Source organism: Lontra canadensis, unplaced genomic scaffold (genome assembly GCF_010015895.1).
Source record: "Lontra canadensis isolate GAN:19392208 unplaced genomic scaffold, GSC_riverotter_1.0 scaffold65, whole genome shotgun sequence".
NCBI classification, from domain to species: domain Eukaryota; kingdom Metazoa; phylum Chordata; class Mammalia; order Carnivora; family Mustelidae; genus Lontra; species Lontra canadensis.
The window spans coordinates 4,153,192-4,214,139 of record NW_022631059.1 but is presented as its reverse complement, the minus strand read 5'-3'; the positions used below and the strand labels follow the sequence as shown (position 1 = coordinate 4,214,139).

The 60,948-nt window shown below is 53.5% G+C and overlaps 1 protein-coding gene across 1 annotated transcript; it reads left to right on the top strand.

Moving 5' to 3' along the window:
- Positions 1–927: 927 nt before the first annotated feature.
- NPEPL1 (aminopeptidase like 1) lies at positions 928–22,651 on the top strand. Its single transcript, XM_032878892.1, has 12 exons — positions 928–1,131; positions 1,579–1,764; positions 2,190–2,360; positions 6,427–6,516; positions 6,978–7,059; positions 8,724–8,866; positions 14,516–14,593; positions 19,921–20,021; positions 20,573–20,696; positions 20,969–21,145; positions 21,579–21,689; positions 22,212–22,651. Exons 1-12 carry the CDS (start codon positions 982–984, stop codon positions 22,368–22,370), a joined length of 1,572 nt encoding a protein of 523 aa, XP_032734783.1. The 5' UTR covers positions 928–981; the 3' UTR covers positions 22,371–22,651.
- The last annotated feature ends 38,297 nt before the right edge of the window (positions 22,652–60,948 follow it).

Here is a 60,948-nt window from a genome sequence, read left to right as displayed (position 1 = left end):
AGATGACCCTTCCTAGAATGGGGTGGCTGGGGGCAGGGCCCTCCACCAGACAAGGGGATGCCTGAGTTTCTAATTGGCCATCCCAGAAGCAGTAACCTGGGTGGGAACCCGCATCCTGACGCCTAGACTCAGGTCCAGGCCTACAGTAGTGAGGACCCGATCAGCGGCAGGGAACCCATTAAATGAGGAGGAAGGGACTGTGGACAGTGCCCAATGTGCCGGGTAGCCCATCCAAACCTGACAGGCGGCTGGGGGTGTGGTGAGGGCACAGCCTGTCAGTGTGGGGGTCACCGAGGACCACCGGGCAGCTGGGCCCACTCGGGCTCATGCAGACAGTGGTTTGGTGAGGGCCACAGGGGTGGAATTCTGGTTGGGCCTGGGTCCGCTCAGCACCTGCTGGAGGTCAGGGCCACCAGTGTATGCCGGGGCTGGGGACCAGGGCCCCTTCCTGCAAAGGCTGTCTGGAGAGCTGTTTCCTCACTCTGAAGGCAGGGCCCGCCAGGGGACCTGTGGGGCGTGGGGCCTGCCGGGGCCTGGCCGGGGCCTGCCAGGCTTTGGGGCCTGCCCAGGGCTTAGGGCCTGCCGGGTTTGGGGCCTGCCCCGGGGATCGGGGCCTGCCCAGGGCCTGGAGCCTGCCGGCTCTGGGGCCTACCCGGGGCTTGGGCCCAGTCTGCCGCTCGGGGGCCTGCCGGCTCGGGCCTGCGGGTCAGGGCCTGCCCCGGGGAGGTGGGGGGGGGTAGGAGGCCGGGGCTCGGCCGGGGTCAGGGCGGCCCGCTCCGCCCCGCCGGCCCGGCGCCCCCTCGCGCCCCCTCGCGCCCCGGGCGGGCCCTGCACGTCTCGCGAGCGGCCCGGAGCGGCGGGGGAGGCGGGGCCCGGCGGCCGGGCAGGGCCGGGGCGGCGCCGAGGCCGGGCCGGAGCGGAGCCCGAGCGGAGCGGGGCGGCGGCAGGGCGGTGGGGGGTGGGGGGGCGGGCCGGCGGAAGATGGCGAACGTGGGGCTGCAGTTCCAGGCCAGCGCCGGGGACGCGGACCCGCAGAGCCGGCCGCTGCTGGTGCTCGGGCAGCTGCACCACCTGCACCGCGTGCCCTGGAGCTACGTCCGCGGGAAGCTGCAGCCCCGGGTCACCGAGGAGGTGAGCGGGCCGCGCGGCCGCCCCGAGGCCCCGCCCGGACCCCGTGGGGGCGCGAGGCCAGCCCGGGGCGGTGCGGGGGGGGCCCCGGGAGCCGCCCCCGGGCGCTGCCTTCGAGGGCCCGCGCGGCCCCTGTGGGGGGCGCCGGCCGCCCGCTCCCGGAAGCCCTCCTGGCGGCACCCGGGGTCGCAGCGTTTGAAGCCCGGCGGCCCCCAGCCTGGCCTTTGAAATCCGCACGGCTTAATCGCACAAGGGTGGACCGGTGCCCGCAGACACACTCGCTGAGCTGTCGCGAGAGGCCACACATCTTAATTACCGCCCGTGGGTGCCCCGGGGACGCTGCAGCCGTGGCCTGTCGGCCTGGCGAGCGAGCGCATGCAGGGCCCGGCTGCCGGCATGCGGGCTGTTGAAGTCTCGTGTCTGTCTCTCGTCTCTCCCCTTCCCATCCAGCTCTGGCAGGCTGCTCTAAGCACGCTCAACCCCAACCCCACGGACAGCTGTCCCCTGTACCTGAACTGTGCCACCGTGGCCGCTCTGCCCTCCAGGGTCAGCCGGCACAACAGCCCCTCCGCCGCCCACTTTGTCACCCGACTGGTGCGCACCTGTCTGCCACCTGGAACCCAGCGGTGCATTCTGGTGAGTGCCCAGGGCCACCCTCGCATCGTGGGGAGCGTGTGTTCCCGTTGCTCAGCCCCGGTGCAGGCACAGCACCCCGGCTCATGGGACCTCCGAGGTGGACATGCTACCACAACCCATGACATCATAAGCCCTGCTTACAGATAGGGAAACTGAGGTCGAGAGACCAGGCCGTTTGCCCCAGATCAGTCTTGGTGGTAGATCTGAGACCCAGACCCAGATATCCTGAGCCCATGCCCCTCCATGTCCTGCTTTCCCGTCTTGGAGGCCGTCTGCACCGGGTAGCGGACGTTTTCTTTCTCCCACCGTGAGACAGTGGCTCCGGGAAGGTCCCCTGTGGCGGCTCTGTTGGGACCCTAGCTCTTCCCTGGGTGTGGCTCCCGCGGGGATGCCCCTGCTCAGGGCTCTGCCCCTCTGTGCTGCAGATGGTCTGCGAGCGGTCCGATGCCTTCGCCTCTGCCTGCGCCCTGGCCCGGGCCTTCCCGCTCTTCACGCACCGCTCCGGGGCTGCGCGGCGCACAGAGAAGAAGACGGTGACGGTGGAGTTTTTCCTGGTGGGACAGGACAATGGGCCTGTGGAGGTGTCCACTTTGCAAGTGGGTGTCCAGATGTTCGCCCCGTGTCCCCGGCCCGCATGCGCTGGGGCCGCTGGAAGGGGAGGCGGGGAGCGGTCTCTGTGCCTTCCCGGGGAGGACAGTGGGAGTGGGACATCCGAGGAGGCTTTTCCAGACCCAGGTAGCTGGCCCCTCCCTCGGGGTGGGACTCCTTGTCAGGATTCAGGTGTTCTTTACTGGGCACCTACCCAGTGCCGGGCCCTCTCCTGTTTTAGTCTGAGAATCCTCTCCGCGCGTGTGTCCGTCCCCCTTTGTGGTGCACTCTTACGTGCGGTTTCGTTGGACCTTCAGAATAATCCTTTTGAGGCCAGCAAGGCTGGGAGGGACTCCAGGTTAGGAGTCCTGGTCTGGGCTGACCGGTGGGTTCCTTCCCCGTGCCAAGTGTCCCAGACCCCGTGGCCATGGGCTCACCCTCTCCACCCCCACCCAGACCCAGGCTGTCCTTCCTACCCCACCCCCCACGGCTGTCCCACGCCAGCACCCCTCACCGGCCACCTCCTCCACCTGGATTCTTTGCTCTAGAAGGAGAGAACATGCTTCCATCCCTACCGTCTTGCAACGGCTCCTTTCCTTTCCTGGCATTGATCTCCAGACTTTGAAAAAACATGGTCTAATTGCTTTGCCTTTCTTAACTCCTCTTTCTCCCTCAGCCCTTTTTCTTCAACCCAAAACCGAGTTTCCACCCCGCATCCTGACATTGTTTTTTAGGGCCTTGTCTTCTGGATTTGACTACTTGTCATCCCTCCTGGAAGAGTCTGCCCCCGCCAGAGTCATGCCTCCTTCCCTTGGCCCGCCAGCCTGCCGCCTTCTCCATCCCCTTCCCTAGTACTCCCACATTCAACCTCCTTTTGTCTTCTCTGGGTTCTCGGAGCGCCTGTGGGCTCCATCCCACCGACGGCCACCAATGGCCACCGACGACCATTCTCCCCTCTAGCTGCAAAGCTTTCCTTCTGAGTTCCAGACCTGAGCCCACCCTGGACCGCCTCCCCCAATGTCCTCCAAGCCCTTCTCTTCCCTCCCCGCTGACCATGGTGGACTTTCTGTCCTCCTCAGCTTCCCTCCCCAGGTTCTTCTGCTCCAGGCCTGCGTGGTCTCAGTCTGCCATCTGCCCACGTCCCTTTCCCAGAGGCAGCTGGCCAGCTGGCTGCCATGGCCTCACCCGCAGTCAGTCCCTCTGCCCACTCAGTGCCATCCCACCTGACGTGACACATCTCTGCTTGGCTTCTGTGCCCTGCCCTGGGGTGGGAGCCTTGGGAGGGCAGGGACCTGGTCTCTGGTCCTAGCGTGGGCCCAGTATGTGACGAGGGCCAGTGGGTTGGTGAGTCTCCTTGACCCCCACATCCAGTGTGTCCTACTCTGCCACTGCCATTGCCTTGTGGAGCTCCCCACTGCATCCCGTGGCTCTCCTGGGCCACTGGGGCAGCCTCCTCACTGGTCTTGCCTCCAGATGCCTTCCCTCCACCTCCCTTCCCACTGCTGCTCGTAGCTCGCAGCTCGCGTAGACAGCCCTAGGAGGTGGGACCTGTTGTTCTCCCCATCATAGGGCTAAGCAGACCGAGGCAGCTTGGGGCTGTTAGGTGACTCACTGGGGCCACACCAGCAAGGGACAGAGCCAGGTCTTCACGGCTGCCGCCATCTGCCAGCCCTCTTGCCCGTCTGTCCTGGCTTGTGAGCACGGGAGCCTCAGGCACTCCGTGTGGCCTTTTCCATACTACAGAGACCTTGTCAGCCCCTCACAAGTTCTCTGCCCCCTTTGGCCTCTCACGCCCTCCTCCACTGTGGTGGTTAATGGAGTGAGGTGTCATGATTCTCTGCTGGACAGGAGTACCTTGGACGCCTTTGAATTCCCAGGGTCTAGTGTGGAACCTGGCACACAGTTGGTGCTCATGGAGGTGTGGATGGAATGAATGAATGAACGAATGATCCATCTTGGGGGGGACAACAAGGCACAAGCTCTTCCCCAAGGTCACAGGGCTCTTCCCCAAGGCCACGGGGCTCTTCCCCCAGGTCATGGGGCTCTTTCCCAAGGTCTCGGGGCTTTTCCCCCAGGTCACGGGGCTCTTCCCCAAGGCCATGGGGCTCTTCTCCAAGGTCATGGGGCTCTTCCCCAAGGTTTTGGGACTCTTTCCCAAGGTCACGGGGCTCTTCCCCCAGATTGCAGGGCTCTGCAGTGGCGGAGGGGCACTGGGTGCCTCCCCCGGGCTTCCCCACAGGGGCCGTGTGCCCTTTTGCCCAGCCAGGCCGTGCCGGGGCCTCTGAGCCCATGCAGGGCTGTGAGGCGAGCGCCCGGCCCCCTTAGAGACAAGTCTTAGGGCCCTGACGTGCTTCCCAGACAGCGGCCACGGGCTGGGTCAGAGATGAGGGATGGATGGGCTCCGCAACGCCCACACACAGGGACCCTCGACTTCCCAGAGGAGAGCCTGCTGTCAGGCGGCAGGGACCACATGGTCACATTTCATATCTGAGCTGTCAAGTCCTGCATCTCTGCCTTTGAGGCTCGGGGCTTTAATTACCTCGGGAGGGCAGAAGCTCTTCGAGCTCGTCAGCAGGGCCTGAGAGGCCGCCAGGCTGGTGCGGTGGACCCAGGGCCGGCCCTCGCTGACCCCAGGGAGCCAGGACAGCAGTGATGAGCTCACTGCTGTCCGCAACCCCCCACCCCCGTGCGGCTTTGCTCTTTCAGTCTTACTTCTTCCCTGCGCGCTGGGAGGTGTGGCTGGCCACCGTGTGTCCGACGCTTGGCGGGGGGTGGGCACCGGGGCGGGGCAGGGGACAACAAGAGCAGTAGCTAGGCAGACATGAAGTAGAAGGCAAAGACCTTCCAGGATCAGCGCCGAAGCGAACGTGGGACACAAGTTCTTTCCAGAAAGTAGGGGTGGGGCCATGGAGGGCGGCCAGTGTGGGGCCTCGGGCGGCCCCTGTGTTGGAGCACAGACACCCATCTGGAGGGCCTCCCTGGTGCCAGGTGGAGTGCGGGTGCGGGGCCGGATCTCTGCTCCCTTCTGGGCTCAGGGCCGCCGCACGAGGCAGGGTGTATGCGCTCTTCCCCCCGCACCCCGTGCCCAGAGCCGTGTGGCATCGGGTGGCCGGGAACATAAAGGCGGGGAGTCTGTGATGCACTCCATGGGGCTCACGTGAGGGCCACAAGGGGGCCAGTGGGCCTGGGGACGCAGGACGAAGAGCACATTCCCTCCTTTGGGGGGGTCCAGAGAAGCTTCTGGAGGGCACAGCCTTTAAGAAGGACCACAGAGGAGGACTGGGATCCTGACTAGAGGAGGAGGGAGGATGTATGGGTTGGCTGTGGCAGCCACAGGCAAACCCCGCAGGCGGACCGGCTTCAGCAGCAGCCTCTCTCACGGTTTGGTTCTGGGGCTGTCTGAGATCAGGGCCGGGTGTGATGAAGACTCCCTCCCGGGTTTGCGTTTGCAGGTGGTGGCCTTCTGGCTGTGCCCTCCCTCCCGCTTCCTCTGAGGACGCTAATCCCATTGTGGGCCCTACCCTTCTGACCTTACAGAACCTGAGCGCCTCTCGAAGCCTCCTGCGACCATCACATGGGAGGGGGCTTCATAGGAGTTTCAGGGCGAGACAGACATTCCACTCATAGCAAAGGACAGCACTTCCCCCGAGAGAGGATATGGGATTGGCAGGTGCCCGAAGTAGGAATGCCCAGCGTGCACTCAGGGCCAGGCACCAGGGCCACCTGCCCCCAGGGTGAGGGGAGTAAGCGGCAGAAGAGGCCTGGAAAGGAAGGCGGACCCCACGGACACCGGCTGGGGTGCCAGGCTGAAGGTTCTGGTGTAACCTGGAGGCCAGGTGTGGAGCCATGTGAAACTTTCTGTGGCTGGAAGGGGGGTCACAGACATGGGGGAGACAACAGCAGGTCACGTGAGTCTTATTTCCGCCTGACCTCGACGCCCCGTCAGCAGCCCTGAAACCCCCCCAGTGACATGTACTGCTGGTGCCTTTGATCCCCATGGGAGCGGACCGGGAGGGACAGCCCTTCCTACCTGGTCTTAGGTCCCCAGTGACAGCCTCTGGTTTCTTTCCCCAGTGCTTAGCAAATGCCACAGAAGGGGTGCGGCTGGCTGCCCGTATTGTGGACACTCCCTGCAATGAGATGAACACGGACACCTTCCTCGAGGTTCGTGGCCCCGGGGAGTCACGCCAGGGCGGGACCAGGGTGGGCGAATCATTGGTAGACACCAAGGAAGTCAGGGGATACCCCGGGCTGGAGGCGACAGTGCCTACAGTCTTGGCACCTTGCCTGGGGACACCCGGGGCTGCTGCGGACGGCGTCCTGCTGTCCACCCAGCTACGAGGGGCCCCAGGCCTCAGCGGATGGAGGGAGGACAGCACCTTCTCCTCAAGGCCTCTCTGTGGGACCGCAGCCACAGTCTGCAGGAAGCTGTAGCTGTTCAGAGGGTGAACCTTCTGTCCTGGATTTAATCGTGCTCCAGGCCCGGTGAGCGGAGGCCCTGGCTTCCGGGCCCGCTCCTCTCTGCCACGCAGGCGTCGGCTCCTCCTGGCCCCGAGCCTCGCCCTCGCCTTGACTTAAGCCATCTTCATGTGTCTTCGTGTTGTTTTTTCCATGAACGTGTCCAGGAGATTAAGAAAGTTGGGAAAGATCTGGGCATCACCCCGACGGTCATCCGAGATGAGCAGCTGAAGGCGAGAGGATTTGGAGGTGGGCAGGGCTGGGCCTCGCGGGCCGTGGCCTCAGGACGGGTCCCAGGCGCTGGGGGTGGCAGGGTGGCTGTGGGCCATGCCTGGGTGGCCTCCAGCTTCCCTTGGAAGGAGCCAGCTTTTGTCCGACCCCAAGGCCAAACCTCGGGAAGCAGACCATCTCTGGGGGAGAAAGGAGTGCTGATTCAGATTCCGGAAGCCGTGGTGTCCAAGTCCTTCCCCAGCCCACTCTCTGTCCACGAGGGCTGCCGTCCTGGCTGCCTGGGCCAGCTCAGCAGGACCCTTCTGCTCCTTGTGCACACAAGCCCACGTTCACATCGGGCCTCGTCGTGGTGGCTCTCTGTCTCTGGAGCCCTTCCCCGAGATGCTCTCACAGCGGGGCCATCGTACCCTGAACGTCTTGGGTCAAATCCACCTCTTCAGAGGGCCTTTCCTGATCACCAGACCCATCTTCCCTGCTCCCCCCCCCCCCCCCCAGGCACTGGAGGCATGGTGACAAGTAGGATAAGGCACTTTCAGTCTGGCTGGGGAAAAGTCACCTCATTCCTTATCTATGGCTACCAAACAAATTACCCCAGAAGGAAGCAGCTGAAGGAAACACACAGTCCAGTGGGTGGGGAATCAGGCATGGCTAGGCTGGGTCCTGGGCCCAGGGTCTCTCCCAGGCGGAGACCAGCACCTTGACCAGGTCTGCTGTCATCTGAAGGCTCAACTGGGGCCGGTGATGCAGTCCCAGCCAGTCTTTCTTGCGGTGCTGTCACCAGGCCTGGGGGCCTTGTTGGCTGTTCCTGATCCCCTCAAAGCAAGGTTTCTGGGTGAGGGAAAGTGAGCAAGAAGGAGGCAAGGTCTTTTTTGCAACCTAGTCTCGGAAGTGGTGTCTCATCACTTACGCCATATCCAGAAACAAGGCGCAAGGTTCCATCCACACTGAGATGGGACCCTGGGGGCAGGGATCGGTGGGGGCAATCCTAGAGGGGCCTGCCACACAACGCACAAACCAACAAGTGGAGGGAGAGATTACGAACGTCAGGGAATCTTCACCAAGGAGATGGCATTTACAGTGGGTTTTGCAGGATACATGGGAGTTTGTCAGGTGGCCATTATCTGCTCTCGTCCTGACGTTAATGATCGTTCAGTTCACTTCCTGGGAGGCCCTGAGGCCTGGTCTCTGCCCACAAGAGGCTTTCTTGAGAAGACGGGGCACGTACACCCCGCAGTGAGGCAGTGGTGGGAGCGGGCTCAGAGGGGGTGGTGTGGCGCCGAGTGCACAGAGGGCTCAGGGAGGGGGGAGCGAGCGTGGGCTGGAGTGGCCTTGAAGCATTATCCAAAAATCATTTCATTCTGCAGTCCTGTTCATTTCTTTCTGGGAATGATACAGTTTTTTTTTTTTTCCTCAGCGGGTTTTCTTGCCTAACGATACTTCACACAGAATTCATTTGCAGTCCCAGAGCATTGGAACTAATTTGCATTCCCCGATCCCACGCTGGCCAGGGGGCAGGAGAGGGGGCAGGGTGCTTGGGCTGGGGCTGTACACGCTCCAGGAGAAGTAGTCATGCGCCAGCAGATATTTCTGGGGGGGGAGCTGTTGTTTTTGGGGGGGCCGCTGGGAGTTGTCCGCTCAGTTCAACCTGAGTCCAGCTGACCCTCTCCCTGTGCTTTCTGCAGGAATCTATGGTGTTGGCAAAGCTGCTGTCCACCCCCCTGCGCTGGCCGTCCTCAGCCACACCCCAGAAGGAGCCACGCAGACCATTGCCTGGGTGGGCAAAGGGATCGTCTATGACACCGGGGGTCTCAGCATCAAAGGGAAGGTGAGGTGCAGGGGCCAGGGCTTGGGCAGGGCCCCTGGGTGGGGAAGGTTCTCGGTGGCCTCGTCAGCTCTCAGAGGCACCAGCAGAAGACAGCGAGCAAGGTTTCTGGGGCCTTGGCGTGCGTCTGGGGAAGAGGTTCAGGAAGGGTCGGTGGGGCCGATTCCTCGCTGGCAGGGGCCATAGTATCACGTCCACGCTCCGAACAGGGATCTGGAAACTAAAAGTCCGGACAGGATCCAGAGAAAAGCAGAAGAAATGATTAAAAGGCTGGAAAATGAGCCCAAGGAGGCACAGTTTGAGGAATCTTGATTCTGTCTGAAGAGAAGTGCGTGGGGTGGCGTCCCCATGACCATTAGGGTTTCCGCAGACAGAATGCTTCGTGCGAGTCTGCACGAGCCCACTCGGAGAACCGGCCCCCCGGTGAAGGCCATGGGGCTTTGGCCTCGCAAGTAAGCCGCCTGCTGGTGTTCCCGTGAGGCCCGGTGGCAGAAGTCTCCTACCGGGGGCCTTTAAGCAGGGTCATCTCAGGAGCTGGGCCACCAAGGGCTCAGCTCTGCCTCTGAGCTGCCTGCCCTTCTCCACACCAGGCACGTTCGGGCCTGCTGCGTGCTGGGAGCCGGGATGGCCCTGGGAAGAGGAGGAGGGACAGTCTTCATCTGCTCATGTCACACACTTGGGTTGAGCAACACTGGGCACCGGGCCTGGGCTGGGCTCTGCAGCGCCAAGACCGAGAAGGGCTGGGAAGGAGCGGGCGTGTGAAATCTGGGCCCCAGGAAACCAGGAGGAGGAGAGCCAACCTTCCCAGAGAGAAAGCTCTGGAAGACAGAGGACAGGCTAAGCTCACGCAGAGTAGACGTGGAGAGCTGACAGTTGGTGCGGTGCACAAATGTGTCCTGTTGGCGCAAGGGCTGGTCTATAATTTGAATTAGTTACCAACATGTAAAAAACAGGAAGAATTCTCACAGAAGACGGGCTATCTGACCTTTTGTAAACTGAGGCAATCCGGTGGTGTGGGCCATCCACCTCCGCCTGGAGGCCTCCCGCTGGAGCTGAGAGGCACTTTCTGACCTGGGCCCTGGTATCAGTCGCTATTTTGGGGAGATTGTCCACTACCATTTGCACCGCTAGCCTGTCTGGTCCATTCGGTACCTAGAGTGGATGGTCTGTTTGTCTGTTTTTTTTTTTAACATCCCTCCTCCCATAAACAGCAGGATTTTTAGGCCTGATCAGGAAATGATTCAATAGTAAAGGTTAAAAAAAACAAACACCAATAGTGAATTCACCTTTATTGAATTCCGTACATATTATCATGCCAGGAAAAAAAGGGAAATAAATATTACAGGGGCACCTGACCAGCCCCGTCGGTGGAGCCCGCAACTCTTGATCTTGGGGTTGTGAGTTTGAGCCCCACGTTGGGTGCAGAGATGACTTAAAGATAAAATCCTTAAATAAGTAAGTAAGTAAATATTTAAATATTATAGTACACATAAAACAGTAATAGATCAACACTTTTAAATCACATTCATGTGATTTTTTTTTTTGGATGGAAAGAACTTCTGCCTCCCTCTTAGTCTGTTGTGGTCAAGGCCATAGGTTTCAGCTTCTGTCTGAAAGCCGTGGCTTCCGCAGGTTTGTCTGTGATGTCATCAGAATTGGTCTTTCGCACATCTCTACACGTACTGCACGGACAGAGCTTGGTCGGTCCATCTGCACTCATGCTTGATCCAAAAACACTGTTAATTTGAATTAGGAAGTTGCCATCTCATGAAGCAATTTGTACAGGGTACCCAGGAAAAGTCCTTCATGTAAGGATCACTTGGCAGAGACTGCCCCAAACCCCGTTGCCCAAGAAGCTCCAGAAATCGTGATGCTGTCCATGTGTTCCGTTTCTAGTGGCCTTCACGTGTCCGTGGAGTAAAAATGTGTTAAACACGAGTCCAGGGGCTCCCATAGCCTGAGGGAGGCCGGGAGTCCCCAGCTCCCTGCACCCATGGGTTTGCTCAGAGTCACTGTTGGAGGCAGGACGGTGTGGCGTCACGGCCGTGTAGACTGGGAGTATAGAAGCTGGCCTGCCCAGCTGTTGGCTGGGAGACACACCACGTAGCCCCCGCCTGTCCGGTCAGCCCTGTACCTGGCAGAGGATAAGCGGTGAGAATAGTTGGGTTTGAACCTTTTATCTATATGATCAGAACTCACTTAGATTTTTCGGGAGAACCATTTCACCCCAGATGACAGCAGGCCGACCGACTTTTAGCAAGTGAATTACTGTTTTCAGACCCCACAGCCAGTGCGCCCCTCTGGCTGCGCCTGGTACTGGCCAGCCCTCTCTCACCCACGATGCCGGCTCTTGTCCCTGAGGCTGCGGAGCGCTGGCGGGTAGGATTCCCAGCTCCTTCCTTCTGCGAGCAGATGCTGGCTTGCTGGAGGGCCAGAGTGAGAAGCAGGGGCTCCTGAGAATGAGTCCTTTTGTTGGGGACACCTGACCCAATCCTGCAGGAGGAGTCACCATTCGGTCTCCAAAGACTTCAAAGGCAAATCAAGATCAGTGTGAATGCAGGTCTCAAATGTGTTAAGTGTCAGGAACCCCCTTCCTTTCTTAACAAGCATTGACCCCAAGGGGATTTTTTTTTAAATCAGAGTGATATTTAATAGACGTTGATATTTACCCTACTAGAAATGAAGACTGGGAAAGATACTTAATAATCTATTTTAAAATAACAATGCAAATCCTTTGCATGTTCATGTAAATAATATAACTTTATGAAAACAACTGTATATTCCAAAATGAAAACACACTTGCCAAAAGAGTGGCGTGGTTTTACATCTTGCTGATCTCTCTCCTGTCGACCTCGATAGAAGACAACTGAGATCCTGTGTCTGCCTCTGCACGGCCCCTCTTGTGATATGTTCTCTAAGTTGAAACACAAAAAGAAAATCTGCCCTCGCTCACTTCGTAGCTGGAAAAGGCAGAAGTTTAGTGCCCTTTAGAAGTAACTACGGACATTCTTCTTTGCTATTACACCAAAACTCGACAAGCGGGAGTCTTTGAAAGGTGAGGGACGGTGTGGGATCAGAAACCATGTCAGTGACCCTTTGCACCCTGTTACTTAGTAACTACGGTCCGCCTTGAACAATGACAGCGTGATTGTGTAATACCATGCATGGGTCACCCAAAAGACCTCGTTCATGGAGTTACTCAGGGCCTCCAAATTGTGGTCCAACACAGGATAGTTTTAAAGTCACAGTTGGGCGGGTTGCGCCTGAGTGGCTCGGTGGGTTAAAGCCTCTGCCTTCAGCTCAGGTCATGATCCCAGGGTCCTGGGATTGAGTCCCGCATTGGGCTCTCTGCTTTTAGGGAGCCTGCTTCTTCCTCTCTCTCTGCCTGCCTCTCTGCCTACTTGCGGTCTCTGTTTGTCAAATAAGTAAATAAAATCTTTAAAAAAAAAAGTCACAGTTGGAACCACTATCCGTTTACTTTTTTTTTTTTAAGATTTTATTTATTTATTTGACAGAGAGAGAGATCAAAAGTAGGCAGAGAGGCAGGCAGAAAGAGAGGAGGAAGCAGGCTCCCTGCTGAGCAGAGAGCCTGATACAGGCCTCGATCCCAGGACCCTGGGACCATCACCTGAGCTGAAGGCAGAGGCTTTAACCCACTGAGCCACCCAGGCACCTTATCCATTTACTTTTAAAAATAACTGAGTTTTCTGTCACAGAGGCAGAAAATACAAGTTTTTCAAAATGGTGATTCTCTTGCTTGAAATCTCGAATTTTCCCACCAGCACCAACTATTGTCTGCTATTCTCCTAGAAATGAAAGGTTTGCTTTGCTCTTTTTTTTTACTTTTTAAAGATTTTATTTACTTATTCAAGCGAGAGAGAACGCATGAGAGAAAGCACGAGCAGGGTGTGGGGAGAAGGAGAAGGGGAAGCAGGGTCCCTGCTGAGCAGGGAGCCCGACGTGGGACTTGATCCCAAGACCCCAGGATCGTGACCTGAGCTGATGGCAGACGCTTCACTGACTGAGCCACCCAGGCGCCCCTTTGCTTTGCTGTTTAAGAAAATGTCCGCGGAACACCTGAGTCCGAATAACCCGTCCCGTGTCACTTGTGCTTTGAATTGAAACCGTGTTCTGGAGCCCAGAGCCCAGCTGAGCGGAGCCCCGGCAACTGTCCCCAGCTTCCACTCGGACCGCCCGGCCGGGGGACAGTGTGGGTGCTCTGTGTGCTCCTTCTGGTCCATCGCAGGGAATCTTGCAAACCGCTGCGCTCCGAGGTTGAGCTTTGGAAAAACCCGCCTTGCAGTCCTTCAGCGAGGAGGCCTGAGCAGAGTGGGCTGTGCTCGCTTTCCCTGGAGGCCAGCGGCGAGTCCAGGGTCCGTCCCTGCCGCGGCTGCGACCGCCGTCGCTCTGTTGCCTCGCAGGAGGGTCAACCCCGTGACACAGGCAGGGGACCTCCTCGTGTGACTCCGGAAATCATCTCTTTCGTAAAAATAAGAGCAACACGGCAAAGCTCGCGCGGTCATTGAGTTACGCTTGCCGCTCGACGTTTGTTCCGGCCCCGGGGGCAGCGAGACTCGGTTGCCGTGACCGACAAAGCTATTCCGCACGGGCCGTTCGCGACGGGTTTGATATCCAGATCTGAGGCCCCGTTTTCTCCATTTAAACAATCCTGCGCTTTCTCGCCGATTAGGTCAAAGAGACAGCTTATTTTCGATAGTGCTAGCTGGGTCGTTTTCACTCAGCTTAATTATGAAAGCCGCTCGGTTTATGTATAAAAATACTTTCCATTAAAACTCGAAGCTTGTGTCATCCGATAAGGGTTCGAAAAAATCACTCTGTCCATTTCAAACCCAAATCCTACATCTGATGACCTGTTGTTAATTTAGAGTATGAACTTGTCTATTAGAGCTGGGAACCTATAAAATGTGAAAATGCATAACCACTCTCAACCCGTTTGTAGAAAATCGCAGCTCCCTCTGCAGCGGGAGGGGACCCTGGGGGCTCACAGCCCTCATTAGACACCAACAGAGCGTGCAGTAGGGTGGGATCGGGACGTGACTGTGACATTGGGGAAGAGTTCACACGAACCTGAGCGGGTTGTTTGAGATGGTGATGTCAAACAGCAGAGAGAGCCACGGCCGAAAGTGTCACTGAGGCCAGGCGGTGACCACGGCAGGGTGGTCTGCTGTAGAAAGGTGGCCTTGGTGGTGGCGGGAAGGAGGAAGGGGCACGCCCGGAGGAGTCTCTGTGGCTCCTCTCAGGGTGAGGGTCCGAGTGTCCTTGTCGGCTGAGGGCTGAGGAATGGGAACTAGGAAAATGGGAAGGCAGACACCACGGAGAGGAGGAGCCAGGCCATAGCCCACGTGGCAGCTCTGGGCAGCTCCCCAGGTCCCCTTCCCCTCCCACCTCTGGTTCATCAGGTAGCCCCCCAGAGCCTTGCTCCGGCAGAAAGAGCCCAGCACCTTTGTCCCTTCTGTCCCACTGCTTTTGGAGACCAGCACTCGACCAGTGGGAGTTTCTTGGGTTCTGTGGGTCACACAGGTCTGGGGGAGCCACTCGGGGCCGCTGGGTGCCAGGTAGGGGCAGGGCACTGTGGCCGACGGGGCCAGCACCTGCTCATGCTCACTTTGTGTCCCCTCCACGCCCCCCCAGACCACCATGCCTGGGATGAAGAGGGACTGCGGAGGTGCCGCGGCCATCCTGGGGGCCTTCAGAGCTGCCATCAAGCAGGTGAGTGCAGCCCTGCCTTCTGCAGCCCTCGTGATGGAGGGCTCCCTGCTGTGAGCTGTCCCTCCTTCTCCCCCAGGTCCCAACCCCCGGTGTCCTGAGTCCCCACAGCTCCATGTCTCTCCCCCTCCAACTGCCACGTTGCATACCCCTGGGCTCCCAGAGCTTCCTGCCTTCTGCCAGGGCTGCTTGTCCTGTCACCTCTGCCTGGGGGCATCACCTCTCCTGGGGCTGTCACCTCTCTTGGGAGTGTCACCTCTCCTGGGAGTGTCACCCTCCTGAGGGTGTCCTCTCGTGGGATTTTCACCTCCCAAGACTGTTACCTCCCTGAGGAGTGTCACCTCTCCCCGGGGTGTCACCTCCCATGAGGCTGTCCCCTCTGCCCGGATACATGGCCTCTACCTGAGTGTGCCTGGCCATGCGGGTCACTCAGGGTCTGGCTGTATCAGGCCCCCCCATGAGTGCTTGTTCTGTGAAGAAACCTGACTAAAACCATATGGAAGAGCACGACCACCATGCTGGGCCCTGGATCCCACTCATGAGCACAGGCCTTCCTGGGTACCCTTCCCAGTAGCCTTCCTCTGCGTCACCATGACCCCTGAGCAAGGGTTAACTATGGGCCATGTGGTGGGACTGCTGAATGTGCCAGTGGGACCCGGGGCCACTGTCTCCATGCTCTGCACACCAGCCGTCCAGGGTCCGTCACAGCCCGGGGGCTGTCCTCTAACGTATTGCGGTGCAGGGGCCCCTGAGAATCACTACATTTGTATCTTTGGAGTAAATACTCAGTGTGCACTTGCTGCGTCATAGGGTAGCTTTATTTTCAACTTTCTGAGGAACCTCCACACTGTTTTCCAGAGTGGTTGCACCAGCTTGCATTCCCACCAACAGTGTAGGAAAGTTCCCCTTTCTCCACATCCTCGCCAGCATCTGTCCTTTCCTGACTTGTTAATATTAGCCATTGTGACTGGTTGAGGTGGTATCTCACTGTGGTTTTGATTTGTATTTCCCTGATGCCAAGTGATGTGGAGCATTTTTTCATGTGTCTGTTCTCCATTTGAATGTCTTCTTGAGAGAAATGTCTGTTCATGTTCTCTGCCTATTTCTTGATTGGATTATCTGTTCTTTGGGTGTTGAGTTTTATAAGTCCATTTTTGATTTTGGATACTAGCCCTTTATCAGATAAGACATTTACAAGTATCTTCTCCCATTCTGTCCATTGTCTTTGGTTTTATCTACTATTTCCTTTGATTGTGCAAAAGTTTTTTATCTTGATGAAGTTCCAATAGTTCATTTTTTCAAAAGATTTTATTTATTTATTTGACAGAGAGATCACAAGCAGGCAGAGAGGCAGGCAGGGGGGGGAAGCAGGCTCCCCACTGAGCAGAGAGCCCAATGTGGGGCTTAATCCCAGGACCCTGAGATCATGACCCGAGCCGAAGGCAGAGGCTCAACCCACCAAGCCACCCGGGCGCCCCCAGCAGTTCATTTTTGCCTTTGTTTCTCTTGCCTTTAGAGACGTGTCTAGCAAGAAGTTGCTGTGGCCAACGTCAAAGAGGTTGCTGCCTGTGTTTTCCTCTAGGATTTTGATGGATTCCTGTCTCACATTGAGGTCTTTCACCCATTTTGAGTCTATTTTTATGGATGGTGTAAGAAAATGGTCCAGTTTCATTCTTCTGCATGTGACTGTTCAATTTTCCCAACATCATTTGTTGAAGAGGCTGTCTTTTTCCCATTGGATAATCTTTCCTGCTTTGTCGAAGATTAGTTGGCCATAGAGTTGAGGGTCCATTTCTGGGGTCTCTCTTCTGTTCCATTGATCCATGTGTCCGTTTTTGTTCTAGTACCATACTGTCTTGATGATGACAGCTTTGTGATAGAGCTTGAAGTCTGTAATTGCAATGCCACTAGCTTTGGTTTTCTTTTTGAACATTCCTTTGGCTATTTGGGGCCTTTTCTGGTTCCCTACAAATTTTAGAACTATTTGTTCCATCCCTGTAAAAAAGTTGATGGTATTTTGATAGGGATTATATTGAATGTGTAGATTGCTCTGAGTAGCATAGACATTTTAACAATATTTGTTCTTCTAATCCGTGAGCATGTAATGTTTTTCCATTTCTTTGTGTCTTCCTTAATCTCTTTCATGACTGTTCTATAGTTCTCTGAGTACAGATTGCTTTCTTCTTTGGTCGGGTTTATTCCTAGGTATCTTATGGCTTTGGGGGCAATTGCAAATGGAATCAACTCCTTAATTTCTCTTTCTTGTGTCCCATTGTTAGTGTATAAAAATCCAAATGACTTCTGTGCATTGATTTTATATCCTGCCACTTTGCTGAATTCCCGTATGAGTTCTAGCAATTTGGGGTGGAGTCTTTTGGGTTTTCTACATGGAGTATCACATCATCTGCAAAAAGTGAGGGTTTGACTTCTTCTTTACCAATCCAGATGCCTTTTATTTCTTTTCGTTGTCTGATCATTGAGGCCAGGACTTCTAGTACTATGTTGAACAGCAGTGGTGAGATCGGACATCTCTGCCATGTTCTTGACCTTAGGGGAAAAGCTCTCAGATTTCCCCATTTAGAATATTTGCTATGGGCTTTTCATCTATGGCTTTTATGATATTGAGGTCCGTTCCTTCTATCTCTACACTATGAAGAGTTTTAATCAAGAAAGGATGCTGTACTTTGCCAAATGCTTTTTCTGCCTCTGTTGAGAGGTTCATATGGTTCTTATCCTTTCTTCTTTCTTTTTTTTTTAAACTAATGTATTGTATCACAGTGATTTGGATGTTGAACCATCCTTGCAGCCCAGGAATAAATCCCCCTTGGTCGTGGTGAATAATCCTTTCAATGTACTGTTGGATCCTATTGGTCAGTATTTTGGTGAGAATTTTTGCATCTGTGTTCATCAGGGATATTGGTCTGTAATTCTCCTTTTTGGTGGGGTCTTTGTCTGGTTTGGGAATCAAGGTCATGCTGGCCTCATAGAGCTTGGAAGTTTTCCTTCCATTCTACTGTTTGAAACAGCAGAATAGATATTAATTAACAGAATTAACAGAATAGATATTAATTATTGTTTAAATATTTGGTAGATTTCCCCTGGGAAGCCGTCTGGCCCTGGGCTTTTGTTTGTTGGGAGATTTTTTGATGACTACTTCAGTCGCATTGCTGGACATGGGTCTGTTCACATTTTCTTTCTTCCTATTTCAGTTTTGGTAGTATATACATTTCCAGGAATACATCCGTTTCTTCCAGATTGCCTAATTTGTTGGCACATAGCTGCTCGTAATATGTTGTTATAATTTTATGTCTTCGGTGTGTGTTGTGCTCTCTCCTCTTTCATTCATGATTTTGTTTATTTGGGTCCTTTCTCTAGAGGCTCCACTCTTAATTCCTAAGAATCTGCACAACTATAAGTAGGAACCAAGTGTTGACTAAATAAGTAAGTGGGGGAGGGGAGCACTGTTTCTCCAGAGAACCTCCCTGTACCCACTGCCGAGGAGGGACGGAGACAGCAAGTCGTTGGGGGGCAGACAGCACTGTAAGAGCGAGCAACGGCTGCTGGAACCCAGTGTGGGAATGCCGTGGGAGCGGGATGGCTGGTGTGGCTGGGAGTGACTTGGAGGGACTCTGCCCGTCAGGGTCCCTGTGTCCCCGCAGCATGACCAGGATGGGGCCCCACGCACGATCCACTTTTGAGACAAGGTCCCAGGAAGAAAGTGGCGGGTCTCCAGGTGTCCTGCCGAGTGTGGGTGGGGAGCGCAGGCCCCAGGAGGCAGTGAAGCGTGAGGTCACCAAAGACGGAGGGTGGACCCCAGGAGTCGCAAATTGAGGAGACTGAGGTGATGGCTGAGTCATGTGCCTGGGCTGGACCCGATGCCCAAGTCTGTGACGAGTCCGCGGTGCAGACCAGCGCACAGGGCACATCAGGCATTTGCCCTGGAGGGGGTGGGGGTCCCAATCAGGGGTATCCAGGGATCATTTGTATCATTTTTGCGAAATTTTCTGTGAGTTTGAAATTATTTCAACATTAGATGCTTTAACGTGTTTTAAAAGGAGAGGCTGTGTGATGCAGTGTTGGGCTTGCTAGGAGCAGGTGGCACCTGGTTCTGGGGCAGCCATGACCCTCCAAGCCTTACGTACCTAAAACCGCAGCTGCCTGCAGCTTTTCAGTCCCCCTGGGGATCCAAGGCCTGTGTGTCTCACCCTTGCACCCCAATACCTGCAACATGAGCTCAGAAACCCCCTGCCCAAGGCCCATAGCACCCTCTAAGCTGGCCTTCCCAAGGGGGACCCCACACCAGAACAGCAGCATCCCATACCTTCTGAGTCCAAAACTGGGGGGAAGGCACCCGACAGGGTCAGGTTGGGGACCGTGGTCTCTCCTCACCATCCTGCTGTCCCACCTTTACGTAGTGCTTTCTCATGCTCTGCAAACTCCTCTCGCCTCCAGGCCCAGACCTGACATTTAATCCCAGCCACTCTTGGGGGTACCTTTGAGCTGACGGGCTGCCCGGTGTTGCGGCCCCCGAAAGCAAGGAGGGGTGCTTTCCCAGGCACTGGGTGTTGGGCTCAAGCTCAAAGCCATCCCCACTTGGTGACGTGGCTCCAGCCCTTGCCGCAGGCCTGTGTTTACCTTCGCCGAGGGCTCTGAACCTGTGGTGGAAGGATCACCGTTGCTGGAGGGGCCAGGCACACCCCATGCCCAGAGGAGACGCGTCCTGGTTATGGGCTCAGGTCCGGGAGCAGAGGACAGGCAGGGACAGGGTGTGGCACCTCTAATCCCCCTACCACTGCCACCTGGGCGAGGCCTGCTTGGGGTTTTCTGGGGCAGGTTCAGGACCCGTGTGGGGCGGAAACTGCCGCAGCCTCTTTTGTGCACGTCTCTCAATGTAGAGACATCATGTGTGGGCATCAGAAAACTAACTTCCCACCTCAGTTTCTGTGAGGCAACTCTCCCCAACCCCCGTGCACCTGCACCTGTACGTGTGTGGCTTGCATTTGTGCAGCAGTGCCGAGCGCAGAGGGCTTGTGCAGTGAGAGACGCTGATCACCGACCATGTTTTGTGGATGGGAGGCCAGGGCTCAGCTAGCAGCCTGGCCCTTGTGCTGGGTGATTGGTTGAGCCAGGATTAAAGCCGGAAGCCCAGCCACACTTGTGGGCTCGTTTCTGCTTTGGGTGGGCTCTGATGGAGGAGATAGAACTCCCCAGCTGGGGGGCTGCCGGGACTGCTCCCCAGGGCTCTGTCTGTCCATCTGTCCCTGAGGGTAGAAGACTCTGGCCTGTCCTCCCTCCTCCATGCACGGCCACATGTACCTTGTTCCCTCCAGGGTTTCAAAGACAACCTCCACGCTGTGTTCTGCTTGGCTGAGAACTCTGTGGGTCCCAACGCTACGAGGCCAGACGACATCCACCTGCTGTACTCAGGAAAGTACGTCTGGCTCCCCTCACTCCCTGGCCACCCCAGGGCTGGAGCTGGCAGGGGGCCCATCTCCTTCCCAGGACTGGGCCGGTCAGCTGGGGCGCATCCCCTGGGGAGGGCACCATCCCAGGAGCCTGGGGAGGGGCAGCTGCATCACTGGACAAGGCGCTGGGCTCCCTGTGCCAGGGGGCCTGCCCCCAGGGTGACCCCGAGAGGTGCTTCCATTTTTGCATTTACCCAGTGCCTGGCCTTGTGGGCCAAGGGCTAGCTCAGTGCAGTGTATGCTACCCATACAACCCTGTTCTCCTATCTTACAGACGAAGAAACCGAGGCCAGGGGCTGGGCAGCTTTCCCTGGCTCCCACTGGAGGGCAATGGGGTGGGATCTGACCCCGGCCCTGGTGCTACGTTGTCCTAGGGGATGGGCGTGGCCCTGTCTCTAGGAGACTGGGGAGCCAGAGGGCAGAGGGCTCTAAATAGAGTCTCCCCGGTTCCAAAGGGACTTGCTCACAGTGCCCCAGGGAGTGCCATCCCTGAGCTGGGGTCTCTGCTCTGCCCCAGGACTGTGGAGATCAACAACACTGACGCGGAGGGCAGGCTGGTGCTGGCGGATGGCGTGTCCTATGCCTCCAAGGACCTGGGTGCGGACATCATCCTGGACATGGCCACACTGACCGGAGCTCAGGTGGGCCACTTTGACTCCAGGGGGGTGGCGGGGGGCCTGGTGCAGTCCCCTAATCGTTGGGGCCTGGCCAAGGAGGCCGGGGATCTCATCCCGGGCGCCCAGCGCAGCGCAGGTGGCAGAGCCCGTGGGCCGGGCCCCAGCGCGCAGACAGTGTAGGGACCGTCCTCCCTGGGATGCTCACATTCTTGCTTCCTTCCTTCTTTGCTGCTCGCGGCCTTTCCTGGCTTCTCCATCCTCGGCCTGTGCTCCGTCTGGCCCGGCCCCCCTCCCAGGGCATCGCCACTGGCAAGTACCACGCCGCAGTGCTCACCAACAGCGCCGAGTGGGAGGCAGCCTGCGTGAAGGCCGGGAGGAGGTGCGGGGACCTGGTGCACCCCCTGGTCTACTGCCCCGAGCTGCACTTTAGCGAGTTCACCTCGGCCGTGGCCGACATGAAGAACTCCGTGGCGGTAGGTGTGCGGGGCGCCCGAGGGACCCAAGACGTGGCAGCAGTGGGGCCCCAGATCCACACGCAGTGGGGAAGCATCCAGACGTGGCTCTCTCTGGTCTCCCCACCAGCGCGTCCATCGTGTTGGGCACTGGGGGTCCCCGCTCCAGGCTCTGCTTCTTCGCCGCTCCAGCATCGCGCCAGGGTGAAGGCAGACCCCTTAACCCACGTGCAAGGTCCTCGGGGTCCCTCTGTGCAATCTTCCAACACTGGGGATCCCCCACCCCCAGGCCCCTTCTTGCAGCCACTAGGGGAGGCGGTGTCTGGAGGGTGGGTGGTCGAGGGGGCACAGGGGCACCCACTTAGGTCCAAGCGGGAGCAGCCCCAGATGCCCCTCCCCCACGCCCCCGCTGCCGGGAGCAGAAAGGTCACCTTGTGTCCTGCTGTCCCCCCAGGACCGGGACAACAGCCCCAGCTCCTGCGCCGGCCTTTTCATCGCTTCACACATCGGCTTTGACTGGCCTGGGGTCTGGGTCCACCTGGACATCGCCGCCCCGGTGCACGCCGTGAGTCCGGGCTCCCCCGTGGTGCCCTCCTTTCCCCGCCTGCCCCGACCCCCCCACGCGCCCCTCTCACTGGCCAGGCTGCTCCCACCCTCGTGCATCCGCGGCCCGCTCTGGCTGCGGGTGGAACTCGTCAGAAGCATTACGTGTTGGGGTCACACTGCCTATGGCCCGACCTCCACAGGTCAACCACAAGGGGTGCCTGCACCCCCAACCTCTGGTCTCCGTGGCTCTGGAAACAGAGGGGCTGCTGGGTGTGGTCCTTTTCCGGCCAGCCTGTCCTTGCCTGGAGGCCCGGGGCCCTCAGCTCCCCCTTTCCCACCCAAGAAGACCCGGGGCTTGGGACCAGAGTGCACGGAGCCATTGCGCCACCCCACCCTCTGCTGAGTCCCGTGACAGGAGAGTGGGAGGGGGAACTGTAGGACAAGTGGGGGGGGACCGGGAGCCCCTGCCCGCAGAGAGGGGCTTGCTGGGGGGGTCCAGCTCTGCCCGGCAGAGGGTTTCCAGCCTGCTCTTTGCCCACAGGGGGAGCGCGCCACGGGCTTCGGTGTGGCGCTCCTGCTGGCGCTGTTCGGCCGGGCCTCCGAGGACCCCTTGCTGAACCTGGTGTCCCCACTCGGCTGCGAGGTGGATGCCCAGGAGGGGGATGTGGAGAGGGACTCCAAGAGGCGCAGGCTCGTGTGAGGCCGGCCCCTCCCTGGCCCCCTGGCACCAGGCTCTTTACCTCACTTTGCACTGATGAATTTTAAGCAGTTGGCAGAGGACACCTGAGATAGGCTTTGGTTTGTTTTTCTTTTTAGTTGTCACGGTGATAGAAGCAGCTCCTACTTCTGTCCTAGAAGACAGCTTAGGGTCTGGAGGGTTGCAGGGGGTGGGTTGGGGTGAAGCCCTGGGGCTTGCTGCCCTTCCAGTGACCTCCCAGCTTCCCTGCCGGCTTCCGAAGACCCTCCTCCCCCCACATCCCCGGGGCCCCTGCACCCTCCAGGCACAGTGGGTGCCCATGGCCTTGTCTTGGCCCCCAGCCCCACACATGGCCCCACCTGCTAGAGAGCGCAGGCCCCTGCTCCAGCCGGGTCTGCCACCACCCCCAGGCAACCCTGCCCCTTTGGAAGGGTGGCCGTGACTTGTTTCAGGGACCCAGTCTCGCGGCACAAGGGGAGGCTCTGGGCCCTCGGGATACCCTGGCAGTTGAAGTCAATATGGCTGTATCACAGGACACCTTTGCCTCTGTCTCCTCTGTCTCCCACCCTGCGGCCTGCCCGTGGCTCCGAGGCTCTGGGCATTCCCACCTCCTCGAAACCCAGCATCCAGCACTGAGAGGCGGTTGGCGACCTCGCTTTTGCCACCGCGGAGAGCGCTGGGGCCTGGGAAGGGACGGGAGCGGGGGCCGGAGTCCTCGGGTCCGTGGCTGCCCGCCCCGGCTGGCTTGGTCTCCTGAGGCTTCACGACGCCGGGGCTTTGTGGGGGCCTCCCACGCTCCTGCTGTCTGCAGGGGAGTCCACCCTCCCCGCTGCGCACATCACCGGGCAAGTGCCCTGCGGAGTCGGGTGTGTCTCCTCCGCACGAGACGTCCCCTGGGCACAGCCTCAGTTCTGAAGGACACAGATGCAGGAGACCCGCCCTCCCTGGGTCCAGCTGCGGCTGGTGAGGCAGGGTGCCTGGGGGCCAGCCTCCCCCCAGCCCGGGTGAGAGCAGGAGGGGCCTTTGTCCCCTCTCAGGCTCCATCCCAGTGAGCCTTCGGGGACTCGGGCACCCGCCGACAGGGAGAAAGCTGCCCATACGTCCTCTGCTGGGGACAGGGGACACAGGTTACGGGGCTGTGCCCTGGCCCGCTAACCGCCTCACCCCTGCACAAGCGTCCCCAGACTCCCAAGTCCCTTCCCTCACTCTGGAAATCAAGGTGACTTTTGGGCCTGATCCCAAGCAAATATTTATGAACTGCCTGCTGCGCTCAGTGCTGGCTGGGCCCGGAAAAGGCAAGGAGCAGCTCTGAGGCCCCAGCCCTGTCTGGGAAAACCACGGCCCGACACGCTAAGTGACAAGAATAGCAGTCACAAGGTGCTAGGTGGGCAGCAGGCTCTGTGAGCGGAGGGGACGCACCCTGGGGGGCCGGAGGGGCCAGGAGCCTTCACGGTTCATTAGCCTGCTTAATGGCCTTGCAGTGGGGAGCTTTCTCCAGCTTCCCCAAGATGCCCCGGGGGAGGCAGAGGTCACGGAGGTGGTCTAGCTCCCTCTCCAGGCAGCTGGCACTGTCCGCTCCCCCCACCAGGGGGCTGCAGGGTGCAGGGTCAAGGAGCGGGGACGAACTGAGTCTCCCTTGTGCAGGCACAAAGGCAGCCTCAGGGCCAGGGACCCAGCTGGGGACCAGCTGCAGGCTCGGGGTCTAGCCTGCACGCCTGGCGTCAGGGGGACTGTGGGGGGTGAGCCAAAGGCCTGGCTTTCCCAAGGGCCAAAGGGCTTTAGGATGGGGCGGCTGCTTCCCGGGGCTGCTCTGGAGCCCCAGCAACAGGGTCAGGGAGCGGCCAGCAGTGGGGGCAGGTGGGCACTGGCGGGTCCACTCGGTCGTGGTTTCCGGCGAGCGGCCCGGTGAAGATTGCAGCTGCACAGCTTGTGGCCCCGAAGGTGTGGGTGCAGAGCCCTGGCAGAGTCCCCAGCACCCCCGCCCACACGGAGGGCCTGCCGGTGGCGGGGAGACCTGTAGGCATTAGCACCTCCATCCCAGGAGCAGCCCCACTACGCTGGGGGGCACAGAGAAGGAAACACCAGCCTCACAGCCCTCGAAACCGCCTGCAGGTGTGTCTGGGGGTCCCCAGCGCCTGCCCAGGGAAGGGCCATGCACCTGCCTGCAGCCAAACCCATGTCGCCCTGTAGGCAGGAATGAAGGACGAAACCCTGGAAATATCACTTTTGGGAAAAGGGTAGCGGTGGTGGCTGAGAGCCAGCCAGCTTCCCCCTTGCCAAGCAGGTGGGAGGACATCGAGACCCTGCAGCTGTCTGTGTCAGAGACAGTAAAGCCCAACGGCGGCGCGCTCCCAGGGCCTCGGGCACACAGGCCTTGAACTCCCCCTTGCAGGACGGCTCTGGGGAGCAGGGCGAGCGGGGGCCGGAAAGTTCTGCAGAGCCCAGGGCTCAGGGCCGGTCCTTAGGGCAGGGAGAGCCTGACAGGACCCAGCCAGGAAGCCCTGGCGAGAGGAGGGCTTCTCTCCATCCACTCACACCCCACTCCCTGCGTAGTTGGCTCGCGAAGTCAGTCTCCAGCAGGAAGAGAGCCAGGCCTTCGGGTGGCCTCGTGAACACACAGGATGTGGGCCTGGGCCTGTGAGGGCCCGTGGGGCCAGGGTCTGCGCTTGGTGCAAGTGGGGGGTGGCACCTCCCATGTGGCCTGGGTCACAAGAACCTGCCTAACCCCCAGACTCCCACATACACTTCCAGCTGTCACTTCCCCTTTATGTGCCCCCCCAAATCGGGGAAATGGACTTATTTCAAAGAAGTAGTTCCAACTGGATGAAATCCTTTCTGTTCAGGGAATGCTGATCATTCCATCATTTTGGAAAATCCCAGCCCACCTCACTGCCTCGGTCCGAATGGGGCCGGCCGTCCCCCCAGGAAGCCTCCGGGACTGCCCCCATGGGCAATGCAACGCCCACCCAGGATCAGCACGGCCCGATGCCCCAAATACGCCCCTTCTTGCACTGAGTGGTGCCTCCCCCGGGCTCCCTCCCCGGCCCCCCTCTGTGGCCCCTCCCGAGGGCCCCATGTTTGCAGTCTGCCTGGCAGGGTCAACCCTGTCCCCAGTGCGCATGCCCCCTAAAAGCTCTCAGAGGGGGGCCCCTCCCGAGCACGTCTGGGCCCCAGCAACCCTTCCCTGAGGACATGTTTGTCGAATTCGGATTTGCTGCGTGATTCTCTGCCCAGAACCTCTGTTCAGACTGTGTTCCCTGGTGAATTGGTGTTCAGCACTTTTGTTTATTTGTTTGTTCTTTAACAAAAGGTTGTTTTGGTTTGAGATTCAGCAAAAACACTCACACATTGCACTCGGCTTCCTCTCCGCTCAGATTCGGTAAATCAGTTGTTTTCCAGGCTGGTTCTGAGTCCTTGCCTCAAATGAGCCTCCAACAAGATAATGCATTTAAAAGCTCTTGGAAAAGTACCAGACCCCACGCACATGTGAGGTATTGTCATCCTGCGAGCCCCGCACCCCACACCCGGAGCCAGGCTCAGCTCCTGATCCCAGGCCTGCCCTCCCTCCTGACGGGCCCTGGCCCTCCCTTTCCATCCTGGGGGGCGGGGGGGGGGACAGGGATGGGATGCATCCTTATAGACCTCCCACCGGTGGACTATTTGCGCTTGGGTTCCCACTGGGGTCCCGAGAGCTTTCTTCAGGCAGGAAAACAAGATCAAAAACAACCCCCCAGATCGCGTTAAAACAAACTCCGAGGCCGAGGCCACGTTAGCACCCGGGACATGTGGGGGCCTGGAGCCAAGGTGGTGGACTGGGACAGGCTTCGCGGGAGATTCCGCCCATCCCCCCGCTGATGACGGACACGGCCTTAGGTCCCCAACTACAGACCTCTCTCGAATGCCAACGCTGTCCCTTTCCTCCAGCAGGTTGGCTGGCTTTCACTGGTGTCCATGTGCAAGCTTGGTCCAGTGGGGTGATGGACAGCTTCCTTGTCCAGTAGTATTTATTAAGTGCCACCTGTATGCAGCCCCTGCAAAGCTCATCCTTCCTGTGGGAACCCCGCTGCTGGTCGAGGCGGTTTTCAGCGGCCTCAAAGGGGGAACCAGCGCTGCGGGAGGCTGGGCGTTTACCATGCCCCCGGCACCCAAGGGGTTTGGGCTGAGTGAGGCAGAGGTGCCGGAAAGACCCCCAGACCCACCTCGAACGCTCACTTTCTGGGAGCAACCATGAGGGTGTTGCGGGCAACCATGGGAATAAACGTCTCATAAGCGGTTTGCTTAGTACGTGGCCAGGGAACTTAATCCCATCCAGGGTGTGGGGCTGGGGAAGCTGGCATGTGTGTCAGGACTGGGGCCGGGGGGGCAAGACCCTCAACGCAGGATGCCCAGCCCAGCCCCTGCCCCACGCTCGCCCTCCCACCGGCCTAGCCGCACCTGCCCCTCCTTTAGCGGCCAGAGGGCAGCGCGGGGCGGGCTCCCAGCTGCAGGAAGGCCGGGTGGGCCACGCTCAGCACGGGGCCGTCAGAACCTGGCTTCCCACCGCCTTGCGGCCCACCTGCGGCTGCTCAGAAGTGAGGGTTCGTGGAGGTTCAACCTCCGAGATCCCTGGTCAGCCAGCAAAACTCGGGCGCCCACACTTGTCACCAGCTGCCCTGACAAGCGTCAGAGGAAAGCTCTGAGCACAGGCGGGCCACAAAGAGCTTTATTTTTTTAGCCCCCAGAGTTTTTCAGAGACCAATTAAATGCGGTCCAGTGGTAATGGGCCTCAGGTCAGAAGGGCCTGGGGAACACAGTCCTGCCAGCCTGCAGGGCCCCCAAGGAAGGACCCTTTCCTCCTGTGGATGCAAGACAGCGCAGTCCCGTTTCCTCCCCAGCTCCGGTAAGAAAATGTGCTGTAAATAAATAACCCACAGACGGCGGTTTAATAGCGGGGACAGGCACAGCAAGGGAGGGGACCGGCTGGGGAAAGCTTTTCTCAGGAAAATGAGATCGGAACTGAGATTGCAAGGATGAGTGAGTATTAAATGATGCAGAACATGGAAGAATAATTTCAGGCAGAGGGAACTGTGTGTGCAAAGGCCCTGGGGTGGTGGAAGCCATGACATGCGGAAGGAGAGCAAAGGAGGCCAGTTGGCTAGGAAAGAGAAAGGGGCATAGGGATAGGCAGTGGCAGGAGGTGGTGTGGTAAGCAGGGCTGAGCGCACACAGACTTGCAGGCCCCTGGGCACTTGTTTCTATGCTGAGAGCAGTGGGAGCCCCTGAGGAGTTTTGAGCTGACGACAGGCTGAATTCACACTTTTCAGAGAGCCCTCCACTGGCAGCTACCAGGGCCCTGCCCCCTGACACACACACGTCCAAATACCAGCTGGAGCTGGGATCCGGTCAAGTCCCATGAAGTCCCGAGGCTCCAAGGAGGGCGGGAGAGAACAAGCACCTACAGGGCCACAATTCCTAGGTGTGTGGCCCTAAAAGCCAAAGCCTGCTCCGTGGGTGGACTCCACATTCCCATCTGCTGTGCAAGGGGAAGGTGCAGCTTTGCAGGCCTGCCCACCCCTGCTCTGCTGCTTCCCGGTCCTGTGACCCGTGGCCCTGGGTTTCGGCCCTTTCATCCAGAAAAGGAGAACAGGCTCTTAGGGTTCAGCTTGTAGGAGGTCGTAAGGGTCAAACGGTGTTCGTGGTCATGGAAAGACCCACGGATGGCAGGTGTCAACTCTTGGAGACTAGAAAACACAACTGTTGGGAGATACTAACGAGCCACAAGCAGTTAGAAAGGGCAGGGGTGCGAGCACGTGGGAGTGATGCACGTCCCCGTGACTTCTCTGCGCGGGGGATGCCCCCAGCCCTCGGCGCAGGGTGGCCAGAAGCCCTGCAGGGAGCGGCGGTCTTCCTGGGGGGTGAGAGGGTGGGGCTCGGGGCTGCGGTGGCAGAGGAGAGGCACGGTGACAGAGGCTAGGAGGTGTCCTGCAAGGAAAGAAGCAAGGTCCCCGTGTAACATCCCCTTACAGTTGGTCTGACCACCGCTTCCCACCGTGATAGTGTGGATGCCCGGGATTCACCCCGCTGCCCTGGACAAAACCAGACAACATAGAAAGCAGTGGTTTCAGATGCTGCAAACAGGCCGTGCCAGAGAGTTCTGTCCGAGAGAAAGTGAGGGGATGTGGTGAGCCCTCCAGTTGGCCCAGCTGGCTGCCTGGAGAGGTTTGTGGGCTGCAGTGCAGGGAGGAGGGGGCCTGCCCAGAACTCAGTGCTTCTCCTGGGTGGGAGGAGAGAGCAGGAGCTTCAGAAAGGCCGGGGGCTGGAGGGTGCCGGCAGAGAGAAAGCCATCGGAGCTCCACAGGGGCTCCCAGAGTATCCACTGAGTCCTGTCCCACACACTGCCCAAAGCTGGGGTGGGGGGCGGCCAGGGGAGCAGGGGGTTTCGGTGTGCACCCCTACAGGCAGGGACACCCCCCCAGCAGTCCCACCCCAGCCCCTGAGCCTGCGGGATGTGCACTGGACAGATGCAGGCCTCTCCCGGCGCTGGGGACACTGAACGGACAGCGAGCAGAAGGCGGCGGTGGGCACCTGGCTGTGTACAGAGCCTGCGAACAAGCACAGAAGCGCAGGAGGAGAGGAGGAGGGGTGGAGGGCGGCAGGGAGAAAGAGAGAAAATCGACATCCTCCCGAGCATTTTTAATGGGATCCAGTCTTCTCACATAACAAAAACAAACCAAATGTCCAGGATGAAAATCCACATTACTCAGCATTCCAAGAACCAGGAAAATCTGACCAAATCTCCAGGGACAAGGCAATCAAGAGATGACAACCCTGAGGTGACCCAGATGCTGGCATTAGCAGACGCAACCCCAGCAGCAGCTGCCCTGATCATTCTTCATGAGGCAAAGCCGGACAGCCTTGAGATGAACGGAAGAAACAGACGTTTTGGCAAAGAAAGACGAACTATGACAATCACTGAATGCAATGTGGTTTCCTGGATGGAATCTTGGAACCAAAAAAAGGACACTCGGGTTGAAACGGGTGGAAGCTGAAGCAAGTCTGGGGTTTAGTCCATAGTCCCGTCCCCATGTCGGTGTCTTAGTTTGGACAAAAGTGCCACGGTCCATGGCCACGTAGGGTGCTAGCATTAGGGGAAACTGGGTGACGGGTATTTGGAAACACTCCATATCTTTGCAGCCTTTCTGTAGATGTAAATATTTGTGAAAGAAAAGTTAATTTTACAAGAATCCAATCAATATTTCCAAACAGGAAAACAAAATACGGGATATAAAAATATCTCACTGTATAGACTAAGAGCAGAATAAGGTGACAGGAACCTGGGAAACACATCAGGAGATGTTGTCTGATCTGAAGAACTGAGAGGGGGAAAGATAGGATTTCAAAAACCAAGCATCTTGGGGACTTGTCGACACCCTCACCATCAAAACCCCTGAAAGGGAAGGAATTGGTGCAGAAAAAAAGTTAACCACTTTCTGGAGGTATGATTGACCCCGAAAAAGCTATAGTTATTAAATTCATTGAATGATTTATAATCTATAAATTATAAATTGTAAGAGATTATATTTTAAATGATAAACTATAGAGAATTGGTATGTTTGGAGCTGAGTATATGCACATGACCCCATTGTCACTGTCAGTGCTATCCTCTCCCTATCACCTCTGACTTTTCCTGCCCTCTCTGTCCTAAGAGCACCTAACGCAAGATCTATCCTCTTAGCAAGTTGTTCATACATTAAGGTATTGTTAATCTTAAGCCCTACATATTACACTTATCTCCAGAATGGATTTATTTTGAAAGGCCCTAAAATTCTCAGTTTCCACCAAAAACAAAAACAAAAACAAAAACAAAAAATTTTTGAGAGAGTAATGGCCAAATCTTCCCAAATATATCAAAAGACATAAATTTCCAGGTTCAAGAGGCTTACAGAATTCCAAACAGGATAAACTCAAACAAAACCACACCCAGACACATCAAAATCAAATTACAGTAAACCAAAAACAAAGAAAAATATTGAAAGCAGAAAAAAGTTATCCCTTACCTGGAGGGAAATAATGACCAAAGCTTTGTCATCAGTAACAGTGGTAGTCAAAAGATAGGGAAACAAAACAACGTCTTTTTTTTTTTTTATGATTTTATTTATTTATTTGACTGAGAGAGACCCAGCAAGATGAGGGAACACAAGCAGGGGGAGTGGGAGAGGGAGAAGCAGGCTTCCCGCAGAGCAGGGAGCCCAATGCAGGGCTCAATCCCAGGGTGGGATCACGACCTGAGCCGAAGGCAGATGCCCAACGACTGAGCCAACCAGACGCCCCAAAACAATATCTTTTAAAATGTGCCACGAAGAATGGCCCACTCAGAATTCTAAGTCTAGCAAAGGTATTTTTCAAGAATGAAGGCAAAATAAAGACACACTCGAAAGGAAAAACAAGGCATTCATTCACTAGCAGGCCTGCTCTCAAAGAAATATGAAAGAACATTCTCCAGGCAAAAGGGAAATGATACAGAATAAAACTTGGAACATCAGAAATGAAGAAGAAAAACAACAAAGGCAAGTATCAGGACATATTTTAAAAGTATGTCACTCTGACATACTTTTAAAATATGTCTAACTTTAAAAAACAAACATGGCATTGGGAGATGTGACATCGATGGATACAATACATGTGACAACTGTAACAGAGAGAAGATGATGGTACAACCTGCAGATGGTAAAGGGGAGCCTATGATTGTATTTTACATGCAGTGGCAAAGCCTCAGCGCTAAACAGATGGAGAAATGTTAGGTGTGTATGTTGTCCATAAAGCAACAGTTAAACAGTAACACAAAAAGCTGTGACCAAAAGCTAATAGACCAAATAAATGGAAACTAAAAATATTTTCAAATAATTCAAAAGACAGAAAAGGGAACAGAGGCAAATAATAATAATAATAATAATAATAATGAGAAAGAAAAGTAAAATGTCAAGACCTAAATTCACTATAGCTATAATTGCATTAAATGTGAATGGTCTAAACAGTGATTAAAAACAGACATTACCACATTGGATTAAAGGGGGAAAATAAAGACGCAGTTAGATGCTGTCTGTAAGGCATGCACCTTAAATATAATTGCACAGGGAGCGGCAAACTGACCCACAGGTCACATGTGGCCGATGCCCCGTCTTAAAGAACAGTTTTCACAAGTCCTAACAGTTGCAAAGAAGAGGAAGAGGAAAAGGAAACAGAAGCCATATGTGGCCACATAACCTAAAATAGGTATTTACTGGCTCTTCACAGAAAAAATTTGCTGGCTCCTCACGTTGATGAATTAAAAGTAAAAAGATGGAACACGATATACCAAGTAAATACTGATCAAAATAAAGTGGCAGTCTAACAGCCCCAAATACGGACACCCTCGATGGCAGAGCTCCAGAATGAGTGAGGTAAAAACCGATCGAGCCGAAAAGAGAAATAGACAAATCCACAATTATATTTGAAGACTTAATCACTTCTTTCTCAGTAACCAATAGAATAAGACAGAACATCAGCAAGACTAGGGGAGACCTGGACAACATATCGGTATTGTCTATTTGAGATTAGAGACCACTCCAAACGACAGAAACGGAACGCTTACGCTTCCCCAGTGCAAATGGGATATTCATTCAAACAAGTCATATTCTGGGGCCATTAAAAAATTAACTTTAAAGGAGTTAAAATTATACAGTGTATATTTTCTGACTGTAAGGGGCTTTAACTGGAAGTCAATGAGAGACAGACGTCTGGAACAGCCACAAATATTTGGAAATTAAACACTGTACCTCTAAATTACCTGTGAGTCACACATGGAGAAGTATCAGGTAAATAATCCAGGATCCCACTGTAGAAACCAGGAAAAGAGCACGTTAAACCCAAAGAAAGGAGAGAAATAACAGATAGGAGCAGAAATTAGTATAATGGAAAATAGAGAAAATAAGTGAAACCAAAAGTTTTTTGACAAGATCAATATCCTTGATGACTTTCTAGACAAACTGAACAAAACAAAGACACAAATTGTAAATATCAAAAAAAAATGAAAGATGGGCTATCACTGCAGACACCACAGATATTAAAAAGATAGTAAGGTGATCTCTCTGTGCCATAAATTCAATTTAGATGAAGGGGACAAATTAATTGAAAGACACAAAACACCAAAACTCACTCAAGACAAAAGAGATAACCTGAATATGCCAATATCTGCTAAAGAAATTGAATTTTTAGATTAAAATCTTCCGACAACGAAAACTCCAGGCCCAGCTTATTTCAAAGGCAACTTCTCCCCAACATTTAATGAAGTAATAACACCAATTCTGCTTCAGCTCTTCCAGAAATTGGAAGAGGCGAGAACACTTTCCAACTCATGTTATGGGGCCAGCATCACTGGTCACCAGAGGCGTTAAGTGGATCGATGTGCCCAATGTACCTCGGAAACCAAGACACAAACGTCACCAACGAAACATCTGTGAATCAGAAGAATATATATTGGTAAGTCCCATCCAGCAATATATAAAATGGTGAAACACATCATCACCAGATGGGGCTTGTGCTGGGAATGCAAGATGGTTGAACGTTAGAAAGTAAGTTGACCATGGAGGCAGACCCCAGAAGGAAAGTCCTATTCCAATAGATGAGGGGAAAGTACCTGACAAAACTCAGCATCCACTTTTGGTAAAAATTCTCTACGCAATGAATAGAAGGGTGCTTCCCTAGCCCGGGAAAGGGCTCATATCCTACCTAACGGCGGGAGACAAAGAGCCCTTTGCAGCAGGTGAAAGGGATCCCAGAGGTGGACGGTGGTGATGGTAGCATGTTAAGAACGTATTTAATGCCTCTGAAACTCTGCCCTTAGAAGTGATTAGATGATAAGTTTTGTATTTGTGCATGTTACCACAAATTTTTAAAAAAATGGGAAAAAGTGCATATCATGGTCCCTCGAACAAACATTAAAAACAAAGTTTAAAGATGTGTATTTTAAACAATGACAGGAAACTAAAATGGGATATTAAAAACTATTCCAAAATATTGTTAACCCAAGAGAAAGCAAAAAGCAGAGAAGGGAGAAAATGACCCATTAAAATCAAATTAGCAAAGGGTAGACTTCAACCGACCCTATCAATCATTATATTAAAATACAGACGGACTGAACACTTCAATTAAAAGGCAGATCTTGTCCAATTAGATTTTAAAATGCAAGATCCAGCTATTTGTAATCCACAAGAAATAGTTAAAACACAAAGACATAGTGGGTTATAAGTCAATAAAAGGATAGAAAAAAAGAGATTATGCAAACCACAATTAAGTTGGTCTAGTCACATTAATATCACACGAGATAGACTACAAGAGAGATTACCAGAGATAAAAAGGAACATTTCATAATGATAATGAAAACCTTTCACCATCCATCAGGAAAGCGGAACAGCCATAAATGCGTATGAACCTGATACCAAAATTTCCATATGCATGAGGGAAAAATTCGATGGAACCAAAGGGGCAGAGAAGTCCACAGTCACAGACGGATTTTTAACACTTCCTCTCTGAAACTGGCAGTAAAACCAGAGCCCAAAAATCAACATATTAAAGACTCCAACATCATCGAGTCCATTTCCTTACGGACCTCTGTGGAACACCGTGCCCAGTGACTCTAGAATATACCTCCTTTCCTGTAGACGTGGAAAGACCTACAGAGCACAGTCTATGATGCATTAAGATAGACCATATGTGGGGCCAAAAAATGTCTCCATAAATTTTAGAAGATGGAACACTCGCAGAGCTATCTTACTGTCCTGTGAACACAGCTCAAGTAGACTAGAAATCAACGAAAGAAAAAATAGAAAAGCTCCCAAATATCCAGAAATGATGTAACCTTGATTTAACGAAGACACAGATCAAAGGCGAAACCACAAAGGAACATTATTAAACACTACACTGAACAGTCACGGAGACCCGACATGTCACAACTTGTCTGTCAGGTGCTGTTGGAGCAGGGGCTCTGAGGGATCGCTGTGGCTTTCATTAGTTTTGGAGAAGAGAGAAAGGATTAAAAATCAGTGATCTAATTTACCTTTCAAGAAGCTAGAAGAAGAGCAAACTACTCCCAAGTCAGAGGATACAGGAAGTAGTAAGAACAGGAGGCTGTCGGGGGAGAGCGAGCCGCAGATACGCCGGTGCTCCGTGGGCGCCTGCTCTGTGCCCCACGCATCCGTGGGAGTGCACACGTGGCCGCTGGGAGCGGGAGGCACCAGTCTCCCTGTTGCTTTCCCACGGTGGTTTCCCACCGCTAGGGTCGCTTCCTTGTGCACCTGCGGGGAGCAATACTCTGCTATACTCCAGGGGACCCTCTCCCGATGCCTCGTGTTTTCTCCGTGTTCGGCTTTCTCTCCGGACTCTGACACACATTCTTACCACCGGGCCTCCCTGAACCCCAAACTCTGCTCCGCTCATGGAGACCAGGACTCTTGTCTGCCCTCCTGCTCCCTGAGCTGTGGCCTTGAGGCTCTCCAGCCACAAGAGAAAAAAGAAGAAGAAAGAAATGGCAAACAGATGGTAGATAGAAAAACATGCACCAAGATGATTTAAGCTCAACCATATCGATTCTCACATTAAACGCAAAAAGTCAATGTTTACAGCAGCAAAGTGCACAATAGCCAAAATATGGAAAGAGCCCAGATGTCCATCAGCAGATGAATGGATAAAGAAGATGTGAGATACACAGAAGTGAGACACACACACACACACACACACACATACACACACAGTGGAATACCACTCAGCCATCAAAAAATGAAATCTTGCCGTTTGCAACGACATGGATGGAACTAGAGGGTGTTATGCTAAGCGAAATAAGTCAATCAGAGGAAGACAGTTATCATACGATCTCACTCATAGGTGGAATTTAAGAAATAAAACAGAGGATCATAGGGGAAGAGAGGGAAAAATAAAATAAGAGGAAAAAACCAGAGAGGGAGACAAATCATAAGAGGCTCTTAATCATAGGAAACAAACGGAGGGCTGCTAGAGGGGTGGGGTGGGGGATGGGGTACCTGGGGATGGACATTAAGGAGGGCACGTGATAGAATGAGCACTGGCTGTTACGTAAGACTGATGGGTCACAGACCTGCACCTCTAAACCAACAATACACTGTATGTTAATAAATAATAAAAACTAAAATTTAAATTAAAAAAGAAAGCAGATAGTCTAGACACATCAGTTAAAAGGCAGAGATTGTAGCAGTGCATATAAAAAGAATACCCAGCTTTGTGCTGTCCCTAAGAGACCGACTGCAAGATTCACAAGGAAGAGTGCAAGGGTGGAGAAACACTCAGTTCTAGGACTCACCAAAAGGGAGCTGGAGCTTCCCGTTTAAACATGACAACGTGGGTTTACGAGCAAGGACTATTACACGGATAAAGAGGGTTGTTTATCCAGAAAACCAAATCATCCTGCATATATACAGAACCAGGAACAGAGCTCCAAAAAGTTCCAGATTTCAAGGAAAAAGAGGCAAACCCAGAGCTGGTTGCGGTTTTCAACAGCCTTCTCTTGGTAATTGGTAAGACAGACGGAAAGTCAGTGGAGACCCAGAACCCTTGAACAGTACGGTCAGTAACAGCAGGAGGACACCTGGGCTCCTCAAGGGCACGTGGAACATTCACCAAAATGAATCCCACTTGGGGGCCATGAAACAACTTTCAGTGAATTTAGAAAGATTGGAAAGATACAAATAATATTCTCTCACCACAATGGACTTCAACTAGAAATCAACATAAAAACACCTGGAAAGTTGCAAATATTTAAAACTACGGTGCATACTTTTAAATAATCTGTAGGTTAAAGAAAACATCACAGTAGAAAGGATAAGATATTTGAACTGAATAAAGATTAAAATATGACTTGGAATTTGCGGGCTTAGAAGAAAACTTCAAACATTTATTATTATTATTAGATTAGATTTGTTATTATTATTGTATTAGAAAAGCGGGAAAAAACTTGATTGACCTAAAGTTCCATCTTAAAATAAATTTTTTTTTTAAAAATGGTAAATTAAACCCAAAGTACAAGAGGAAAGTGAAAAAAATATAGAAAAATCAATAAAATCAAAAGCTCATTCTTCGAGAATGTCAGTAAAATCGATAAACCTCTGTTCAGATTGATCGGGGAGGAAAATCAGATATTAACTACCAATATCAGAAGGAGAAATCTTACAGAGATAAAAAGGAAATCATCAAGTGAGTATTAGGGACGTTTTGTCAGTAAATTCAGTAACTGAGACCAAACGGACACATTCCTTAAAAGACACAAACCACCAGACTCACTTGAGGTGAAATAGACACCCTGAACTACCGTACAGCTGTTAAAAAGAAAATGAATTTGAACATTGACACCTTCTCATAAAGACAACTCCAGGCACAAATAACTCTGCTAGGGAATTGTACTGAACATTTAAGGAAGAAATAATACCAATTCCACGCAGACTCGTCCAGAAAAACAGAAGAGGAGAGCATATCAGAGCTCACGTACATAGCAGTACTCAGCAATCAGAATCAAACATGGTACAAGAACAGAGGACAGAACATAAACGTAGATCCAAAGCCCCCACCAGATCCTTACAGACTGAATCCACTTGTGTATGTATGTGATGTCTCCTAACGAGGGGAAACTTATCCTGGGAACTCAGCCGGGGTGGATGTTAGAAAATTAATCAACATCGTTCATATCCTCAGACTGGTGGGCGCCGGTGGTTCAATGGTCGAATTCTCACCTGCCGTATCCACAGACTATAGACTGTACACGATCATCTCAACAGGTATGCGAAAGGCCTCAGACTTTCAGAAATTCAATATCCATTCACAGTAAAAACTCTCAGCAAACACGGAATTGAAGGGATATTAACCCAATGATGAGCGACCACAGAAATCTCTAGCAAACATCACAATGTACAATAAAAGATGGGATACTTTCCCAAGATTAAAATAGTCCCAGAGGTTGAAGCTACTGTAATAAGGCAAGGAAAAGCGAGAAAGGGCACACAGCCTGCAAAGAATGAACGGAACTGTGTTTGCACATGACCTGAGGGTCTAAGAATCACCTCTGAAATCAGTGCCAACCCTGCACCCCAAAACCTCTGAACAGTAATGAGTTCAGCAATATCGTGAGATACAATATCGATGTGCAAACATTAATGACATTGGTAACTGCTAATAAAGAACACGAGGAAATCACAGTTTAAAACGCAGTGTTGGGGCCGCCTGGGTGGCTCAGTGGGTTAAAGCCTCTGCCTTTGGCTCAGGTCATGATCCCAGGGTCCTGGGATCAAGCCCCGCATCGGGCTCTCTGCTCAGCGGGGAGCCTGCTTCCCTCTCTGCCTGCCTCTCTGCCTGCTTGTGATCTCTCTCTGTCAAATAAATAAATAAAATCTTAAAACCCAATGTTGGACTGCTGGTTTCCAGAGCAGCTGTAAGACGCTGGGAGTTGCTGCTCTGTCCTAGAAACAAGCACAAAGATGAATGAGCGGACAGATCCGCAAGTCTTCTTGGGTCTGTCTGAGAAGGGAGGTGACAGGGCAGATGGCAGTCCCCCTAAATTGAAGAGACCAACAGGCAAGTAGGGAGCGTCACAGCTCACCAGGGCAGAGAGCCATAACCTCGAACCCCTGCGGGAGCCGGTGCCCACATAGGGAAAACCAAACCACAGTTGACAAATTGTGGGAGGCTCAGTGTAGGCAAGTCTTAGAGATAAAAACAATCTCAGGAGATCTCATCACCGGGGCCCCACACTTCTGTGGATCCTACCTTCAGAACGTTGGCCAGCTGTCCGCGAGCAGCCCCCTCCTCCTGGCGGGGTGGGGGCCGTTTTGAAACAAGACGAAGCATCACATTCTTCTGGAAAAGGTGCGCCCTCTGAGAAACCATCTAAACAGAGCCCAACTGGCTTGGGTTTTACCTGAGCCTTACGGACCTGGAGGAAGGGAAATTCCAGACTCCAGCCCACAGGAGCCATCCTGTCCCACCTACGGAGCAGGCAGGAGCGGGGGATGGGGAATGAGAAGCACGTCTGAAGTTCACCAAAGGATGATTCATGAAAAGAAAATTGACAAGCTATATTTCACGAAAATTAAAAATTTCTGCTCTGTGAAAGACACTGCCAAAAGAATGAAAAGATAAGCCACAGACTGGGAGAAAATATGTGCAAAAGGCACGTATGAAAAAGGAATTGTTCTCTGAAATATACAAGAGACTCCTAAGGCTCAACAAGGAGAAAACAAACAACTTGATTTCAAAATGGGCCAAAGACCTTAACCAAAGGCACCTCGCCCGAGATATATCGATATTTGTATATATCTAGATGGATCTCTATATATCTGTACAGTAATTGTCATATCTATCTATCTATCCATGGATATGGCCAGTAGGTGTATGAAGACATGCTCCACAGCATGTCTGGGAAACGCACATTGCAACAGCGAGGTACACTACACACCTCTTAGAGCAGAACCCAGGACACCCAGATCACCAGATACCGGCGAGGATGCGGAGCAGTAGGAGGGCTCATTCATGGCTGCTGGGAATGCGAAACGGCGTGACTACATTGGAAGACAGGTGGGCAGTTCTTGAGAGAACTGAACGCATTTCTACTATCCACTCCAGCAAGCACCTCCTCGGCATTCACCCAAAGGAGTTGAACACTTCTGTTCGCACAAAACTTGCACACAGATATTTGTAGCAGCTTTGTTGATAATTACCAAACCTGGAAATAACCAAGGTGTTCTTCAGCAGGGGAATGGATAAATAAGGGGTAGTACATCCAAACAATGGGATATTATTCAGGGCCAAAAGGATATGAGCTAGAGAGCCATGAAGAAGAGATTTAAATGCCTGTTACTGACTGAAAGAAGCCAATCTGAAAAGGCTACATCCAGCTCTAAGACATCCTGGAAAAGACAAAGCTATGGAAACAGGAGAAAGATCAGTGGTTGTTGGGGCTTGGGGGCAGGGAAGGAAGAGGAGGGGGAACACAGAGGATGTGGGGGGCAGGGAACCCTCTCTGTATGATACTCATGATACAAGCTACGCAGCATTATACGTTGGTCTAAACCCATAGGACATACAACAATGGGACCGAACCCTATTGTAAGCTCTGGGTCCTGGGTGATAAAAATGTGTCTGTGTAGCTCATCAATTGTCTCAAATGTACTGCTCTTGGGGGGAGGACGAGGCTGTGCGTGTAGCTGGGGGGGGTGCGTATGAGAACTCTATACACCTTCTGCTCCATTTTCGGTGCCCCAGATACTGCCCCAGAAGAAAGTATTTACAATACAGTAGTATTTACAATTGCTCCCAGGAAAACCCAGTGCGTGGTGGAAACTGGACAAAACCTGTGCGTGATCTATATGCTGAAAATTATAAAATGCTGAAGAAATAAAGACCTAACTAAATGGAGAAACATACCGTATTTATGGATTGCGAGATTCAATGTGATAAAGAAGTCAGCTCACCCCAAGCTGATCTATGGGTTTAATGCAATTCCTATCAAAGCCCAGGTTTGTTTTATAGACATAAAAAAACATATTCTAAAATTTACGTAGATGCTAGCGCTAGCATAGCTGAAACAACAAAGAAGAGTGAAGTGGGAGGAATTATTTTACCTGCTGGGAAGGTTTACTCTGCGGGCTCAGCAATCAAGACAGTGTGGGATCAGTGGAGGGAAAAACACACAGATGAGTGGAATCGGATGGAGACGGTGGAAATAGACCCGCACATGCTTGCCTGACTGACTCTGACAAAGGCGAAAAAGCAATTTAACAGAGGAAGGGTAGCCTTTCCACAAATAGTCCTGGAGAAGCAACTATGGGGCAAAATAGTGAACATCGAGCTAAATGCTATACATAAAGCATTTAGCAAATTAAATGAGAGAAAATCTCCAGAATCTAGCACCAGGCAGAGTTCTTCAAAATTGACCCCAAAAGCATGCACTGTAAAAGGAAAAACTGATAAAGTGAACCTCATCAAAATTTTAAAATTTTCCTCTGCAAAAGACCCTGTTAAGAGGATAAAAAGAGGGGCTACAAACTGTAAGAAAATATCTGAAAACCACATATTCAGCAAATGACTTATATCTAGAATACCCAAGGAGTCCTTGAAATTCTAAGAAGCAAACAGTCCAGTTATATGGGCAGAAGACATTTCACTGGAAAGGGTGTAGAGATGGCAAATAAGCACATGAAAATTTGCTCACCATCATCAGCCGTTAGGGAAATGCAAAGGAAACCCCTCATGAGCTATCAGGGCGTATCGACCAGGATGGCTTAAAAAATAGTGATAATGTCAAATGCTGGCAAGGATGGAGAGAAAATAGGTCACTCGCACATCAGTGATGGGAACGTGAAATGGTACAGCCAATCTGGAAAACAACATGGCGGTTTCTTATGAACCATGATTGCGACATGCCCTAGCAGTTACACTTGAGCATTCATCCAGAGAAATGGGAACTTAATGTTTACGCAAAGACGTGTACAAAAATGTTTATAGCAGCTTTATTCGTAGAAGACAAAAGGAAACAACCCAGGGACACCTGGGGGGCTCAGTTGGTTAAGAGTCTAACTCTTGATCTCAGCTCAGGTCTTGATCTCAGGGTTGTAAGTTTGAGCCCCACATTTGAGCCCAGTGTGGAGCCTACTTAAACAAAACAAAAAACAACACAGATGGACTTCACTGGCATCATGGTTAAGTAAACTCTGGTATATCCATATCATGAAATACTACTCAGCGGTGAAAAGGAACTAGCTGTTGAGACACCCAGCAGCTCGGATGGTGAGAGAATTAGCTTGAGTGGGTTTGTAACAGTTTTTTAAAAAATTTGCTTTTCCAAAGACGCTGTTAAGAAAAGGCAAAGGCAAGGCATGGCCTGGGAGAAATATTTACAGAACACATCATTGACAACAGACTTTTATCCATGACACATAAAGACTTCATATGATTCTTTAATGAGATGACAGAATTTTTAAATGGCCTTAAGAGCTGAACACACACTTCACCAAAGAAGATACATAGATCCCACAGGGAAATTCCAAGCCCCAAGTGCTTTACTGGTGAGTGCTATCATACACACAAAGAAAAAGATAATACAACTTTTACACAGAGTCCTGTAGAAAACCAAAAGGAAAATATTCATCAAATTATCTTGGGAAGTCAGTGTAATCCTGACACCAGAACCTGACAGAGGCCTTGTAAGGAAACTATACCCTGATATGCTTCACAAAACGGATGCAGGAATCCTTAACGTAATGTCAGCAAACGGAATTCAGTGACATGTAAAGGGATAATACATCATGATTAGTAGATTTTTAAAATTAGATTAAGTAGAGTTAATTAGATTAAGTAAATTAAGTCGAGTTTTTTCAAGGAATGCAAAGGTAAGTGTAGTTGATGTAAACCCCAATTCACAATATTAACAAAATAAATGGATAAAACCATATGGTCATTTCAAAAGATACAGAAAAGGTATCTGGCAAAATTCAGTGCTTCTTCATGACCAAAATTGTCCCCAAACTTGGACACAAAGAGAACTTTTTCCATCTGATAATGGACATATATCTACGAAAATCCTTGTCGTTTTTTTTTTAAAGAATTTATTTATTTATTTGGCAGAGAGAAATCACAAGTAAGCAGAGAGGCAGGCAGAGAGAGAGAGAGGAGGAAGCAGTCTCCCTGCAGAACAGAGAGCCCGATGCAGGGCTCGATCTCAGGACCCTGAGATCATGACCTGAGCTGAAGGCAGAGGCTTAACCCCCTGAGCCACCCAGGCGCCCCACGAAAATCCTTGTTAACATCTTAATTATCACTGAAACATTGAAGGCTTTTCTCCTACCACTGGGAACAAGGCAAGAATGTCTGCTCTCACTATTGGCTCTTTACCATTGTACTGACATTCCTAGTTCATGTAATAAAGCAAGAAAAATAAAAGTTGTGTAGATTGGAAAGAAAACACAAGCTTCACTATGCATGTAGATGTTATGACTATGTAAAAATTTTTAAAGAATATATGAAAAAAAAGCAAATATGAAAACAACCACTAGAACTAATAAGTACATTTAATAAGGCCATAGGACACAAATATAATATATGTATTATATCAATATAATATATCAATTATATTTTTTATTCTAGCAGCAAAGAATTGGAAATGAAATTTTGAAACAATTCCCTTTTCAATAGCATCAAAAAACATGAAACATTTATGAATGACTTTAAAGTTGTGCACAACTTGCATATTAAAAAAGTAGGAAACAATGCTAAGAGAAATTAAGGGTCTAAGAGGATGAACCACCTGGGTGGCTTGGAGACCCAGTCTTGCTAAGGTGTGAGTTCTTTCCAATCGAACCATGGATGTTTATAGTTTCAACAAAATTCCAATCCAAATATCAGTGAGACATTTTTGTAGAACGCTTCTGACAAACTCGTTTCTAGAATTTCAGCGGAAACGTGAAGGACTGAGAATAGCCAAAACAATCTTGAAAGTGAACAACCAACCTGGAGAACACACGCTCTCTGGTTCCAAAATGCATCAAAAGCTACCGAAATCAAGACGGTGTGGTATCGACGGAATCACAGAGAAATAGATCAACGGATCGTAATCAAGAATCAGAGATAGATTTGGATGCATTCCGTCAACAGATTTTTAACAGAGGTGTCAAGGCAGTGGCACCTTCAATGAGAAAAAAAAATGTTTTGTTTTGTTTTTCAGCAAATGCAGTGGGAAAGGCAGGAAACATAGGAAAAAATGAGCCTTGACTTCTACTTCACATCACACATAAAATGTAAGTTGAGGTAGATGAGAGACCTACACACACAAGCCAGACTATGAAGCTTCCAGCAGAATACATACAGGAGTCTCTTCGTGAACTTGAGGCAGGCAGATGTCTTAAAGAGGATCCAGAAAGCAGTAAGCGCCAAAGTGAAAACTTGGCAAATCAGACTTTTTCACAATCACATACACCTCTCCTCATCCAAAGTCAATGCTGCGTATATAGAACGGCAAGTCACAGGTAGGAAGGAAATATTGACAGGACCTGTGTCTGATAGAGAAGTTATCTCCAGAAGAAAGAATTCCTAAGATTCAGTAAGGAAGCAGAAGCAGAACAAGACTTGGTGGACACTTCATGAGGAAGACCCACAAACGGACAACGTCGTTTCGTATCTCCAGCCGCCAGGGCAGCACAGGGGCAAAGGAGAGGCGGCTCACGTCGGGTGAATGGTCGACCGCCGAGGGACAGACCACGTCCTCCGCGGGCGAGGACGAGGAGCGCCTGGAACTCTCGTACGTTTGCGGGAGGAAGCGCCAGTTGGCCCACCCACTTTGGAGACTGTTTCTAAGTTTCTTAAAAAGCCGGACACGCAACCCGCCTCTCACAAACCAATTTCATTCACTCCAGAGAGAAGAGAACGTGCATCCATAAAAACGGGCACCGCGGAGATGTCTGTCAGTCCTACAGCAAATGCTACGTGTTCCTACCGTGCGATCCTCAACGTAAGGAAAGAATGAGCTGACACCTGCCGCCCTAGGGACGCGAAGGCAAAGGAGCACCTATTGTCTCAGGACGAGTGGAGGCGGCCGGTGCCCAGGGAGAAGGAATCTGCAGCCACCGCAAGCGCAGCCGAGCTGGTGTAGTGGGGCTGAGCCGGAAGGGCCACAGGGGCACTTTCTGGGACCGTAGAGACCGTCTCTGTCTTGCTGGGAGCGGTGGTTGCGCGGGTATGTGCATGACTCGGAGCCCATTCCGTTGCACACTTCTCTGTGAATTCACTGCGTGGAAACTGCCTCCATGAAAGAGTCACCACAAACGCTTACTGCCCGTCAGCTACCCGCACACCCTCACGCACCCCGCCCCATGTTCCAAACTCATCCTCAGAAAATCCGCGACAAAGCACAGAACAGATCATAGAGCGAAAAGATGATGGAAAGTCTATTAACATACTGCCACATATTTTGGGGACAAGTGACATATCGTGTGTCCCTCAGAAAGTCCATTTTTTCTAAAACACGTACTTTCTAACCGTTTAATTAAAAAGAAAACAAATAGTATTCTGTCTCACAAAATAAAACAAAGCAAAACATAGTGACTGGTTTTGTTGTTGTTGTGTTTTTGTTTTCAAGCAGGCAACCGTAATCTCTGTTGTTAGAAGTCAGGGAGGGCGATGGGTTCCGTCAGGAAATGCGGGTAGCTGTCAAGGGGAACATGATGGGGGCTCCAGGGCAAGGCCAAGTTCTGGGTCCGGGTCTGGGTGCCGGTTACGATGTGTGCTCTGTCTGTGAAAACGCATCTCACTTCATACTTATTTTACATGCTGAGGTACACATGCATGTATATACACTTTCCTCAGTGTTTCTCAATGATTTTTTTTTTATTTTAATAGACTTTAAAACAAAGCAAATTAATCCTTAAACGTTAAGCATAGTGGAAGCCTGGCAAACAGCAGATAGATTTAAAACAGAATTTGTTTTTTGGAAGAAGGAAGAGGAGAGAAGAAAGGAGGAGAAAGGAAGGACAAAGGGACAGACGGACACAGTGCCTGACCGCTTCGCAGCCCTCCCTCAAGGTCAGTGATTACAATTACCGTTGACACATGGGCTCGGAGCGTCTAATGCTTGCTTGCGGCATGCTCCCCATGCATCTGGGGACCCACCACAGGGCTGAGGGTCTGGGGGATACCAGGTCTCCTCTGACTGGTCCAGAAGGTGCTGCGGGAGATGCGGTGGGATGCTTTTCCACCACGGCTCAGTTGGCGGGGACGATGGCTGCCTGGCGGGACTTGTGGTCTGGGCGAGAATGATGTCCTCTGGTCTGTCATTTGCTAGGAACTGCATGGCAGGCTGAGGAAGCTGCCTCAGGACAGGACGCTGCCTCTTTTACCGTCACTTGTGTTCATCTTTGTGTTCTTGTTGCATTGATGGGATACCCCTTTCGGTGCCAAGTCCATTCCACCTGGATAATCGTGGTTTTATAGAGTGTAAATATCTGGTAGGGAACAAGGAGGAAGATGCACGAATGGGAGCTGAGGTCTGGCGGCTTCTCTGGGCCTGGCAGACACTCACGGGATGAGGGGGGCGTGTGGCCGGCTCAGCTGGTCGCAGTTTGCATCCCAGAAGGGGACAAGGCACGGTTGCTGAGAGCTCATGGGGAAAGAGAATGGTGGGGTACACTTCAGAAAGCGGGCCCATGCTGGCACTGGGGGCACGGCCGGAGGCAGGGCCGCTGCACTGAGCTCTGTTCTCTCTAGGGGTGCGCGCAGGAACTAGGCACACAGCTGGAAGGCGCTGAGAGGCCAAGAGGCCAGACTCGGGGAAGAGCCGATCTCTTCTTTTTTGAAACTGGCAGGGGGAGAAGAGGGAAGGGTATAGCTGGGCAAAGGAACATCAGGAATAAAGGCTCAGAGGCTGGTGTGAGCACTGAATCCATATCTAGGTCCACAGCTGGGGAAGCAAGGGCTTCAGGCTGGGAAGCAGGTGCTGAGCCCCCCTTGCTTCCGAGCACAGGGGCCTCGCTTCTCCTCCACCTACCCCCTTGATGGTGATCCGGACAGAGGCAACGAGGTGCTGGCCAGGAGCACCGCCCACTGTGTCCAGCAGGACCGTGGCAGCAGGGGCGTCATGTGCTGATGCCCCGACTCTGCATTTCACGTCCTTCTGCCACTGCCCAGGGAGGCTGGGGGTGTTTCTGCAGAAGCAGGGCCAGGCAGCGCTGACTCAAGGGAGAGCAGGTTGGCACATGACTTAAAAGTGGAAGGAAGGCAATTTGGGGAATGTCTGGTGGCCCAGAGCGATGCGGGTTGGGAGGACCCCAGGTCCCAACCCTGCTGCTTCCTGGCTGTTGGGGGTGGGGGGACACAGCGACACTCTGCACCGCCTGCCCCTCCAGGAAACGGGACTAGAAGTGTCTTCCCCTCCATCGGGTGTCTGTGAGCGCCTGGGACGTGGTGGTGGGGAGGACTCAGCACGGGGTCTGCCGTTCTGTGAAGGACTCTCTGCTAGCTTGGGCACCTGCACGAGGGCAGACGGGCCACCAGGGAGGTGTTTATCTGGTGCAGATCTGAGCCACGTGCTTGAGATCAAGCACCCTCGGATGCCCAGAAGAGCTGGTGACCCAGGACCCAGGAGCGGGTCTCCGTGCTCAGCTGTCTTGGACGCTCAGGAACCCGCACAGCTCGCTGGGCTCACCCAAGCTGAGAGGGAAACAGAGGTTTTGCTTTCAAGAGTAATTGTTAGTTGGAGGAGAAAAGAAGGAAAAAACCCATAAAACTACTTTTTCCCAAATGCTTCAGCTTGCAGTTGGCCCCTGGGGACACCTGCGCTCCCTTTGCTTTCCCGAAAAAAGCAAGTTTTTATTCCCTCTCCTCTACTCTTGACAAAGGAGCCGAAGCCACAGCTGCAGGTACTAAAACCTCGCCGCTCCTGGCTGTCTGCTGCTCAGCTGCTGATTTATTATTAAGATAATCCTTAAATCTTCCTCATTGGGCCAATGGAGACCATCCGATCAGAGGGGCCTTGGGAAGTTTCTGAGAGAAGGGGAGGAAAGAGCCCCCCAGCAAGGTTGCGGCAGATATCATTCCCCCCAAACCAAGAGAAGTTTAGGGTGAGGCCCCAGGGGTGCCCCCATCAGGGAGGTTTTGTGGTGCCGCTGCTCTAAATCTGGGCTTGGAGCCCCAGGCACGGGGGCAGCTGGTGACGCCTGGGACGTTTCTTAGCTGGGGCCCGGGAACAGCTCGTTGTGTCCCCAGCCAGCCGGTTTTGCAGGGAGAGAGCAAACGTGCAGCTGGGCCGAGCCAGGGTGGTCCCTGGGGGAATCTCGCCGGCGGGGTGGGGGGGGGGGAGTTTACAAGGCCTGATGAATCTGATGTCTATTCCGTGCGCTTATTTACAGAGCTGCTTGGGGGCCGCAAGACGCATCCACTGGGCCTTTTGCTCTTGACTCCTTTGGAATTACAAGATGCTTCCTTGGCAGGCGGATCTTTTCTCTTTTTTTCTTCCTGGGGACAGGGAGGACGGAGGGCAACAGGCGGGCGAAGATACCTCCCAGTGGCAGGGGACAGGAGGAGGAGCTGGAAGGGGTGCTGGGGTTGGGGTGACCTGGAATGTGTACTTCCCCGGCAAGGCTTCTGCAGGTGGAGGGCCTGGCCCACTGTCACTGGGCCAAACTGGAGTGCTTCAGTGACCCTGTCCTCCAAGGGGGCTTGGCCGCATCAGGCTGAGTGTGTCTGCCAAGACCAGAAAGATGGCTCAGGAGGAGGGCCGCACCTTAGCGGCAGACACGTGGCAGAGCACACCCTCCTCACCCTCAAGCCCCCTCCCCATCCCTGCCATTCTCACACCGCTACCACTTCACAGGATGTCACCGTCTGAGCCTGGATTCTGGGAGCCCCCACTGCCCTCTAGTCTGAGCTTGGGCATAGGCCCCCAATTCCTGCTGGTCTTGCCCTATTAGTCTCTATGCCTGTGGTTCCTCCCTTGCCCCTTGGAAACGACTGGGGATCCATTTCTCGCACCCTCTCCAGCTCTTATGTGCTTTCTCTCTTTCTCTTCCGACTTGACCTTGTTCTCAAGGCCTCGTTCTAATGTCTCCTGACTCCAGAAAAATCCCTGACCTTTCCTCTCCTGTTCTGAAGTACAATGGTCATCTACTGGAGGGCCCAGGACCTTGACTGGCCTCGTGGTCCTGGGGTGCAGGGTGCAGCTTGGGGCTTCTTGTTCCCAGACGTTGTGTCCCATTTCCTCAGTTCAGTGCTCTGTCCCTTGAGGACTGGGCTGCCTTTGACACTTACCTGAACCTCAAGACACAGAACAGGACATAGTGCGTGAGATCCAAAGCTGCAAGGGATTCTGTCTGCTCCCACGGTCACTGCCCCCTTGCTCTCTGGCCACCAAGCACAGGCAGAGCGGAGGGGGCTATAGGGGGTCCGATCGCTTCTGCCAGCCCCACCGTGGCTGGGAGATGTCCCCAGTTCTCGGGGTGAGGGCTCAGGCTTTGATGAACTCTGAGAGGAGACCAGAAGCCCCAGACAAAAAGGAAGGGACAGCTGCAGGTCCCCTAAGGAATAGTTCAGTCCAGGTGCCTCAGAAGGCAGTGTGGCCGGGTTTGTGTCTGGCTTTCACCTTAATTAATAAGAGCTTTTCAGAGAAACAATAAAAGAACGACACAGCCACTTGGACAGGGTTGGCAAGAGCCATTTCGGTAATGCAGTCTGTGGAATTGCTATTCGAAAGAGAGAGAGACCACTCTCTGCTATTAAGAAAGCCAATGGCAAAGCTATACTGTTGTTTGCTCGGTTATTAAGGACAACTGATGGCCACCCCACCCCCCAAACAACAGAGGGAAATTGCAGCTCCACGAACCCAGAGTTCTGGCAGTTGTTCCCAGAAAACCAAAGTGCTGACCTCAGCAGTCTGGAGAGAGATGCGTGGGCCCGGCGCTTGCTGGCTCACCCCAAAGGCCCTAGTAGCCAAAGAGCAAGACGGGAAAGTTGAGCGCCTCCACCAGGTACGTGAGGACACACACATTGCACACCAGGCTGGTGGACAGACGGGAAAGCTGGACACAGCCCACAGATTCATTTTCCCAAGACCTGTATTTGCAAAGAACACAGAAGGAAGCTGCTCCGGTGTGCAGGGACCAACGTCGGGGCAAATGCTGTGCTTCTTTCTCTTAACACCTTCCGCTCCATGAGGACTGGTTGCTTCTGGTCGAACCTCATAACTAACCCAACCACATCATCTCCAGGGTCTCACCCAAGGCGAGTCAGTCGCAGACTGGTGTGGTAGAATGGTACCCTATTCCAACCCTTAACTGTTTGAAACTTAGCAAGTTGTTCTATTTCCCAGCTAAATGGGGATGATGAGCCCTGGCCTGATTACGCCATGGGGTGCCTGTGGGGATAATATGTTGGAGTCGATTTGAAACAGCACAGGAAATGAGAAAACACAGTGTACATGTGTGAGTACCTGCAACATACAGGGAGTCCTACGGATGAGCAAGAGAATGGCAGATAGGGAAGTGGGTTGGTGGATGGATGGATGGATGGATGGATAGACAGATAGGTGGGTAGATGAGTGGATGGATGGATAGATGGATGAGTAGATGATTGGATGGATAGATGGATGAGTGAACAGATGGACAGATGRTTGAATGGATGGATGGATAGAAGGATGGATGAGTGGATCGATGGGTGAATGGATGGGTGGATGGATGGTTGGATGAGCGGGTGGATGGATGGATGGATGGAGGGAACAATGGATAGAGGGATGGGTGGATGGATGGGTGGGTGGGTGGATGGATGGATGAGTGGGTAGATGGATGAGCAGATGGATGGATGGGTGGATGGATGGTTGGGTGAGTGGATGGATGGATGGATAAATGGATGGATGGATAGAAGGATGGATGAGTGGATGGATGGATGGATGGATGGATGGATGAAGGGATGGGTAGATGAGAGGATGGATAGGTGAGTGGATGGAGGGATGGGTAGATGGAGGGATGAGTGGATGAGTGGATGGATGGGTTGATGGATGGATGGATGGTTGGAGGGATGGATGAGTGGATGGATGGACAGGTTGTGGGCAGGTGTAAGGGCAGGTGGGTGGGCCAATGGTTGTGGAGATGGATAGATAGATGGGTGGATGGAAAGAAGGAAAGAAAGGTGGTTGGAAATAGGATGATAGATCAGTGCAAGAGAAGAAGCAAGGAAAGATGGAAGGAAGGTGGTTGACCAGATCAAAGATGGTTAGATGATGAATGATTGAACAGATAGGAGAAGACATGTATGAATTGACAAAGGCCTGGACAAAACCAAGGGTAAACACATGGCCTCCTGCAGTCCTACAGAGGGACCAATGAGACAGAAGGATGGGTGCTCTCAGTAACAGCAGATACAAGCCTAGCATGTGACTCCCAGGTGTGCTCTCTCTGTGGCTCAGCTCCCGTTCCCAAGACTTGAGCACCTAGGTCTTCTTCCCAGGGCACATGACCCTCGATAGTAACTGTGGACCCTACTTTTCAGGCCAGTTCTACCGGGAGCCAGAGTTTGTGAGGAAGGGGGAGACTCCCACCTCATTAGCTTCCTCTTCCACTCAGCTCTCCTACTACTCCTGAATGAGTTTCCCTAATCCCCTTTAAATGACCAGCTTCCTGGCTTTCTCCAGCGGTTTGTAGATCAGCATCCTTCTGCTGAATTGCTTTTGTCTGAATGGGAACTTCGTGACAAGGTTCTATCTCTTCCTGGATCCTGGGTCTTGGGAAACCCCTGGCAAGACACAGTGTTACAGGCCTTTCCCTTGACCTTTTCTTTCAGAAGCTATTTAGCTGGGACCACCTTGAGCTCCACCCTCAGGCTGGGAGAGAGGGAACTGGCACCATGTGGCTTCCACCAGCATCTGGTTTTGGGCCTGGGCTTGCTCTGTTGCCTCCCCGATCCCAGGGGTCAGGTCTGGACCATAGGCTGGAGACAGGAAAGCCTGGTGGGGTGGGGAAGCTGGCAGGGAGGCACGTGCATGGGGTGCAGAGGAAGTCTGTGGTGGTCCCAGGAATAGGGACGAACGGGCTCTCTCCCCGCCCAGGGATTTGGGGGTCCCAGTGGTCCACACTTTCCCAAACTCTGCAGTTGGGTTGAGACTAATGCGTGTTCCTCGTTGGGCCAGACCTGGAAGGGCTGAGGCACAGGGCAAGCCTACGTCTGCTTCCTGCTGCCTGCTGTCCCCTCTAGAAGGCCTGGCCGTGGCTGGTAGTGGTCATGACAGCCCCTAGGACTAGGGATCCAGCTTGGCTTGTCTCTGGAGGTGGCGACCACCTGGAGCCCCTCTGCCAGCTTTTCTTTCTCTCCCCCCTGCTTTTTTCCGTTCTTCGCAATGAGCCCAGCCAGACAGCGGCTGGTCCCATAGCATCACGCCCTGGAGGGGTGAGGCAGGCAGTGGGGAGTTAGCTCCGCACCACTGTTTGGCTTGGAGACAACACACACCAGCTCCCAAAGCCAGCTGGAGGCTAGGAGGAAAGAAGGAATACAGAGGAGTCTGTGGAAGGGAGGGAGAAAGGACCAGGAGGAAGGGCAGCTCCGAGGCCCTGAACCCCTTGTTGAGGCTGATCTCGTGAGACAGCGGGGCCAGCATGCAGGCCTCCACCTCGGGGCTCAGCAGCCACAGTGCCCAGCCACCTCTCTGCTCTAGCCACCCACAGAGCCAATGATCAGTCTGATGGGCAGCGAAGGCTCCAACAGTCTCCTCAAAACGTTCATCTGGGGGCTGCTCCAAAACCAGACAGACTCAGGACATGGCCACAGGAGGGTCCTGGGAGATCACAGGGTTGGAGGTGTGTGGGTTCACTGTCCACTCCTGGGACCCGACACTGGGATTCCAATGACCTAGGAACAGAGATTGAGCTGTGCTCAGGGCCGTGTTCCCCGCACCCTGAACGGCTCCTGCTCAGGGGAGGTGCCAGGGGGCACCTGGAAAGAACAAGAAGAAGATGAGACCAGCCAGGATGAAGGAGGACGCAGCAGCAGGAGGACGCCTCTCTGGGCACCTTCAGAAAATGGGAGCACACAGCCTTCTGTGAAACAGGGCAGCCTCCAGACCGGCCTTACTTACCTCGCAGCCTTCCCTGGGGAGGATGCAGAGGACAGAGGCAGAGGGGGATGAAATAAGTCTCCGGCCAGAAGGTAGCCAACAGGTCTCCAGAGAAGGACAGGAAGGGGACGGGGCAGAAGGCCTCCACGCATTCGCAGGGAGCACGGGGCTCGGGGGCGTATGTGAGACTCTTGACCCTTGCAGGGCAGAGCAGGAAACAGGAGGGTCTTCAACCAAATGATTTAAACTCCCCAGAAGGGAGAAGACCCTGGAACAGCAAACAGCGCAGCCGCGCGACCGGCAGCCAGAACAGGCGCGCAGAGGGCCTGCGTCTGTGGCTGAGGCTCCGGGACAGGTGTGCTTGTCGCGGCTCAGGGTCCGGGCTTCCTCATCCGCAGCGCCGGGACCGCCACTCTGGCCTCGGCCCGCCAGCCTCTACCCCTCGGTAACCAGCAGACGACAGCCCGTGAGGCACGGAGCCCCACGCCCGTGGCCCCTTCTCTGAGGCCGCTGCATCTTCCCGGGCCAGGCAGGAGGGCGGCGGAGGGCAGGCGGGGTGACCGCAGCCGTTCCCCTGCTGCAATTCCAATCAGATCGGGCGGAGGTAACAGCTTTTCCCCAGTGAGGCCAGCGTTCCTTTTGTGGTCCGGGGAAAGAGTCCAAACTCCAAGAGTTATCTGACCACAGCAGCGGCCTCACGGAGGCAAGAAGGAGGCAAGCTGGTGGCAAGCAGCTGAGTGTAAACGCGCGTGCGTGCACACCCGTGCCCTGGAACCCGGGGAAGCTCCCGGTGTGCACAAACTGGCCTCATACATGTGAGGGATTGTTCTGGTCACCAGCAGAGGCTAGAGATTAAAAGGAAATAAAAAGCCAGAAGCCACCGTGAATACACAGGTTGGCCCCCTGCGACACTGCTGAAGGCTGGTCAGCCTTCTCTCATTTCTTGGCGCTCTGAACCCCTTTCTAATTTCTCCTGACATGTGTTGCCTGCTAAATCAATTCGCGGTCTGGCAGGCAGATTAAGTCGGTTCTCCAGCCTGTCCCCTCTCCCAGGCGGGGCTCGGGTAGTGATTTTAAGAGATTGTCTCTTTATGCTGAATATGCTCAAAAGTGGCTTTATTTCCTTTTGGCAAGAGAAAAGGTCACCCCAAGTTCCCAACCTTGTAATGCTGCTGGATTATCCCGCGTCGCAGGGAGGGACGCCTGTTCCTTATCCCAAACCAGGGAAGGGAAAAGCCGTACGCGCCGTGTCCCGGCATTTCTTCGATGTTTCCGTTTATAAACGTCTAAAAGTATAGGTTCTTCAGCGAGGTAAACCACCTCAGGCTGCGGGGCCCCCTCAGAGGAGGGGGTGGACAGCTGCCTCCAGCCTCCCTGGGGGCGGGCAAGGGGTGGCCACTGTAGAGCCACAAGCGGTCAGTGGCACCGGCAGCCAGGGGCGAGACAACGGGTGGAGAGCCCCCTGTTCCAGGTGGGGTCAGGCCCTACCTTTACCTGCCGCCTGGGACCCGGTGCCCTGTTGGCCTCCTCGTATGTAAGATGAGAGGCTGGGGCTGGGTTGTCCTGCAAGGCACCCGCCAACGTGACCGTCTGTCACTCTTCAAGCAGAGATGGGCATTTTGGCTGGTCAGTCTGAACAGGGAGGGACAATCGGCCCCCGAGGCAGACGCGTGACCCGAGATGGTACAGCTGTCTCTGGGCCCAGAAGCCGCTGGAAGGCTTCCTGTCCAGATGTTGGTGTCTGGGCTTCCCTTGTTATGAGACACCACAGGTGCCCCGCCCTCCGGAGCTGGGCCCTGCAGACGGCGGCCGGCGCTTCGCGGGCCTCGGGCAGGAGCAGGTGCGTTTCACCCCGAGAACCACGCCGGATTCAGCAGGACTTGGGGCGATTCAGGCCCTGCTGTGGGGCCCCATGGGGGTTTAGGAAGAAGCCACCCATGTTTCAGAGAGTATCGTCCTCTTGTGGTCTACAGCAGCCGTCGGTGGACGTGGAGGCAGGGGCTGTGGGCCCCAGTCGGTGACCTTGGCCGTGTCATGCTGGGTCTGCTGTCCCCTCTCTTTACAACCTGGGACAAGGCCTGGATTTCAAGTTTCTTATAACAAAATGGCTCGTTAAAATTGAAACCTTACATCACTTATTTCCTAAATAGTATAGATATCTATACAACCATAGCCGTTTTATTTTAATACACCAAATTTATTTTAAAAGAGGGGGGGGGAGAAGGCAGTTGAAATAGCATGCAGAGAATTTCAGAAATATTGGATTCTTCAGGTTCCTGTCTCTAACATCCCCACTCCCAAGATCATTCCCGCATTATCCTAAGGGCAAGGGTCCTGTGGCAATATGGTGACACATAACCAGTGACTTAGAACCAGTGCTGGTACCAAAATATTCACAGCTAGGAGGCTCCAAAACTTAAAAACAGAGAAGGATCACCTACTTGACTTCCCTGGGGTTACCATTTTGACTGGTTTGAACCACACCCTGCATTGGGTACACAAGATGATGATTCTGGAACCACATAGATCAAAGAGTATGTTTTAGTTCTGAGAAACGCAACCTAGATTTCCCAAAGGGATTCAGAGTCCTTTGGGGTAGATTCAAGCCTTCTAGGCTATGTCTGGATGACGCCAGACTCCCTTCCAGTTGAAGAACCCCAGGGTCCTCTCTTCAGAGAATTAGAAAATTCTAATTCTCTGAAGAGAGGGTTTGATTATTTTTAATTAAAGCCTGGTCCCCGGTACACGTCATCTGCAGAAGGGGATGTTTCCGGAGTTACTCCCCTCCAGAGTCAGAGGCTCTGGTGTTCTTCAGATTCAACCTGGGACCATCTGCCATCGAAGACACGAACCTGGTGAGTGGCAAGGCTAAGCTGTACCTTGGAAATTGGGACACGGTGCGGCTTGCCTTCTGAACACCTGTCCAGGGACCCCAGTGGGACAAAGGATGGGAAGGGAGGCGAAACCAGCCGATTTGCCAGACCAAGACCTTCAAGTGCGAGATGGTATGAACTAAAAGTCAAAATTAAAGGAATACTTTTAGGTGAATTAAATTTTGTTGGAATCGACTCTAAGCCGTAAATCAAGATGGATCTGTTTCATTTGCGATTGGGAGCATCTATTTTCCTACAGAAAATGCAGCATGGGCCTTTAAAAGCATAGTCCTTCCAGGGGATTAAAATATTCTTTATGATGGCATTTATTAGTTGTTGTGTTTTTTTGTTTTTTTTTTTCACACCAATCTCGCTTCTTACCTCATTCCATGCCAGGACAGTGGAGCGTAAGCAGCCTGACAGGACAAAGCCTAGCCTAGTGGCTGCCACCCCTCCCACAGGAGTGTTTTCAGTGACTCCAAAGGAAGGGACCCCGATCCAGGGGGCTCCCCTCCCTCCCTGTCCATGACTCTCAGGGGGCAGGGGAGCCACAGTTCATTCAGACAGGCTTATAAAAATGATGTGATGGGAGAAGCAACCTAATGACTGGTACTTAACTTTGGCTCTAATTAATTTCGCGGACAGGCTGTCTTCAAGTTTACAAATGTTGCGTCTGAGTCAGAAAGTACACCAGAGAGAGAGAGCTGGTGGTAAATCATGTCCAAGATGCCAAAAAGTAAAATTAAATTAAAATAACAGAAGCATGCCTTGCCAGAGCCCGCGAGGAGGAATCCACACACATGTGCGGTGTACCTACTACGTGCAGGGCAGCATGGGAACCCGTGAATTACTTCCTTCTGACTCCTGAAGGCAAAGGCACACTTGGGAGAGTGTGAGCACTGGAGGGGAAAGCCTGGGGACTTCCATTCTCTGTCCCCCCACCCTGCCCCTCGTCACTAGCTGGATTCCAGCACCAGACAGATGCCTGGAGCACACAACTCAGGAGGGTCACAGATGGCAAGTGGGACGCACAGCGTCTCAGGCTCAGACACGGCTGCCTTGTAAGTCCCTGGCAAAGACAGGTCCACTGCCCGAGATGAGGCAGGCATGTCCCCGCCACCTTGAGAGAGCCCAACATGCAAGCAGAACTCCATGCTCAAACTCTACCTGGGGAGCAATTTTTCACTTTCCTGGAGTGCTCAGCCATCACGGTTTCTATTTAATAGCCACTCCCCAGATCCATTAAAAAAACAAAACAAACAAACAAACAAACAAACTATATATATATATATATGAATGATATATATATATATGATTTGCAAAAAAAGCTCAATTGCTCACAATTTCTCTACTGAGTAAAGTATTTTCAAACAAGTAATCAAGTTCAAACAGCCGCTTGCCTTGCCGGCTAGACTGTCTACCATAACACTTCCTCGCTTAACTTAACCCAAGGACAGCTGTTGGGGCTGCCGCACTGAACAGAAAAGATGGGCTAGTTCCTGACTTGGGTCCCAGATCCTTCTTGGCTCTTCAGTCACCGATCAATAGCGGGCAGCATCCTGAAAGGAGAGTTTCTGCTGGCGCTGCTGGTCTTCGATTCTCTAAGTGGGTCTGATAGAACAGGAAGGTCGTCGGGGACCAGTGGGCCGCTTGGGCTCGCCAGCGCAGTCTGCAAGGGACATCTTGCCCGGGGTGGGGTCCTCCTCATCTTCCTGTTCACACCTTCCTCCTCCGCCATCCTGGCTGGCCCCCGGAAACCAGGCATCGCCATCTCTTTGGCGTCTCTAGACCCTGAAGACATCATTTATTAAAACCTTTGATGACCCATCAATTGCACTGACAACAAAGGGCATTCTACATGTTTTACACGATTCCAGACTCTCTCATCTGGAGTTCGCAATAGCTTGGGACGGTCTGGGGTTTATTCCTGCTTTATCCCGGGACACTGCCTTGCTCAGTTTCACGAGTCTATCAGCTGACAGCTAAAAGCTGTTGTGTTCTCCACCCGAAATGACATGGCAGAGGCTCAGACGTGAACACAGCTGGCCCCTGTCCTCATGAGCTCGCGTCATAGAGAGCAGAGGCATCTGGAGCATGTACACAGTTCTGGGGCCCTGGGTCTGGAGGAGATCCACTTCTGAGATGGTGTGGAATTTCAAAGGACAGAGAGCCAGGAGGGTTCCTGGGGGGAGAGGGGGGCTGGGTTGGTCTTGAAGGACGGAAGGGTGGAAACCCCACCAGACAAGGAGGCCTGGGGAGGGGACATGCCGGGCACAAGTTAAATCATGCATAATTCTAAGCTCTCATAGCCCCTTGGGAAGAGGACGACCATTAGCTCACCAAGGGCTTGGGAACAGGACAAGGGTTGGGTTCATTCTGCAGGAGAAACGGAGGATACTGAAGGGTTGGGAAAGGGGGTGATGCGAGCGGGCTAGGGGTGAGTGGGGGTCAGTGCAGAAAAGGCCTCAGATGGAATTGCTGGTGGCAGGGAGAATTTGCTGATAGGTCAGGCAAGAAATAAGGATGGTCTGATTCAGGGCAGCGCACCTAGGATGGGAGCGATGGGGCTGGAACCAGGAGACATTTCCCAGATAGAGTCCATGGGAGCACCCTGCCCTACCACCCCCGACCCGATGGCTAAGGAAGGCAAAGAACAGTCAGCTATTGCCAGGATGCTACACTGGGAGCCCGCTGGCTGGTGAAGATGTCGCCTGAGACCTGGGTCGGGACTTCCTTTGGCAAAGCCCACGTTGGGAGCACGGAGGGAACTGGTTCTCGGGGAAAGGGAGGTCATGAATTTGGTTTCTGCAAGGCTGCTTAGCAGGTGGGCACCCTGGCAGAAGCTCGGGACCCACCCTGAAGTAGCGCCCGCGGGAACAGGTGCGGAGGACCGGGGAGCGCGGCTGCAGGAGCAGAAGGGAAGAGGGAGCAGGCCGGCCCACGACAGGTATGCTCTGGCTGCTTTCTCCTCGGAGGAGTCTGGGGAAGAGGAGGCCCAGAGGACCCCAGCACGGGCATGCAGCGAAGCCGGAGAGGACAGAACGGGACATGGGAAGGACGTGGTTCTTCCCAGGAGCCCGCAGCCCTGGAGGGTGAGCAGGTTCAGGGCCAGGGCCAGCTCAGGCGTGGGGCCGCAGTGCCTGGATGTCCGCCCCCACCCACAGCGACACAGAGGCAGCCGGCTGCAGCGGCAGCTTGACCTCTGGCGTCAAACTGGGGTAATACTATTGCCTTCGTCCCACGCTCCTGCCCTAACTGGAACAAACTGCCCCATGTCCATCTCCCCACCCAGTGAGGGCTCCCAGCTGCCAAGTGTCTGTCCCTGCCTCCATCCCATACTGCCTCGGACACACACAGCCACAGGGGAATGGACAGAAGGTTCCGGGACAGGCCCTCTCCATCCCTCACTGGCTGGCGCTACCACGCTCAGGGCTCCGGCTCCATCCATCCCTCCCCGGCGACTCTTCTCAAGCAGCCTGTTTGCGAAGTTAGAGCTCCCATTCACATCACTTGAGGTACACAGGAAAAGGGACCCCGTCAACCTCAGCTGGAGCGGCTTCCGACTTCTCTAAAAGCCAGATTTCACACTCAAGGAAAATTACCTCCGTACCTGCCGTGGGCCACTGTTACTTGACTTGGACTATAATTTCACCGCATTAGCAAAAATGATCCCTTTTGCAGCTCTGTAAATGTTCTTGGCCCATAAAACAGTCTTGACCTTCAGAGAGACAGACATTTCACAGGCGCCCTTCACCTGAGATCCTCCCAGGGCAGGGAGAATCCGTGGGGCTGCAGGCACCCTGCTGTCCCCATCAGCGGCCCTCTGGCTCTCGCTGGGGCACCAGCCCGAAGCCTCGTGGGCTTCCGTGCTCATAGCAATGGCCTTTTGTTTTTGCACGTTCTTGCCAATTGGGTGTCTTCCTGGTGCAGGTGCTGAGGCCCAGGCAACCCCCATCTCTCCTGCGGCCCGGGGGCCCAGGGGCTCGCTGGCAAGGGGAGCTGCCCTATCTCAAGGGTTCTCCGTGGCAGCCTTTGTCCATTTAGAGAGATTTCGGATCTTCATAACTGAAGGAAAAACATGGAGAGAAGCCAGTGAGGATGAGGAGGGGAGGGAAGGGACCTCACCCCCACAGGAATGCCCCCGGGACGGGTCTGAGAGGTCTGGTGGCGAGTGGAGGGTCCCCAGGAGCACAGGCTGGCCACGGGGAGGGCACCCAGAGCGGGCTGGGCGGCGACCCAGGCCTTCGGCCGTCCCCGCCAGGAGCTAATGCGAGGCATAAATCATCTGTCAGCTTACCGAGTGACTTTCAAAGTTGTTGGAATGGAATAATTAAAAGAAATGGATGTCGTAAGAGAAAGCCATGTCTGCCGTTGCAAGGTTTGCCTTCCTGACAGCTTGCCGCCACACAGGTCGCTGTCCCTGCAAGGCGCTCTGCTTGACACGGTCCCGCCACACCCTCCCCAGCACCCACTCTGGAGCCCGCGGGCCGTGCTTTCTGCAGGCAGGGGCCAGAAGTTTGCGAGGGAGCCTCTCGCGGCTCCTCAACTCACCACGGCCAGTGACAGAACCAGCCTGGCCCAGGTGATCAGTGACAAACCGCAGAGGAGACCCCACCAAGCCCATCACGGGTCCTTTTTGTTACCTTGTCTTGCAGAGACAAAGAAAGGAAGTCCATCTGGTCTACCAGCTTCTTGCCGAGCAGTTGCTGGGTGGGAGCCCCAGTGCTGGGAAGAGTGTCTATCCCCAGACGGAGCAGGCTCCTGTCCGAAGTGGGAGCTAAGGTGAAGGCAATGGGCCCCAGGGTAGAACGGAGAGAGGCCTTCTCTGTCTGAGGGCCCCCAGACAGCCTCAACCCTCCTTCCACATGAGGGGAGAGTGGCCATGTTAAGGTCTGCGTCATAAACAACATTTTTTGGCCACTGAGCTGTACACCAGGCCCTGATGTGGTTCCGTTTTGGCCCTTTCATCATAGAGCAAGCCCCCTGACTTAGCTTCTCTCATTAAGCCTCCATGTGCAGATGGGGAAACTGAGGTGCAGGGAATTAAGTAACTAGGCCGAGATCCCACCACCCAAGTCCAAACTTGCTCTGAAGGAAGGGTCCTAGGAGATCACAAGGGGACAATAGAACACTCTGGCAAAGCTGACCCGCAGACGGGTAAGGATGAGCCAGAAGAAGAGCGTGTCTCCAGCAGGAGGCCCACCTTGGTGCTGAGGTCGTTCTGGGTCTGAGCCTGGATCTGGCCCTTTCCAGCGCAGGGACCCTGAGCCAGTTAGTTAACCTCTCAGTCAGCATCTGTAAGTGTGCGTAGGATCGGGGACTGTCCACATCGTGCCTGGCATCCAGTTGGGCTGTGGTGAGGCAAGCCGCTGGGGTTAGTGCCACCATCTTGGCATGAAGATGAGCCCATCTTCCCCAAGCCCAGGGACACGGGTCTTCAGCCTCCTCTCTCATGGGTTTGCAAGTGGCAGAAGCACTTAGAGGGATCTGGGGCCCACCCTGGCCCCTGAAGACCACCTCGCTCAGAAACAAAGGCCCACCTCTTGCCAGGAAGGGCGGGGGTGCCCCTTTCTTCCCTTTCTCTGCTCACGCTGCGGCATGGTCAGCTAAGTGACTTCTGGGAAGCTCCAGAGTTTCTCACTGAGGGTCAGGTGTCTCTGAACTACATCCACCTAGTTTCAGCCCAGCGTGGGCTCGTCCCAGGTCTACACGGGCTCAGTGACAGGCTTTTTCTTCTGTCTGTTATTTCTGTTTCAAGCATGGCTGTTATTTCTGTTATTTCTGTTTCAAACATGGCTGCCGGGTTCATCGGAACTCTCTGCTCCGGCCTCAACTTCGGCCTCACGCGTTACCAGTCGCTCGCCTCCTAATCACACCAAAGAAAAACAAAAAGGTGGCCACTGGGGAGTCCCATCTGTTTTTGGTTTGCATTTGTACAAATGTCTGTTGCATCCCGGTAAGGGTGTCTGTGTGTCCCAGGCCGGCGTGTTGATGGGCCATGGGAATCACAGTCCGCCTCAAACAAACCTAACACCATGGGCACCTTCTGGGGTCGCTGGCACACTGCAGGCGTTAGCGTCGAATCAGCTGATCC

Bases quoted from the DNA above. Each gene is read 5' to 3' on its own strand.
- NPEPL1 (XM_032878892.1), top strand. From the start codon at position 982: ATGGCGAACGTGGGGCTGCAGTTCCAGGCCAGCGCCGGGGACGCGGAC. The intron at 2,361-6,426 runs GTGGGTGTCCAG...TTCTTTCCCCAG, and splicing joins TGGAGGTGTCCACTTTGCAA to TGCTTAGCAAATGCCACAGA. The intron at 20,697-20,968 runs GTGGGCCACTTT...CCCCCCTCCCAG, and splicing joins CCACACTGACCGGAGCTCAG to GGCATCGCCACTGGCAAGTA.